The sequence below is a fragment of the Pongo abelii genome, chromosome 4, assembly GCF_028885655.2.
Source record: "Pongo abelii isolate AG06213 chromosome 4, NHGRI_mPonAbe1-v2.0_pri, whole genome shotgun sequence".
Lineage (NCBI taxonomy): Eukaryota > Metazoa > Chordata > Mammalia > Primates > Hominidae > Pongo > Pongo abelii.
Window position 1 is genome coordinate 152297967 of NC_071989.2, and position 72089 is coordinate 152370055.

The 72089-nt window shown below is 38.1% G+C and overlaps 1 long non-coding RNA gene across 3 annotated transcripts; it reads right to left on the bottom strand.

Moving 5' to 3' along the window:
- Nucleotides 1-5272: 5272 nt before the first annotated feature.
- Nucleotides 5273-23581, bottom strand: LOC134761437 (uncharacterized). 3 transcript variants are annotated; one of them, XR_010140047.1, is made up of 3 exons: nucleotides 23488-23581; nucleotides 8799-8942; nucleotides 5273-8261 (listed from the first exon to the last, which is right to left on the bottom strand). It is a non-coding gene; the product is annotated as an uncharacterized LOC134761437 (long non-coding RNA). The 3 variants fall into 3 exon arrangements; XR_010140046.1 differs by lacking the exon at nucleotides 23488-23581 and adding an exon at nucleotides 9065-9278 and having other exon boundaries at nucleotides 5277-8261; XR_010140045.1 differs by lacking the exon at nucleotides 23488-23581 and adding an exon at nucleotides 9033-9235 and having other exon boundaries at nucleotides 5277-8261.
- Between the last annotated feature and the right edge of the window lie 48508 nt (nucleotides 23582-72089).

The window sequence follows — 72089 nt, forward strand, 5'->3', positions numbered from 1 at the left end:
GCAACCAATAGGGGGATGAGGCATTTCAACTCATTTTTAAGAGGGCATGGAATTTTGCTACAATGTAAGCTGAAATGAGACTTTTAAAAAAGTTTCTAATTTTATCTTGTGGTACTGGCACAACATCAAAGAAAAGTAATCAAAGTAAAAAACGAAAGCTTTCTGTTCAAGGAAAATATAAATAGAGACCTAGAATGAGTTGGATGGCAACTGCATCTTGTTAGAAAAATATCATTTTACTACAAAACAAATGAAACATTTACTATTCCAATTCCATTCGGGAATGATGTACGTTTCAAGGCACAATTCCTCTTGGTAATCACAAACTCAGAACTCCTTGGATCTTCATGATATAAGAGTGAGTTCAAACATCCAGCTGCCTCCCACAGAAAGCCTGTAATTGGAGTGGAAAGAGTACAGATAATGCATAGCTCTTAGCCCGTGTAAGAAAAGCCCACAAGGCATATAGAATTGTTTGCACTGTATTCAAAATGTTTGTATGACAGAAAGGATTCTTAAAACTAGTTTGGAAACTAACATTTGAAGCAGAATCCGTGCTCATGAAAAATATTTACATATGAACATGTCCTTTAAAAGTATTACAGGATTACATCAAACTGCTTTTCCCCATACATACACCTCATTACATATAAAAATGGAAATCATAATTTTTCACAACTTATTCCTTTCATTTTCAGAGATGAAGCTCTTCTTATAAACCCCATTCTTTGCTATTCTCTGAGCCTGCAAAGAAAAACAGGACAAATATAGTTATTCCTTCCCGTCCACCCTATCCCAGCCTACAGTGAAGAGACAAGTGATGACAATGCAGCGTGGTGAACATTGTAAAGCGGGGATTTCCAGATGCCTTGAGAGGCTGCATCTTTCCTGGATTTGGGGTTCTTCTGGATCCAGGAAAGGAAGACCTTTGGGAGCCAGGAATGTCTGAACTGAGGGACAAGTCAGATTTGGGTGAAAAGTATTTCTGGTAGAGGATACATTCTCAGAAGTCAGGGAGCAATAAAAAACACAAATTCATTAAGGCATTAAAAATGTTTGAAATGGACAGAACATAGTAAATATAGGGTAATGGGGATGCTGAGGGATCAGGCTATATCCGCAAGGGAAAAAAAACAAACAGCACGGGATTTTTGCTTCTGCAAGATCACACTGGCTGCAATGTGGAGGATAGGATAGGAGTGTGGCAAAAACAGAGCCCTAGAGACCAGCTAAGAAGGTGTTGCCAATTTTTGAGGTAAGATGATGGTGGCCTGAAATAGAGAAATTGTAGTGGAGATGCAGAAAAAGGAATAGAATCTTTTTTTTCAAGTTTATGCTGGGAGCTTACTTATTTGGAAGTAGAACATCTGACAGCCCTGTCCTTGGTTTGTGACAATTTCTTTTCTCAAGAAGTAGAGGAAGCAAGGAGGGGTGCTGTTCCTTTGGATTTAATTTTAACCAATATAGAAGAAACAATTGATGCTATGATGACTGCTCCTGTGGAAAGGTGTAGTGGTTTAGCTAACTAGCCATCCAAAAAAAGCTAGCCAAGGCTCAATATGCATGCTTAGAAACCTATCCAGAAATAGAGAATTTCCTCTATTATTGAATAACTTTGGTTCTAGAAGTGCGTATGTAAGTCTGTTTATTATTCTTATATTCGAAATAACACTATGCAATGTTTGTTGTTGTTGGAGCTCAGAGGTGACACAGTTTTGGTGTGACCTTTGTTTTTGTATAGGGAGATTAATAAATGTCATATGGGGTACTATCATTTAATAAAAGGTAAACTGGACAAATGGAGTATGCTTAGAACTGGACAACCATGATAATAAAAGAATGCTAAAGCATGTCATCAATTAAAATATTTTTGAGTAGGAGCTGTGAGCAAGGCATTGTTCAAGGAGAGGAAGACAGGGTGAATCAGATAGACTTAATTCTATAGTCACGGAATTATATGGGGATCAGTTAAAGAAAGTGGAGCATGGATAAGAGATAAGCATAAGATTCAACTTTGATGAGCTACAATGCTGTCATGTGGAACAGGGATCCAATGAATTCTGTAAGACTTTAAAAGTAAAATTAGAGCCAATGAGCAGAATCTGGAAGAGGAGAATTCCAACTCTCAAGGAGGAACAACTTTCTAAAAGCTCTGATCGTGTAGTTGTGAGATAAACTGAATGAGGAGGTGTGGTAGTAGGTTCTTTGTTTCAAGTAACTGGATGCACGTTTGACATGCGTTATTTCATTTCAACTTTAAACCACTTTATGAGATCATTATGATTATTAATCTCATTTTACATTTGAGGCAGCTGAGGTTTAGTGATTGCACAGTTAGAACATAGCAGAGCTATGATATGACTTACTGTGCTCTAGTCTCCTGTGAACTCTGCCACCTCCCTTGCTTAATAAAAAGGCTGAATAAATGGTGGTCAAATGATTCCTTCAAGTAAAGAAAGGGAGGGTGAACTACAGAGCTGTAAGGGTCTTCCTAAACTTTACATTGAATTATTCTAGTTATTTCTAGAATATGAGAAATATATACTAAAAATATCCTTCAAATAACAAAATTATAGAGATGGTAGCACAGATCAGCTGCTGCCAGGGCTTGGAGGATGGGTGGTAGGTGCATGTGCTTATAAAAGGGATTTTTGTGGTGATGGAATTGTTCTGTATTTTGATTGTGGTGGTGGTCACAAGAATCCACACATGTGATAAAATTGCACAGAACTAAATACACACACATGAGTGCAAGTAAAACTGGAGATACCAAATTAAGGTGGATGGATGTCAATGTTTGGTTGTGATATTGTATAATTATGCAAGATGTTACTATTGAGTGAGATGACATAAGGGAGTATATACCTCTATGTATTATTTCTTACAACTATATGTAAAGCTATAATTATCTCAAAATACAAAGTTAAAAATGTAAAGATATATTTGACTCAAGCACACAAGAAGGACTATGTGAGCACTGGCTCTTTTCTTTCTCTTCCAACTTTCCTCCACCCTAGGATCCTCCCATGGGGGAAACTAGGAGTTATTGCATAATGCTGTCCCTGTATATTCCCAGGATCAAATCTGACTAAGGTATTTATCCCAAATTTCTGTGTCCTGGAGACAATAATTCCACTTAGTGCTTTTATTCACATTCTTCCACAACACAGGAAAATGACCTCTGGAAAATGTATGCTGAGGGATCACAAAAGCCCCAGTATTTGCTGATTTTAGTAAGTGGAACTAAGGAGAAAAAAACATGCATAATAAAACCATAAAATTAGATTCTTCAACATTTTATAAATCCAGTATTTGTGTGGTAGCTTGACTAATATCTTCAAAGAGGATTGACTCAGACATCCAACTTTTTGAAGAGCATCAGAAGAATGTTACGTTTTTTATTTTATTCCTCTGATTATAAAGGTAATGCATCTACCTTATTTTAAGAAAGGAAATATAAAAATTATCTATAGTTCCATGACTCAAATATACATACCGATTTTTTTAATCCTCTTGTTTTTCTGAATCAGGACACTTTTGATTATAAACGATAGATACTCATTCACACTGGACATACTTCAGGTATAACAAAACCCAGGACTCAGACGATGTACTTAGGGCTCATTTTCAGGCCCTTCAACTCCGGGCTCTGCTTGTGCGTTGGTTCCATCCACAGTCAGGTTCTTCCCTCTTGGTTGCAAGAATGGTTGCAGCAGTTCCCGCCTTCTTTTTTACATTTAGGCGATGTTACATAGAAAGAAAACTTCTTCCCGACAGCTCTAATAAAGTCCCCAAAACGGAGTAACTAACTTGTCTTGGCTGAGTCCATTTTTAAACCAATCACTAACCAAATAGTTAAATTGTACTTATTTTCCACGACTGGGTCACACACATGAAATCAGGGCAGGGCATGAGAGTGTGGCATCAGAGAGCTTTTACCAATATAATTCTGTTATTAGAATTTGGAAGAATGCATGCCAAGTAGAGAAAAACAAGATGTTCACTTATCTTTTGTGTGTGTATATTTGTATACACAAACACACATGTATATTTTTGTGAATAATGTAAGGATAAAATTGAAACTTATTTCCCCACCCCTCTGGGTTGTAATGATAAACCATAAAGATGTATATGGAAATGTCAGGGATCTAGAATAGCCAAAACAGTCTTGAAAAAGAACAGGTTTGAAGGACTCGTACTTTCTGATTTCAAAATGTATTACAAAACTACAGTAAATAAGATTGTATGGTACTGGCATAAAAATAGAGATATAAATCAGTGGAATAAAATGGAAAGTCCAAAAATGAACTCATACATTTGTGGTCAGTTCATTTTCAACAAAGGAGACCAAGACAGCTTAATGGAGGTTGTGGGGAGTGGGGGCAGGCCGGGGGTGGAGGGGGAAAATTAGTTTCTTCAAAAAATAGTGCTGAGACAACAGGATGTCTATATGTAAAAGGATGAAGCTGGACCCCTCCCTCACATCATGTGCAAAATTAACTCAAAATGGATCATAGACCTAAATATAACAGTGAAAACTGTACAACTTTTAGAAGAAACTATAGGAATACATTTTCATGACCTTCTATTATGCAAATATTTCTTCAAACAATACCAAAAGCACAAGCAACAAATGAAAAAAATAGATAAGTTGGACTTTATGGAAATTAAAAACTTTACAGAAATATAAAAATTTATATTAAAATATAAATTATGGAACTTAATTTATATTTTCTGTTGCATCACTACAACCATCAATATATTTGGCCAATGAAGGCAACAACTGCAGAAACATAAATTGGAAAACAAAGAAACAAGAACCAAATAGAGAAAGAATTAAACTCGTTTTCTTTGTTTTCTTGTTTTTGAGACGGAATCTCACTCTGTTGCCCAGGCTGGAGTGCGGTGGTGCAATCTCAGCTCACTGCAACCTCTGCCTCCTGAGTTCAAGCAATTCTCCTGCCTCAGCCTCCCGAGTAGCTGGGACTACAGACGCGTGCCACCACACCCAGCTAATTTTTTTTTTTTTTTAGTAGAAACGGGGTGTCACTGTGTTAGCCAGGATGGTCTTGATCTCCTGACCTCATGATCCGCCTGCCTCGCCCCCCCCGCAAAGCGGAATTACAAGCATGAGCCACTGTGGCCGGCTAAACTTGTTTTCTTGAATTAATGGGGCAGAATTTTCCATTTCTGGTAAAACTCTTCTGAATATATTAAAGGTGAATTTTCTAAAAAAAAAAAAAAGGGGGCCAAATGAATTTTGGACAGTGTGAAATGGTGCTAAAGTTTTTATTTAATGCTTTATTAATGAAGGAACCAATAAAATAATATAATCAGTTCAAAGTAGAATCCAAAGGGCAGATATACCTCGATATCAGGAGTATTAGAATGCATTTACAAATTTTCACTCACACAACTGGCTTTGGGGAGAGGCAGGAATGAAAAAGGAGGATTATCCCACCACTGGATGGAATTCATGTGTATAGACAAGAATTATTTTCATTGCTATCAGTTATTTACAATTTACAGATCTATAAAATAGCTCAAAATTAATAAAAAGCTAGCATCAGATAACCTGGAAGGGTATATGCTAAACAATGCATAGTTTTGCACTGAAGATACACAGTATTCTTTTCTGACTATTCCATATTTCCTTGCGAATATTTTAGCAATCACTATATCATCAGGTTTCTCTGTTTTCCAGTCTTTTTTTTTGTCAAGTTAATATCCACTTAGTACTTGTATGATGAATTATTATAGTTGTGAAGATAATATAGCTTCTTATATGCTGAGACTATGAACCAGAGTTGGCTGTTAGTGCTGAGTATATAAGACATTTAACAAAAAAAGATAACGAAAGGGACAATAAATAGGAAAATGCTACCATGCCGCTTAATGTTTTCCAAACTTTGAGTCATGATTTACTTGTGGGTCATGCAATCAAAGAGTCATAACAAAATTAAGAACAGAAAATATGAAAGTGTAGCATATATGGTGAAGTTAAGAATTGGTTCATAAAACCTTGGTTGCAGGATGTGCTCTGGGTCACAATGTGAAATCTACTTCTACCATAGGTCAGAGTCAGTGGAAAGTCACTATTGTAGCTGGTACCTAACATGTTAAAGAGAAAGTCTATATAGTCTTACTCAGTATGAGTCACCACTGGACAATATTCAATATTCACCACCTCCTCAATATTCAAATCCTGGATAGCCTGAGAAAGTCAATGACATGCATTGTGCTGAGATCATGTGGTTCAGGTTAGAACAGTTTTTCTGGGCTTTGACTGAATCTCACAGATCTAAATGTGTTTTTATTGCCATGTTTGCTAAATGTCCTTGGTAAAGAGTGGAGTCTCCAAGGAACACTGGTCAAGGTATGTCACCTTTTCACTAAAATAAACACAACTTTATTTCTCAACTAGGAATAGTGTCAACATAACTGAAAAATTCAAATAAATTTTGAATTGCTTGAATTGCCTTTATTATATATTTTACAGATTATCTAACATCAAATTATGCTATGATCACTTTTATTCAGTAACTTACTGATTTCGTATGTTTTTATACAGAAATGGCTTATCATTCTAGTGGAGGCTGGAGAGTTCAAACTGCCTGAAAGTTCTACCTAATCTTTTCTACCTAATCAATGCATAAGACACTGGTAACTTCTTAGGCGCTCTCTCATAATCTCTACAATTTCCCTTCTGTATTCTGAAAGTAAACATCTATTTTTTCAATCTGTTGTAAGCTGCCACATATACAACAAGCTTATTACATCTTACAATCAGACTTCCACTTGTAAATTGCCTCCTCCTCCCCATATAGAAATTCTGGAGCTGCCACTCATATTTCTTCAGAATCCCAGTGACTCACTGTAGAATCAGCTCTGCCTTTTCTCAATTTCTGGCATCCTTCAAATATCTTTCAGATGAGAAATGAGGTTGAAATTGGACAACATTTCTTTCTACCATCCCTCGAGGACAAGATTTCAAAATCTTTACCTCCAGGCTTTCAAAGGTCAGGCCTGTAATGCCAAATACACGTGAGATGTTCTCCATTATGAAGTCCCTTGAACTCTAAATTTAAATCTCAAAAAAATCTAAATCTGAACTTTTTTTCTGTCTCCCAGAACAGCTATTTTCTCTTACTGACTTTCTGTGTTTATGAAGGTCCCTTGTTTTCCCAGACATCAAGACTCAAAACTTCAAGATCATCTTGGACTCCTTTTTTGGTTCTCACCTTCTCCATTTAATCCATCATGAAAGTTTACATCATTCAACCAATTCGAAATCTGCCTGGCTGGGCTCTAAACCTACTTCACAGTGTTCATTCTGTGCAAGAAGGTGTCATGAGAGTGTCTCTTGATTGACTCAACTGATGAGACCAGAAATAAATACAACATGACATCATGGTAGGAATGGTTTTCTATCTGTAGCTTAAAATAAATCTAAAACATAATAGGAACTTATTAGAAAGAGCAATGGCTTTGTAATTTTCTGTCATTTAAAAAATAAAGAAAATTCTCCTTTCATGCGATTATTAAATACTCATTCCAACATTTAAAAAATATTACTTGTATATGACTATAATTTATTTCACTTTATAGTAAGTTCCTTCTATAGTCCTGAATATATGGGTTGCTAGTTAAAATTAAAGCAGCCTGTTATCCTACTCCTTAGGGAGGCTGAGGTGGGCAAATTGCTTGAGCTCAGGTTCAACACCAGCCTGGGCAACATGGCGAAACCCTGTCTCTACACAAATTACAAAAATTAGCTGGGTGTGGTGGTGTGTGCCCGTGGATCCAGCTACTCAGGAGGTTGAGGTGGAAGAATCGCTTGAGCCCAGGAGGTTGAGCCTCAGTGAGCTATGATCACGCCACTGCACTCCAGCCTGAGTGACAGAGTGAGACCCTATCTCAGTAAGTAAATAAATATGTAAATAAAACTAAAGCAGAGCCCATGATTTCCTTTCTATTGTTTTCTAATTCTTCTTTAAATGAGTCACTTTTCACTTTTCCTTTCTACAACTGGAAAATCAACAAATACATTTTAAGCTACTGAGGGCCAATAGGTTTCAATTTCCTTATTGGCTAAGATTGATGGTTACTACTTGGAGTGCTATGTCAGGAAGAATTGTGAGTCACAACCAGGTCCTGCCAGAAGGAGTACCGTGCTCAATTAGTGAGGTCCTCTGTGGGCTTGAGAAGGGAACATGATGGCTCACATGTCATCCTGGGTTGAAACAAGAATCAAGGCCAATCTGAAAGTAGAACAGAAGAGTTTGACACTTAGATGGCATACTTGAATGCTATGTAATTAAGGCTTTTGGCACAAAAGTGGCTATTTTGCCATCCTGTCACAATACTGAAATTCTAGGATTAGCAACTCTTAAAGACTTTTTGAAACCTTTCACTAGTAAAATAGTTTTTGAAAACTTTCACTATTAAAATACTACCTTTATTGTTCTTATTCTGGGAAAGTGAATGGGTTTAAGTCATTATCAGCAAACAGTTAAGGAGGAAGTAGTCTATGAGATTGAATTTCAACCTTGAGTGTGGATGAAAGAAATGATCTTTGTAATGAAATATGAGGTGCATTTATTAGAAGGAGAAAGTGAGAACCAGGAGGATGAAACTGTGAGTAGAAAGAGAACTGAAATTGGAATTGGATGGCAACAAGGATGTCTTTGTCTTCTTAAGAAATAGCTTCCCATCTCCTCTTTGAAAAAAGCTTTAAAAAAAAGTAAAAGAAAAACTAATGAAACTAAACAAAAAATAAAAAGAAAAATAAATCAAACCTTGGTAAGATTCATCCTTAATATTCTCTAAAAAGGCTCCAAATTGTCCTCGTTCTTTATCCCTTACTAGGGCAGCAGCAGCACATCAAAGAAGCACAAACAACTTGCTGAATTCGAATCTAGGTGGGCATAGCTTTGCGCCTGCTAAAAGGAAATAAGGATTTAGGCCCTTTAGATTATAATGGTGACAGCAACAACAGCAATAAACACAATGGCCACCACTCCTGAGTGTACCGTGTCTCCGTTTTGCTCTGAAATGCACGTACATGCTGGATCTCCTTTAATCCTCATCCAATCCATGATGCATCACTCTAATTATCTCTGATTTACAGCTGGACTTCAGTAGTCTGCTTAAAGTCACGCAATGAGTAAATGACAGAGCCAGAATTTAAACCCAAGTCTTTCTTAGGCCAAACCTTATTTCCACCTTTCTCCCTTGCCTGTGTTCTCTTTCAGTTTCTTACTGAGACCTAGGTAACTGTCCATGTCAGCTCTAGGGCTCAGACAAGATGACTCACACTTGCAGGAAATATGAGAGAGAAAAAGCTACAACTCCATAGCATGAAAAGTGATTTTCATATTGTTTATACTTAAATGAGACGCTCTGCACTAAAATTCTCTCGTTTCCACACTTTGTATGGATATATAAATTCTCCCAAAATAGGATTCAGGTGACATTTATATAGCAACATTAACCCTGAATCTCTCAGTGGGAAAAATCCTGTAAACTGATGATAATATTCATGTTGGCACAGGATAATATTAGAAAACCAAAGAAAACATTTTCTGGTTTGTGTACCTTGAATAAACAGATGTTTAAAATTCTACTTTCCCTACATTTACCAAGCATATAAATGAGACCTAATTAGACTGAAATTCCATGGAACATGTTCCAAAGCCCTAGTTTAGTCATCCAGTATAAACACTGTAAATGAATAAAATATAGTGTATTTAACAATTCAGAGTCATGGTTCCTTAAATTCAACTGATACAGCATTACAGTGCACTGAGTAACAAAAAGTGACTGAAGTTTTGTTATTTTATTTGGAAAAACAATTACCACAGAAAAGTACATAGTATGAAAACATTCATGTGTCCTCATCCCAGAATTAATTAACATTTTGCCATATATGCTTCTAAAATTGTGTTTAATAAAGACAAAATCAAACATTACAAAGAAAGCTGCAGTATTTTTGTATCCCTCCCAGGTGGCCCATCCGCTTCTCTTTCTCTCCCTCTCCAAAGTCAGCATCTCTTTGGAACTTGTTGAATATCCTCCAATTCATGATTTCGTATTTTACTAGTTAGGCAGACACAAAATGTTATAGCATTATTTGTGACTTGGAATTTTATAAAAATGATCTATTTTATATTTTGCATTCTGTTATTTGTGGGTTTTTTTTGTTTTTTGAGCAACAAGGCTGTTTATTTCACCTGGGTGCAGGCTGGCTGAGTCCGAAAAGACAGTCAGCAAAGGGAGATAGGGGTGGGGCCATTTTATAAAATTTGGGTAGGTAAAGGAAAATTACTGTCAAAGGGCGGTTGTTCTCTGGCGGGCGGGTGTGGGGGTCACAAGGTGCTCAGTAGGGGAGCTTTTCAGCCAGGATGAGACAGGAGAAGGAATTTCACAAGATAATGTCATCATTTAAGGCAGGAACAGGCCATTTTCACTTCTTTTGTGGTGGAATGTCATCAGTTAAGGCAGGAACTGGCCATCTGGATGTGTACGTGCAGGCCACAGGGGATATGATGGCTTAGCTTGGGCTCAGAGGCCTGACATTCTGTCTTCTTAAATTAATAAGAAAAATACAATGAAATAGTGGTAAAGTGTTGGGACGGTGAAAATTTTTGGGGGTGGTATGGAAAAATAATGGGCGATGTTTCTCATGGCTGCTTCAAGTGGGATTAGGGGCGGCGTGGGAACCTAGAGTGGGAGAGATTAAGCTGAGGGAAGATTTTGTGGTAAGGGGTGATATTGTGGGGTTGTTAGAAGAAACATTTGTCGTGTAGAATTATTGGTGATGGCCTGGATATGGTTTTGTATGAATTGATAGCACCAGGAGATATCAGCTGTGATGGCTTGGAGAAACAGTGTAAACCGGCAGTGTAAACAAGAGCAGGGCATTTATGAATAGTTGAGAATGGTGAATAGGAGTATGACTAGACAGAAAATAGTAGGGATGACAAGTTTTTTGGGGCGAGTCTAAGTTGGTCTGGTGTCTGGGATGAGACTGGGGCCTAATAAAAAGGAGCATCTGTACAGGAGCTCAAATGGGCTGTACCTTGTAGCATTCCGAGGACAGGCCTGAATTCTGAGAAGGGAAAGTGGTAAAAGTATTGTTCAGTCCTTTTTAAGTTGGTGGCTGAGCTTGGTGAGGTGTGTTTTTAAAAGACTTTTAGTCCGTTCTACTTTTCCTGAAAACTGAGGACTGTAAGGGATATAAAAGTTTCACTGAATACTAAGAGCCTGAAAAACTGCTTGGCTGATTTGACTAACAAATGCTGGTCCGTTATCAGACTGTATAGAGGTGGGAAGGCTAAACCAAGGAATTATGACTGACAGAAGGGAAGAAATGACTGCGGTGGCCTTTTCAGACCCTGTAGGAAAGGCCTCCTAAGACAGCTTTAAAGACTGCCCCCACGCTAGCTCTCCCTGACTGATCCCAACCCTTTTCATTACCCACAGCCGAAGTGCAGGGCTGTGCAGTCAGAATTCTTACACAGGAACCGGGACCGCTATTTGCATTTTTTAACTAAATGTGCTATCTATCCAACTTAATACATATATGTATACCTATTTATGTTAACTGCTATGTAGTATTCCAGTTTATAACTACATCTGAATTTATCGAACCGTTTATCAAGGACATTTAGTGCTCTCCAGCACTACCCATTTTTGTTCCTATTACAAAAGACTTCTTGTGTACATGTACATGTGTAGTTTCTAGGCTATATATCTAGCAGTGAAATTGCTGGGTTGGAGGTGTTTGCATTTTGAACTTTACTAGATAATTGCCAAATTGCTCTCCAAAGTGATTGTAGCATTTTATACTCCCACCAGCAGTGTACTAGAGTTCCCGTTTTGAATAGACTTAAAAACACTTCAAATTGTCTGACTTTTGAATTTAGGAGCTCTGATTTTGATTTCTTATTTTGCCAGCTCTTAGATTGCATACATGGTATGCCATAGAAGTGCTTGGCATGCATTTTTATTATCATTAATAAAGAGCTCACATAAACAGCACTGATACCTTAAAATCACATTTGAAGCAGTTATGTATTGGATGTATTTGGTTACAAGACAATATAATAGAACAAAACCAGGATTTTTTTTTTTTTGATAGAGATTTATTGAATTAAACAACCACTAGGCAATACACACAGACTGGGAAAAGTATAATGATTTTATATTAGTTTCCTTTGCTTGCATATCAATCACTTGTTGATTTTATTTTAATTAATTTATTTTTTTGAGGTGGAGTCTTGCTCTGTCACCAGGCTGGAGTGCAGTGGCATGATCTCGGCTCACTGCAACCTCCGCCTCCCGGGTTCAAATGATTCTCCTGCCTCAGCCTCCTGAGTAGCTGGGACTACAAGTGAGCACCACTACGCCCAGCTTATTTTTGTATTTTTAGTAGAGATGGGGTTTCACGATGTTGTCCAGGATGGTCTCAATCTCTTGACCTCATGATCCACCCACCTCGGCCTCCCAAAGTGCTGGGATTACAGGTGTGAGCCACCTCGTCTGGCCCCACTTGTTTTTTATCAGTGTTTGGCACCACACTGACATTGACTGTTTCTCTTTTATTTGTACTTAGAAAATCTTTACTTGGTACAGAGGCACAGCAGTTGTTTCATCTAATAACCCCTGAGGGATTGTATTAATGTTATAGAATTAATAGTTACTATACATAGTCTTGCAAAACTTTTTTATATAAAGCTAAAATGTCAAGCCCAGGGAAAGAAAAAGAGGGTGAAAGGATGAAATAGCAAAAAAAAGATGTTATAAAATAGGCCTCCCCTCTTTAAACTTAGCATTTAAAATATTTTCCATAAAATATTTTCCATTACTTCTGGTTGTGATGATGAAATACATGATAGCATCTCAGCTGATAACAGCTGAGTGGCTGATCCATAAAAATATACTTCTGTGGTTTGATATTGATTGTACTTTTCCTTCTCCTTTAGACTTATGAATGGGTCTACAAGTTCATAAAAAGAGAAAGAAACAATGGCATAGCATTTACAGTTGTTACTCAAAAGACAAATGTTATACTTAGAAGATTAAGAAAGGACGAAGAAATACCATGATTGTTTGCTTCCTTACTTTTTCCATTTTGCGGATGTGAGAATGATGGTAGACCAAAAAAACCCAAGATTTCATGCACAACAGAATTTGAGAGATTCAGGGGCCATTGGAAAGCATCCAACTCAAGGCCTTCATTTTATAGTTAGAAAAATTGAGGCATTAAAATAACTTGTCCAGGCTGGGCATGGTGGGTCATGCCCATAATCCCAGCATTTTGGGAGGCTGAAGCGGGTGGATCACCTGAGGTCAGGAGTTTGAGACTAGCCTGGCCAACATGGCAAAACCCTGTTTCTACTAAAAATACAAAAGTTAGTCAGGTGTGGTGGTAAGTGCCTGTAGTCCCAGCTACTTCAGAGGCTGAGGTAGGAGAATTGCTTGAACCTGGGAGGTAGAGGCTGCAGTGAGCCGAGATCACGCCACTGCAGAGGCTGCAGTGAGCCAAGATAGAGCCACTGCACTCCAGTCTTGGCGAGACAGTGTGAGACTCTGTCTCAAAAAAATAAAAAACAAACAAACAAACAAACAAAAATCTTGTCCAGAGCACACTTTCCTCTTCATTACTTTGGCTGTTCTTGTTTTCTCCATGGAAGGCAGAAATCACATCTCTTTTTATAATGAAATATCTTAGGTTGGTTGGCTTCAATTACCTGATCTTTGGAGAATCACACTCAAACCCACCACATCAATGTGTCATTACTTCTTTCACCAAAATAGCATTAATGGTGGAGGAAACTAAGCATGACACCTGGGAGATGTTTTCAACTTTTTCTTGAAAATTCACATGAATTTTGTAATTTTACTCTGATATTTGGTGTTCGTAATCATGATACTGTGCTTATTTTAATTTAAAAACACCATATCTGTGAGTAGAATTGGTACTCCAGGAAGATGTATTATGTCTATCCTGTTCTTATATTTAACAAATATTTAATGAGAACTTTTTTTTTTCTGCTGAGAACACAACAGAGGTCACTGCTCCTCTTGACATTGACAGTATAACCACAAAACACATAATTACAAATAATTATACAGAGAAGTGGAGGGTGTTATGGTATGTCCAGAAGGGAGAACTAAACCAGCTCAAAGGATTAGGAAAAGTGATGTTTAAACAAAAAATTGAGTAGGAGGTATGTTTGACTACTGTCTGGCTTACATTTATTAAAGAAAGAGAACTGGCTGGGCGTGGTGGCTCACGCCTGTAATCCCAGCAGTTTGGGAGGCCAAGGTGGGCAGATCACGAGGTCAGGAGTTCAAGACCAGTCTGGCAAACATAGTGAAACCCCATCTCTACTAAAAATACAAAAAGTTAGACTGGCGTGGTAGCGTGCACCTGTAATCCCAGCTACTCAGGAGGCTGAGGCAGGAGAATCTGGTGAACCCGGGAGGCAGAGCTTGCAGTGAGCCAAGATCGTGTCACTGCACTCCAGCCTGGGTGACAGAGTGAGACTCCGTCTCAAAAAAAATAAAAAAAAATAAAAAAAGAACCATAAAATAATTTTCCACCTTGGTCTTTGCCAAAAGATGAGTTATGATGCTTTTGCAATGCATTGGACTTTTCCTTTTATTTTTTGTGCATATAATTTGAAAACAAATCAAAAACATATTGTTTTAGTCATTTGTTGTTCTATATTTTTGGTATTTTTTCCTCCTCATTAGCATATTGGTTGCTTATGTGTGAGCTTCTCAATCCTGGTATTTGCAAATGTTGAGGGTAATACTGTATTCTAAGAAAGACAGAGAAATAACCTAGAAGAAAGAATGTCAGGAATGCCCTTGAAAAAAAGAACTTAATTGCCTAAGCAACAAACTAACTCTTGAAATAGTGACCTCTGGTTCTAATTCCTTAAGGCTCTTTAAAATCTATACTTTGTCCACCTTTTTCTTTCTCTGCAAAATAGGAATGGCACAATGGAGTTGACTAACAATTAATTTTCTTAGTTACAAATTTTGCTTGGATCTTTAGCCCTGTTCTATTCAGTCAAAGAAACCAAGTTGTTGACTAATGGTGAAGACTGTTTGCTAAAGGTCCTAGATATTCATTATCTTAAGAAAATGAGTTAAGAATAATGAATAAACATAGATGACAATTAGTGGATTCTGTGTTAGGTCCTCACATGGAACCAGATGGTCTAGTGATGCATGTAAATAGATAATTTATTTCATTTGTAGATCTGAAAGTTGAATAAAGAATTAGATGTTTGTTATTAAAGTGCATTTGCCAATGTGCTCTAATTTAATACATTGCTAAAATAAATGCAGGGTGAAGTTAAGGGGACTAATTATTTTTGGTCAGCTGGGGATAAATTCAAAAGATTCTTCAGGATTTGCAGCCTGCAATCTAACTATTACAAACTGAATGTTTGTGTTCTCCTCAAATTCACATGTTGAGGCTCTAACTCCCATTGTGATGGCATTTGGAGGTAGGGCCTTTGGGAGGTAATTAGATTTTGATGAGGTCAAGTGCATAGGGCCCCCATACTAGGATTAGTGTCCTTATAAGAAGAGGAAGAGCTGGGTGCAGTGGCTCATACCTGTAATCCCAGCATTTTGGGAGGCTGAGGTGGGAGGATTGCTTGAGGTTCGGAGTTCAAAACCAGCCTGGTCAACATAGTGGGACCCCATCTCTTAAAAAAAATACTAAAAATTAGCTGAGTGTTGTGGTATGTATCTGTAGTCCCAACTACTTGGAAGACTAAGGAAAGTGGATCACTTGAGCACAGGAATTTGAGGCTACCTTGATTGTACCACATGAAAGGGGACTTTCTTTTGTACCCTAGGTACTAGCACTCCAGCTTGGGTGACAAAGCAAGACTCCATCACACACACACACAAAATAAATAAATAAATAAATAAAAAGGAGAAGAGGAGGAAGATACCAGAGCTCTCTGTATTTCTACCAGTTCTGCCATGTAGGAACACAGCAACAAGGTGGCTGTCTGCAAGCCAGGAAGAGGGCCTTCATCAAGAACTGAATCTGCTGGCACATTGATCTTGGACTTCCCAACTTCCAGAATTGTGAGAATTAATTGTCCATTGTTTAAGCCACCCAGTCTGTGGTATTTTGTTAAAGCAGTCTAAGTTGACTAAGATAGTCCTTATTTATTTTTTCTTTTCTTTAGAAAGTGAAAATAATAGCTATAATTGTTCAATATATTGGTCAACAGAATAATTAGCTTTCTGAAAATTTGTGCATATGCAATTAGGAAAAATAGCATGACATTGTTTTTGACAGGATTACTCCATGCTTTATTAAAAGTTATGAATCAATTTACCATTGAAAATGACAGCAGGGAGCAGAGCAAGATGGCAGAATATAAGTCTACACCTTCCACTATCCCAGCTAGAAGACCAAATTTTAACAACTATCTACACACAGAAAAATATCATCACAAGAACAAAAAATCAGGTGAGCAATTACGGTATGTGTTTTTAACTTCATACAGTGGAAAGAGACATTGATGGGGGCAGGGGAGACAGTCTTGAATCATTGACGCCACCCCTTCCCCATTCCCCAGCAGTGGTGTTGCGGCACAATGAGAGAATCTGTGCACTTTGGAAAGGGAGAGCACAGAGACTGGAGGACTTTACATTGATCTCAGTGCTGCCTTGTCACAGCAGAGAGTAAAGCTGTGCTGGTCTGAGCCAGCACTCATGCACAGAGGGAGCACTTGGACCAGCTCTAGCCAGAGGAATCACCTATCCCAGCAGTCAGAATTTGAGTTTCTTGGCAAGCCTCACCATCATAAGCTGAAGTGTTCTGGGGTCCTAAATAAATTCAAAAGGTAGCCTAGGACATGAAGACTGTAGTTCCTACGCAACTCCTAGCACTAGGCTGGGCTTAGAGCCAGTGAATTAGGGCAGCACATGACCTAAGGAGACAGCAGCTGCCACAGCTAAGGAGTGCTTGTGCCATCCCTTCTTCAATCCCAGGCAGTGCAGTTAATAGTCACAAAAAGTGACTCCTTCCTTTTGCTTCAGGAGAGGAGAGCAAAGAGTAAAGAGTACTTTGTCTTGCCTCTTGGATACCAGCTCAGCCACAGTATGATAAATCATTGAGTAGAGTCATGAGGCCCTCATTCCAGGCCCTGTCTCCCAGATTTCTAGACACACTATTTGAGAAAAGGGAACTGCTGCCTTGAAGAGAAGGATCCAGTCCTGGCAGAATTAATTACCTGCTGACTTAAGAGGGGGTCCTTTGTCTCTGAATAACTACCAGCAACACCCAGGAAGTACATGTGGGCCTTGGGCTCTGAGATGTGCTGGCTTCAGGGGAGAGCCGGCACATTCTCAGCTGTGGTGGCTTTGGTGAAATACTCCTCCTGTTCGAGAAAAGGAGAGGGAAAAGTAAAGGGGACTTTCTTTTGCACCCTAGGTACTAGCTCAGTCACAGTGGAGTAAAGCAACAAGCAAGTTCTTAGGGTCCCCAAGTCCAAGCTTAGGCTCTTAGATTGCATTTGTGGAACTACCCTGGGCTAGAGGGAAGCCCACTACTCTGAAGGGTGAGTTCTAGGCCTGGCAACATTTACCACAAGCTGACAGAAGGGCCCTTGGGCTTTAAGTGAACACTGGTGATGGCCAGGTAGAAGCATCTGTGGACCGGTGATTGTGATCACAACAGGGAGAGGTTCCTCTGCCTGTGTAAAGGGAAAGGAAAGTGGGAAGGATTTTATATTGTGGTTTGAGTGCCAGCTTAGCTGCTGTAGAATAGAACATCAGGTAAATTGCTAAGGTGTTTGACTCCAGTTTCTGGTTCCCAGACAGAATCTCTGGACACACTTAGGCCTGGAGAAACTTGTTACACTGAAGGGAAGGGCACTGGGAAAAGCCCAGTGCTGTGCTAGATTCAGTTCTGACTCAATGCCATTCCAGTGGTGGTGGCCACAGAGATGCTTGCATCACCATACCCCAAGTTCCATGTGGCTCAGCATAGAGAGACTCTGTGTGTTTGGGAGAAAGTAAGGAAAAAGAGCAAGAGTGCCTGGTAATACAGAGAATTCATCTGGAAATTATTCAAGACCACCAAACCAATACCTCCAGAAGTCTGCAAAACCCACAGTATTATTGGGTGTAGGGCTTAAGTCCTTTCAAATACCTAGAAAGCTTTCCCAAGAAGAACAGACTGTGAAGTTTACAATAAACACCTAACTCTTCAATGCCCAGACATCAAAGAACATACATAAGCATCAACATCATCCAGGAAAACATGACCTCACCAAATGAACTATGTAAGGGACCAGAGACCAGGCCTGGAGAAATAAAGATATGTGACCTTTCAAACAGAGAATTCAAAATGGTTGTTTTGAGGAAATTCAAAGAAATTCAAGATAATACAGAGAAGGAATTTAGAATTCTATCAGATAAATTTAACAAAGAGATTGAAATAATTAAAAAGAATCAAGTAGAAATTATAGGGGTGAAAAATGCATTTGACATGATGAAGAATACATCAGAGTCTCTTAATAGCAGAATTGATCAAGCAGAAGAAAGAATTAGTGAGCCTGAAGATAGGCTATTTGAAAATATACATCCAGAAGAGATAAAAGAAAAAAAGAATAAAAAACAATGAAGCAGCAGCCAGGCACAGTGGCCCACACCTGTAATCCCAGCACTTTCAGAGGCTGAGGCAAGTGGATCACTTGAGGTTATGTGTTTAAGACCAGCCTTAGCAACGTGGTGAAACCCTGTCTCTCCTGAAAACACAAAATTTAGCTGCGCATGGTGGTATGTGCCTATAGTCTCAGTGACTCAGAAGGCTGAGGCAAGAGAATTGCTTGAACCTGGGAGGTGGAGGTCGCGGTGAGCCAAGATTATGCCACTGCACTCCAGCCTGGGCAACAGAGCAAGGCTCTATCTCATAGAAACAACAAACAACAACAACAACAACAAAAACAACAACAAACAATGAAGCATCACTATAGGATCTAAAAAAATAGCATCAAAGGGGCAAATCTAAGAGTTACTGGCCTTAGAGAGGAAGTAGAGAGAGAGATAGGGTTAGAAAGTTTGTTGAAAGGGATCAGAGATAGATCCAACAGATAGATTGGGAAGATCTCAATACAGTAATAGCTGGAAACTTCAATACCTCACTTTTTCCCAAACCTAGAGAAAAATATCAACATTCAAGTACAAGAAGGTTATAGAACACCAAGCAGCTTTAACCCAAAGAAGACTACTCAAGGCATTTAATAATCGAACACCCAAAGGTCAAGGGTAAAGAATGGATCTTAAAAGCAGCAAGAGAAAAGAAACAAATAATATACAATGGAGCTCCAAAACATCTGGCATCAGACTTTTTAGTGGAAACTTTACAGGCTGAGAGGGATTAATATGACATATCTAAAGTGCTGAAAAAAAGAAAACTTTTACTCTAGAATAGTATATCTGGTGAAAATATTCTTTAGCATAAAGGAGAAACAAAGACATTCACAGACAAAAGCTGAGGAATTTTGTCAATACTAGACCTGTCCTATAAGAAATGATAGAGGAAGTTCTTAAATCTGGAAGAAAAGGATATTAATGAAAAAGAAGAAATTATCTGAAGATATTAATACAAAACTCACTGGCAATAGTAAGCACACAGAAAACACGGACTAGTGTAACAATGTAGTTGTGGTGTGAAAACTTCTCAAGTAGAAAGACTAAATGATGAACCAATAAAAAATAACTACAGCATTTCAAGACATAGAAAGTACAATAAGATACAAACAGCAACAACAAAAAGTTTAAAAGTATGGATACAAAGTTACAGTATAGAGTTTTTACTAGTTTTTTTTTTGTTTGTTTGCTTGCTTATGCAATCATTGTTAAGTCATCATCAGTTTAAAATGATGGGTTATAAGATAGTATTTGCAAGCCTCATGGTAACCTCAAATAGAAAAGCATACAATGGGTACACAAAAAGTAAAAAGAAAGAAATTAAAGCATATCCACCAGAGAAAATCACCTTCACTAAATGGATGACAGGAAGGAAGGAAAGCAGGAAAAGACCACAAAAACCACCAAAAAACAAATAACAAAATGGTAGAAGTAAGTCCCTACTTATAAATAGAAACATTGAATGTAAATGGACTAAACTCTAACTTAAAAAAAAATAGAATGGCTGAATGGATTAAAAAACAAGACTTGGTGATCTGTTGCCTACAAGAAACACACTTCACCTATAAAGAAACATAGACTGAAAATAAAGGGGTCGGGAATGGTGGCTCACGCCCATTATCCCAACACTTTGGGAGGCCAAGGTGGGTGGATCACCTGAGGTCAGAAGTTTGAGACCAGCCTGACCAACATGGTGAAACCCCATCTCTACTAAAAATACAAAATTAGCTGGGCACAGTGGCAAACTTCTGTAATCCCAGCTACTTGGGAGGCTGAGGCAGGAGAACTGCTCAAACCTGGGAGGCAGAGGTTGCTGTGAGCTGAGATCGCACCATTGCACTCCAGCCTGAGCAACAGAGTGAGACTCTGTCTCAAAAGAAGAAGAAAAAAGTAAAGAAAATAAAAGAAAGGAATGGAAAAAACTATTCCATGTCAATGGAAACCAAAAAATACACTTTAAAACAAAGGCTGTAAGAAGAGGCAAAGCAGGTTATTTATTATATAATGATAAAGAGGTAAATTCATCAAGAGGATATAATTATTGTAAATATATATGTACCCAACATTGGAGCACCCAGATGTTTAAAGCAAATGTTATTACAGCTAAAGAAAGAGATAGGTCTCAATATAGTAATAGCTGGAAACTTCAACACCCCACTTTCAGCAACGGACAGATCACCCAGACAAAAAAATCAACAAAGAAACATTGGACTTAATCTGTACTATAGACTAAATGGACCTAATAGATATTTACAGAACATTTCATCAAAGGCTACAGAACATACATTCTTCTCTTCAGCATATGGGTCATTCTCAAGGATAGACCATATTTTAGTCATAAAACAAGACAAGTCTTAAAACACTGAAATGATATCAAACATTTTTTCTGAACACAGTGGAAGAACACTAGAAATCAATAACAAGAGGAATTTTGGAAACTATATAAACACATGGAAATTAAACACTATGCTTCTGAATGACCAGTGGGTCAATGAAGCAATTAAGAAGAAAACTAAAAAATTTATTGGAATGAATGATAATGGAAACACAACATATCAAAACCTATGAGATATAGAGAAAGCAGTACTAAGAGGGAAATGTATAGCAATTAAGTGCCTAAAACAAAAAGAAAAAAGGAAAAACCTCAAATAAATAATCTAACGCATCTTAAAGGATTAGAAAAGCAAGAGCAAGCCAAACCCAACTTTAGTGGAAGAAAAGAAATAATAAATATCAATGCATAAATCAATGAATTTGAAGTAAAGAAAACAATACAAAAGATCAATTAAACAAAAAGCTGGTTTTTTTGAAAAGATAAACAAAATTGACAAATCTTCAGCCAGACTAACAAAGCAAAGAAAACAACCAACAAAACACAGAGACAACCCACAGAACGGGACAAAATATTTGCAAACTACCCATCTGACAAGTGATTAAGAACCAGAATATAAAAGAAGCTTATATATATATATATAAGGGAAAAAAGTGTAATAATCTGATTAAAAAATGGGCAGAAGATCTGAATGGATATTTCTCAAAAGAAGACATATGAATGAGGGCATATGAAAATATGCTCAACATCATTAATCATCAGAGAACTGCAAATCAAAACTGCAATGAGATATCATCTCACCACAGTTAAAATGGATTTTATTCAAAAGATAGGCAATAATAAATGCTGGTGAGGATGTGGAGAAAACAGAACCCTCATGCACTGTTGGTGGGAATGTGTAGTATTAATGGTACAACCACTATGGAGAACAGTCTGGAGATTCCTCAAAACACTAAAATAGAGCTACCATACAGTCCAGCAATGCTACTGTTGGGTATATACCCCAAAGAAAGGAAATCAGTATATCATGCACTTCCATGTTTGTTGCAGCCCTGTTCACAATAGCCAAGATTTGAAAGTAACCTAAGTGTCCATCAACAGATAGATGGATAAAGAAAATGTGGTACATATACACAATAGAGTACTATTCAGCCATAAAAAGAATGAGATTCTGTCATTTGCACAGCATGAATGGAACTGGAGTTCATTATGTTAAGCTAAATTAGCCAGATACAGAAAGACAAACATCACGTGTTCTCACTTATTTGTGGGATCTAAAAATTAAGACAATTGAAGTCATGGACATAGAGAGTAGAAGGATGGTTACCAGAGGCTGGGATGGGTAGTGTGAAGGTGAGAAGGGGTGGCTGTAGGGGAGTGGGGTGAAATGGGGATGGTTAATGAGTAAAACAAAAAAAAAAATAGAAAGAATGAATAAGACCTAGTATTTGATAGAACAGGGGGGAAATAATAAAATGTTCAATAAAAATTGTACATTTTAAAGTAACTAAAAGAATATAATTGGATTGTTTGTAACCCAAAAGATAAATGCTTGAGGGGTAAATAGCTAATTTTCCATGGTGTGATTATTATGCATTGCAGGCCTGTACCAAAATATCTCATGTACCCCATAAATGTAGACACCTGCTATGTATACACAAATTTTTTTAAAAAAGAAAGTGGCAGGTTTCTGCCCCCACAGAATAATGAACAGTGCTTCCTAATTTGCGTACCAACATATTTCAACTCATTGCACACTTTGTAAATATCTATTGTATTGGTAGAAAGGTATCAAAGGTAGAAAGAATCTCAAACCATGTTCTTCAATATTTAATCATACAATTCCATGCCAATGTTTTTATTATAAATTTGTATTTGATACAAAAAACAGAGAAGAGTTAGAATTCCTTATAAATGATTTTTGAAAAAAATATTTCCCTGAAAACTGTAAGGATGGGAACAAACCCCTTGTATCATAGATAAAAGGAAGGTTTGCATATACACTTTTTAATATAATAAAAATGAAAATTATGATACCTAAGGGATTTCAAGTAATCACCTTAGCTCTAAATAAATTATTCAGAATGTTTTGATGATAACAATACTAGTAAAGGAATGACATAAAAAGGGGTGAAGAAATTGTAGATTTACCATTTTGTCCCTATGCAAAACAATGCTCCTGATAATACTACATTTAGATACAGCTTCCTCTAAAGGATGTGAAAAGTCATTGTTTATATCTGAGTAATAAAATTAACTGCCTACAAGATTGCCAAAAACTTGAAAGATATTGTTTGCTAAGGTTTTTGTGAATCTATCAGAGTTCTTAGTTGCAGACAAAAGCATCTACTTTAGTTAATTTAAGCAGAAATGAGGCTTGTTAAAAACTATTTGATGATCAGAAAGTTAGGATAGTTGGAGAAACAGGCTGTAAGCTAAGTATTCCAGAATACCTCTCAGAGCAATGCTTCAGACCTGCCCTGGTGAGGGACTGCTGTCATCGGGGAACATACTGCCTCTGCCACCCCCAGTGCCAGCAGAAACCATGACTTGCGCCTAGCCACTCCCTCATGGAATTCTTTTTTGATTATTTTCAGTGAATGATTCTAACTGGTGCTTTCCTAGCTGCAGAGGTATGTGGGAAATGTAGTTTTTTGAATTCTACTTTGAAAAAGAGGGATTCTAACCTGTAAAATTATTAAAACATAGAAAAAGTGTTCAAAATGTTTGAGGAGCCTCAAACAACTAATGTCCTTCTCAGTAAAGATATTGGGACAGGCGTTCTCTCATAGAATACTGATAGAAGTATCAACTGGAGAATAATTTTTGAAAGCAATTTGGTGGTGCCAATGATAATTTCAGAGGCATAATCACTATGATTAGCTTTTTTCACTTCTACAAATCTACCCTGGAAAAATAATTATATATCTACCAAAAAATATGTAAAGATGCTTTCTTAGGCATTGTTTGTAACACTAAAAATAGTCAACATTAATTTCTTACTATATGCTCTGAGTGTTTTACATGTTCTACCTACTTACAACATACTCAAACCGGTGAGGTAAGTAAAATTTACCTTTACTGTTTTACTGTAGGAAAACAAAGGTCCAGGGTAGTTAAGTAACTAACCTATGGTCACACATCTAGTAAAAAGGAAGATGATCCTAATTGCCCATCAATATGAAAATGTTCAATACATAGTGTTTTATCCAAACTGGAGAAGCACACCATAGTTTAGAAGAATAAAGTAAAATTATTTATGCTGACATGAATAGATATCCAAGACATTATTTCATGAAGAAGAAAGTATGACCTGAGCTATACAAAAAATAAATTTGTGTGTATGCATATATATATGGGCAAGAATATAAAGGAAGAAGGAAGGATGTTCTCCAAACCTCTAACAATCTGTTACCTTTGTGATGGATATGAAGATGTATTAGTCTGTTCTCATGCTGCTAATAAAGATGTACCCAAGACTGGGTAATTATAAAGAAAAAAGAAGTTTAATGGACTCACAGTTCCACATGGCTGGGGAGGCCTTATAATCATGGAAGAAGGCAAAGGAGGAGCAAAGGCACTTCTTACATGGTGGCATGCAAGAGAGAATGAATGCCAAACAAAATGAGAAACTTATAAAACCATCAGATCTCATGAGAACACACTCACTCTCACAAGAACAGTATGGGGGAAACTGTCCCCATGATTCAATTATCTCCATCTGACATACGGGGATTATTACAATTCAAGGTGAGATTTGGGTGGGGACACAGAGCCAAACCATATCAGAAGGTAAATATTAATGTTTTGTTCTCTGTTTCTGAATCAAACTTTTTATGAGGAAATGCATTTTCTTATTTCATGTATAACAAACATTTAGGAAACAAATGTTGAAGTTTGAATTCCCGTAAAAAAAAAATTCTTAGTTTGAAGCTTCCAAACTTAAAAATGTCCTTGAAGTCAACTTGAGGAAAAAAATCCAGAAGTTTGGAGATTTAAGCATTCCTGTGTTAAAGTTACTCATCATTCACACCTATGCTGGGTGTGAAAAGTTTCATTTTCATTTTATTTTAGTGTAGTTTTATAATCATGTCACATGGCTTGGGAACTTCTCTAATGTTTATGAAGAGAAATATCCAGGTCCTAATATCTTTGCCCCTAAAGGAAGTACCTGCAGTAGAATGTCACTTCTGTTCACAACCACCTCAACCAGTTCCTTTGTGAGTTAATCTTAATAAAAGAGTTCTCCAACACTTCTGCTCTTGGGTTGCATGAAAAAAAGGAGTTATACTGCTGTGTAACATGACCAGGAATGGTGACCTTTAGAGGGTTGCTGACACACATGGTGTCACCCTGTCCACAGGGACCAGAGTCTTGGTGAAGTAGGACCAAATTCTCACTAATCTCCTTTTATCACTGCCTGTGTTCATCACCAAGCCAATGGAGTACATAGGTATTACCTAGACAGCTTCCTGGGAACCATTCACCAGAGACTGATTCAGTAGGTCAAGGGTCGAGGGTGGAGCCCAGGATTCTGCATTATTAATAGGCTTCTATACTGTTGTAGGTGGAATCATGTCTTCTTCCATCCTCCCCTCCAAAAAAAAAAATGGCCACATCCACATCCTAATCCCTGGAATTTGTGAATATGTTACTTTACATGACAAAAGGAACTTCATATGTGTGATTAAATTAAGGCTTGTCAAATGCAGAGATTTTACTGGCTTATCTGGATAGGCCTGATGTAATCACAGGGTGGTTAAAGTGGAAGAGAGAAGCTAATGAATCAGTATCCGAGTGATGTGACCTGAGAAGACTTGGCTGGTCATTGCCTTCTTTGAAGATGGAAGGGGCCACAAGCCAAGGTATGTGAGGTATGTGAGCAGCCACTAGGTGCTGGAAAAGACAAGAAAATGAGTCTCTCTTAGAGCCTCCAGAAAGGAACACGGGCCTGCCCATATTTGGCTTTAGCCCAGTGAGATCCATTTAGGATTTCTGAGCTCTAGAACTGTACGTTTATAGTTTTATGCTGTTTTAAGATGCTAAACGTATAGTAATTCATTACAGCAGCAACAGGAAACTAATATGCATGAATTTCAAATTATTATTTTATTTTCTAGCTTCTATTTTAGGTTTGGAAGTAAGTGTGCACATTTGTGACATGGGTAAATTGCATATCACTGGAGTTTGGCATACAAATGATTTCATCACCCAGGTAGTGAGCATAGTACCCAAAGGTGTTTTTTTCAACCCTCACCCTTCTCTCACCATACACCCTCAAGTAGGCCCCAGTGTCTATTATTCCAATCTTTGTGTTCATATGTACTCAATGTTTAACTCCTACTTATAAGCAAGAACATATGCAATTTGGTTTTCTCTTCCTGCGTTAATTTGCTTATTCTAATACCCTCCAGCTGCATCCTTGTGGCTGCAAAGGACATTATTTTCATTCATTTTATGGCTGTGTAGTATTCCTTCATGTATATGTACCACACTTTCTTTATCCAGTCCACCACTAATGGGCATCTAGATTGATTCCATGTCTTTATTACTGTAAATAGTGCTGTGATAAATATATGTGTGCATGTGACTTCTTGGTAGAACAATTTATATTCCTTTTAATGTATACCCAGTAATGGAATGTTGGCTTGAATGGGAATCCTAAGTTTTTCGAGAAATTTTCAAAGTGCTTTCTACAGTGGCTGAACTAATTTACCTTGCTACAACTAGTATAATAAACATTCCCTGTTCTCTGCAACCTCACTAACATATGTTATTTTCTTTTCTTTTTCTTTTTTTTTACATTTTGAACAAATTTTTATTGCTATGACTATATGAAATCTACCTCTATCCTGAGTGAGGGTGAGCACCTAATTCTCCAGGTGGAGTAAGTTGTGAAAGATGTTACTTTAAAAAAAAATTTTTTTAAATTTTTTTCTTCCATGGGTTATTGGGGAACAAGTAGTATTTGGTTACATGAGTAAGGTCTTTAGTGGTGATTTGTGAGATTTTGGTGCACCCATCACCTGAGCAGTAAACACTACACCAAATTTGTAGTCTTTTTATCCCTGACTCCCTTCCCACCCTTTTCCCCTTGAGTCCCCAAAGTCCATTGTGTCATTCTTATGCCTTTGCATCTTCATAGCTTAGCTCCTACTTATGAGTGAGAACATATGATGTTTGATTCTCCATTCCTGAGTTACTTCACTTAGAATAATAGTCTCCACTCTCATCCAGGTGGCTGCAAATGCTATCAATTCATTCCTTTTTATGGCTGAGTAGTATTCCATCGTGTGTATATATATATACATACACATATATATGTATATATATACATATATATATATACACCACCTTTTTTAATCCACTTGTTGATTGATGGGCATTTGTGTTGGTTCCACATTTTTGCAGTTGCAAATTGTGCTGCTATAAACATGGGTGTGCAAGTATCTTTTTCATATAATGACATCTTTTCCTCTGGGTAGATACCCAATAGCAGGATTGCTGGAGCAAATGATAGTTCAACCTTTAGTTCTTTAAGGAATCTCCATACTGTTTTTCATAGTGGTTGTACCAGTTTATATTCTCATCAGCAGTGTAGAAGTGTTCCCTGTTCACTGCATCCATACCAACATCTAATATTTTTTGATTCTTTGATTATGGCCATTCTTGCAGGAGTAAGGTGGTATTGCATTGTGGTTTTGATTTGCATGTCCCTGATCATTAGTGATGTTGAGGTTTTTTCATATGTTTGTTGGCCATTTGTATGTCTTCTTTTGAGAATTGTCAATTCATGCCTTAGCCCACTTTTGGATGGGATTTTTTTTTCTTGTTGATTTGCTGTTATTGCATTTGCTTTTGGGTTCTTGGTCATGAAATCCTTGCCTAAGCCAATGTCTAGAAGGGTTTTTCTGATGTTATCTTTAAGAATTTTTATAGTTTCAGGTCTTAGATTTAAGTCCTTAATCCAATTTGAGTTGATTTTTGTATAAGGTGAGAAATGAGGATCCAGTTTCATTCTCTTACATGTGGCTTGCCAATTATCCCAGAACCATTTGTTGAATAGGGTGTCCTTTCCCCACTTTATGTTCTTGTTTGCTTTGTCAAAGATCATTTGGCTGTAAGTATTTGGGTTTATTTCTGGTTCTCTGTTATGTTCTATTGGTCTATGTGCCAATTTTTATACCGGTACCATGCTCTTTTAGTGACTATGGCCTTATAGTATAGTTTGAAATCAGGTAATATGATGCCTCCAGATTTATTCCCTTTGCTTAGTCTTGCTTTGGCTATGTGGGCTCTTTTTTGGTTCCATATGAATTTTAAGATTGTTTTTTCTAGTTTTGTGAAGAATGATGGTGGTATTTTGATGGGAATTGCATTGAATTTGTAGATTGCTTTTGGTGGTATGGCGATTTTCACAATATTGATTCTACCCATCCATGGGCATGGGATGTGTTTCCATTTGTTTATGTCATCTATGATTTCTTTCAGTAGTGTTTTGCAGTTTTCCTTGTAGAGGTGTTTCACCTCCTTGTTTATGTGTATGCTTAAGTATTTTAGTTTCTTGCAGCTATTGTAAAAAGGGTTGAGTTCTTGATTTGATTCTCAGCTTGGTAGTTGTTGGTGTATAGGAGAGCCACTGATTTGTGTACATTAATTTTGTATCCAGAAACTTTGCTGAATTCTTTTATCAGTTCTAGGAGTTTTTTGGAGGAGACTTTAGGGTTCTCTAGGTATACAATCATATCATTTACAAACAGTGACAGTTTGACTTCCTCTTTACCATTTTGGATGCCCTTTATTTCTTTCTCTTGTCTGATTACTCTGGCTAGGACTTCCAGTACTATGTTGAACAGAAGTGGTGAGAGTGGGCATTCGTGTCTTTTCCAGTTCTCAGTGGAAATGCTTTCAACTGTTCCCTATTCAGTATTAGGTTGGCTGTGGGTTTGTTATAGATGACTTTTATTACATGGAGGTATATCCCTTGTATGCCAATTTTGCTGAGAGTTTTAATCATAAAGAGATGTTGGATTCTGTCAAATGCTTTTTCTGTGTTTATTGAGATGATCATGTGATTTTTGTTTTTAATTCTGTTTATATGGTATATCACATTTATTGACTTGCGTATGTTAAACTGTCTCTGCATCCTTGTTATGAAACCCACTTGATCATGGGGATTATCTTTCTGATACAACATACTTCATTTTCTGACTTTTTAGTAATAGCCATTTTGACATTGTGATTTTGATTTGAATTTCTCTAATGATTAGTGATGTTGAGCATTTTTTCATATGCTTGTTGACCATGCATATGTCTTCCTTTCAGAAGTGTCTGTTCATGTCATTTACACAGTTTTTATTAGGGGGAAGTGGGAATGGTTAATGGGTACAAAAAATTGAAAGAATGAATAAGACATACTTTTTGATAGCAAAACAACATTGTTTGTTTTTTGCTTGTTGATTGAAGTTCCTTACAGATTCTGGATATTAGACCTTTGTTGGATACATAGTTGGCAGATATTTTCTCCCATTCTGTAGGTTGGCTGTTTACTCTGTTGACAGTTTCTTTCACTATGCAGAAACTCTTTAGTTTACTGGGTTCCCGTTGTCAATTTTTATCTTTGTTGCAATTGCTTTTGGAGATGTTATCATAAAATCTTTGCCAAGGTCTATGCACAGAATGATATGTCCTAGGTTTTCTTGTGGGTATTTATAGTTTTAGATCTTACATTTAAGTCTTTGATCCATCTTCAATTGGGTCCTATATATGGTGAAATGAAGGGGTCCAGTTTCAATCTTCTGCATAAGGCTAGCCAGTTATCCCAGCACCATTTATTCAATAGGAGGTCCTTTCCACATTACTTGTATTGTAGACTTTGTCAAAGATTAGATGGTTGTATGTGTGCAGCTTTCCTTTTGGGTTCTCTTACCTGTTCCATTGGTCTACATGTCTGTTTTTCTACCAGTACCTTGCTGTTTTGGTTCCTGTAGCCTTGGAGTATAGTTTGAAATTGGGAAGTGTGATGCTTCTGGCTTTGCTCTTTTTGCTTAGGATTACTTTGGTTATTTAGACTCTTTTGTGGTTCCATATGAATTTTAGAATAGTTTTTTCTAATTCTGTGAAAAATGGTATTTGTAGTTTGATAGGAACAACATTGAATCTGTAAATTGCTTTGGGCAGTATGAACATTTAAACAATGTTGATTCTTCCTATCCATAAGCACGGAATATTTTTTTCATTTGTTTGTGTTATCTCTGATTGTTTTCAGCAAGGTTTCATAATTCTAATTGTAGAGATCTTTCACCTTCCTGATTACCTGTATTCCTAGGCATTATATTCTTTTTGTGGCTATTGTGAATGAGATTGTGTTCTTGATTTGGGTCATAGCTTGGACATTATTGGTATATAGAAATGCTGATTTTTGTATATTGATTTTGTATTTTGAGACATTATTGAAGTTGCTTATCAGTTCTAGGAGCCTTTGGACAGAGACTATCAGGTTTTGTAGGTATAGAGTCATATTGTCTGTGAAGAAAGATAGTTTGATTTCCTCTCTCCCTATTTAGATGTCTTTTATTTCATTCTCTTGCCTGATTACTCTGGCTAGGACTTCCAATACTAAGTTGAATAGGAATGGTGACAGTGGGCATCCTTGTCTTTTTCTGATTCTCAAGGGGGATACTTCCAACTTTTGCCTGTTCAGTATGATGTTTGCTGTGGGTTTGTCGTAGATGGCTCTTATTATTTTAAATAAGTTCCTTTGAAGGGTTTTATAACATGAATGAATATTTAATTTTATCAAAAGCCTTTTGTGTGTCTATTGAGATGATCATGAAGTTTTTGTTTTTAATTCTACTTATGTGATGATAAATCACATTTATTGATTTGTGTATGCTTAATCAATCTTGCATTCCCAGAATTAATAATACTTGATGATGGCAGATTGGTTTTTTGATGCACTATTGGATTCAAGTTGCTAGTATTTTGCTGACGGTTTTTGCATCTATGTTCATCAGTGATATTGGCGTAAAGTTTTCTTTTTTCATTATGTCTCTGACAGATTTGGTATCAAAATGAAGCTGGCCTCAAAGAATGAGTTAGAGAGGAGTTTTTCCCCTCATTTTAAAAAGTAATTACAGTAGGATTGTTATCAGTTCTTATTTATATGTCTGGTAGAATTTGGCTGTTCATCTGTCTGGTCTATGGCTTTTTCTGATTCAATGGTGGAACTCATTATTGATCGTTCAGGTATTCATTTTCTTTTTGTTCAATCTTTGGAGGTTGTATGTTTCCAAGAATTTACTTATTTCTTCTAGGTTTTCTAGTTTATGTGCATAAAGCTGTTCATAATAGTCTCTGAGGGTTTTTTGTATTTCTCTGGGGTCAGTGGTAATGTCACCTTTGTCATTTCTGATTGTGTTTATTTGGATCTTCTTTTTTTTCTTTATTAATCTAGCTAGTGATCTATAGATCTCTTTTATTCTTTCAAGAAACCAATTTTGGTTTTGTTAATCTTTTGCATGGATTTTTGCATTTCAATTTCATTCAGTTTAGCTCTGATTTTGCTTATTTCTTTTCTTTTGCTAGCTCCAGGGTTGGTTTGTTCTTCTTTTTCTAGCTCCTCTAGCTGTGATATTAGTTTGCTAATTTGAGATATTTCTAACTTCTTGATGTAGGCGTTTAGTGCTATAAAGCATTCTTTTAGCCATGCTTTAGCAGGGTCCTAGAGATTCTGGTATGTTGTATTTTTGTTCTTACTAGTTTCAAAGAATTTTTTGATTTCTGCCTTAATTTTATTTTTTTACTCAAAAGTCATTCAGGAGAAGGTTGTTTAATTTCCATGTAATTATATGGGTTTGAGAGACCTTCTTGGTGTTGATATCTATGTTTATTGTGCTGTGGTCTGAGACTATGCTTGGTATGATTTTGTTTTTTTGGAATTTGTTGATAATTGCTTTATGGCCAAGCATGTGGTCAATCTTAGAGTATGTGTCATGTGCAGATGAGAAGAATGTATATTCTATTGCTGTTGGGTGGAGTATGCTGTAGATGCCTCCTAGGTCTATTTGATCAAGTGTCAAGTTTAGGTCCCGAATATCTTTATTAGTTTTCTGTCTCAATGATCTATCTAACAATGTTGGTGGAGTGTTGAAGTCTCCAACTATTATTGTGTGGTTAAGTCTCTTCCTATGTCTCTAAGAACTTGTTTTATGAATCTGGGTGCTCCAGTGTTGGGTGCATATATATTTAGTATAGTTAAGTCTTCTTGTTGAATTGAACCCCTTATCATTATAATGCCCTTCTTTGCCCATTTTGATCATTGTTTGTTTAAAGTGTTTTTTTTTCTTGTCTGAAATAAAAACAGTAATCTCTTCTCTTTTTTGTTTTCTGTTTGCTTGATAGATCTTTCTCCATCTCTCTACTTTGAGCCTATGGGTGTCACTACATATGAGATGGGTCTCTTGAAGACAGCATACAGTTGGGTCTTGCTTCTTTATCCAACTTGCCACTCTGTGTCTTTTTTATTTTTTATTTTTTTTATTTTATTATTATTATGCTTTAAGTTTTAGGGTACATGTGCACAATGTACAGGTTAGTTACATATGTATACATGTGCCATGCTGGTGTACTGCACCTATTAACTAGTCATTTAGCATTAGGTATATCTCCTAATGCTATCCCTCCCCCCTCCCCACCACACAACAGTCCCCAGAGTGTGATGTTCCCCTTCCTGTGTCCATGTGTTCTCATTGTTCAGTTCCCACCTATGAGTGAGAACATGCGGTGTTTGGTTTTTTGTCCTTGTGATAGTTTACTGAGAACGATGATTTCCAATTTCAGCCATGTCCCTACAAAGGACATGAACTCATCATTTTTTATGGCTGCATAGTATTTCATGGTGTATATGTGCCACATTTTCTTAATCCAGTCTATCGTTGTTGGACATTTGGGTTGGTTACAAGTCTTTGCTATTGTGAATAGTGCCACAATAAACACACATGTGCATGTGTCTTTATAGCAGCATGATTTATAGTCCTTTGGGTATATCCCCAGTAATGGGATGGCTGGGTCAAATGGTATTTCTAGTTCTAGATCCCTGAGGAATCGCCACACTGACTTCCACAATGGTTGAACTAGTTTACAGTCCCACCAACATGGTAAAAGTATCCCTATTTCTCCACATCCTCTCCAGCACCTGTTGTTTCCTGACTTTCTAATGATCGCCAATCTAACTGGTGTGAGATGGTATCTCATTGTAGTTTTGATTTGCATTTCTCTGATGGCCAGTGATGATGAGCATTTTTTCATGTGTCTGTTGGCTGCATAAATGTCTTCTTTCGAGAAGTGTCTGTTCATGTCCTTCACCCACTTTTTGATGGGGTTCTTTGTTTTTTTCCTGTAAATTTGTTTGAGTTCATTGTAGATTCTGGATATTAGCCCTTTGTCAGATGAGTAGGTTGTGAAAATTTTCTCCCATTCTGTAGGTTGCCTGTTCACTCTGATGGTAGTTTCTTTTGCTGTGCAGAAGCTCTTTAGTTTAATTAGATCCCATTTGTCAATTTTGGGTTCTATTGCCATTTGGTGTTTTAGACATGAAGTCCTTGCCCATGTCTATGTCCTGAATGGTATTGCCTAGGTTTTCTTCTAGGGTTTTTATGGTTTTAGGTCTAATGTTTAAGTCTTTAATCCATCTTGAATTAATTTTTGTATAAGGTGTAAGGAAGGGATCCAGTTTCAGCTTTCTACATATGGCTAGCCAGTTTTCCCAGCACCATTTATTAAATAGGGAATCATTTCCCCATTGCTTGTTTTTGTCAGGTTTGTCAAAGATCAGACAGTTGTAGATACGCAGCATTATTTCTGAGGGCTTTGTTCTGTTCCATTGATCTATATCTCTGTTTTGGTACCAGTACCATGCTGTTTTGGTTACTGTAGCCTTGTAGTATAGTTTGAAGTCAGGTAGCGTGATGCCTCCAGCTTTGTTCTTTGGCTTAGGATTGACTTGGTGATGCGGGCTCTTTTTTGGTTCCATATGAACTTTAAAGTAGTTTTTTCCAATTCTGTGAAGAAAGTCATTGGTAGCTTGAGGGGGATGGCATTGAATCTATAAATTACCTTGGGCAGTATGGCCATTTTCACGATATTGATTCTTCCTACCCATGAGCATGGAATGTCCTTCCATTTGTTTGTATCCTCTTTTATGTCATTGAGCAGTGGTTTGTAGTTCGCCTTGAAGAGGTCCTTCACATCCCTTGTAAGTTGGATTCCTAGGTATTTTATTCTCTTTGAAGCAATTGTGAATGGGAGTTCACTCATAATTTGGCTCTCTGTTTGTCTGTTATTGGTGTATAAGAATGCTTGTGATTTTTGTACATTGATTTTGTATCCTGAGACTTTGCTGAAGTTGCTTATCAGCTTAAGGAGATTTTGGACTGAGACAATGCGGTTTTGTAGATATACAATCATGTCATCTGCAAACAGGGACAATTTGACTTCCTCTTTTCCTAATTAAATACCCTTTATTTCCAACTCCTGCCTAATTGCCCTGGCCAGAACTTCTAACACTATGTTGAATAGGAGTGGTGAGAGAGGGCATCCTGTCTTGTGCCCGTTTTCAAAGGGAATGCTTCCAGTTTTTGCCCATTCAGTATGATATTGGCCTTGGGTTTGTCATAGATAGCTCTTATTATTTTGAGATATGTCCCATCAATACCTAATTTATTGAGAGTTTTTAGCATGAAGGGTTGTTGAATTTTGTCAAAGGCCTTTTCTGCATCTATTGAGATAATCATGTGGTTTTTGTCTTTGGTTCTGTTTATATGCTGGATTACATTTATTGATTTGTGTATATTGAACCAGGCTTGCATCCCAGGGATGAAGCCCACTTGATCGTGGTGGATAAGCTTTTTGATGTGCTGCTGGATTTGGTTTGCCAGTATTTTATTGAGGATTTTTTCATCAATGTTCATCAAGGATATTGGTCTAAAATTCTCTTTTTTGGTTGTGTCTCTGCCCGGCTTTGGTATCAGGATGATGCTGGCCTCATAAAATGAGTTAGGGAAGATTCCCTCTTTTTCTATTGATTGGAATAGTTTCAGAAGGAATGGTACCAGTTCCTCCTTGTACCTCTGGTAGAATTCAGCTGTGAATCCATCTGGTCCTGGACTCTTTTTGGTTGGTAAGCTATTGATTATTGCCACAATTTCAGAGCCTGTTATTGCTCTATTCAGAGATTCAAGTTCTTCCTGGTTTAGTCTTGGGAGGGTGTATGTGTCGAGGAATTTATCCATTTCTTCTAGATTTTCTAGTTTATTTGCTTAGAGGTGTTTGTAGTATTCTCTGATGGTAGTTTGTATTTCTGTGGGATTGGTGGTGATATCCCCTTTATTATTTTTTATTGCATCTATTTGATTCTTCTCTCTTTTCTTCTTTATTAGTCTTGCTAGCGGTCTATCAATTTTGTTGATCCTTTCAAAAAACCAGCTCCTGGATTCATTAATTTTTTGAAGGGTTTTTTGTGTCTCTATTTCCTTCAGTTCTGCTCTGATTTTAGTTATTTCTTGCCTTCTGCTAGCTTTTGAATGTGTTTGCTCTTGCTTTTCTAGTTCTCTTTATTGTGATGTTAGGGTGTCAATTTTGGATCTTTCCTGCTTTCTCTTGTGGGCATTTGGTGCTATAAATTTCCCTCTACACACTGCTTTGAATGTGTCCCAGAGATTCTGGTATGTTGTGTCTTTGTTCTCGTTGGTTTCAAAGAACATCTTTATTTCTGCCTTCATTTTGTTATGTACCCAGTAGTCATTCAGGAGCAGGTTGTTCAGTTTCCATGTAGCTGAGCAGTTTTGAGTGAGTTTCTTAATCCTGAGTTCTAGTTTGATTGCACTGTGGTCTGAGAGACAGTTTGTTATAATTTCTGTTCTTTTACATTTGCTGAGGAGTGCTTTACTTCCAACTATGTGGTCAATTTTGGAATAGGTTTGGTGTAGTGCTGAAAAAAATATATATTCTGTTGATTTGGGGTGGAGAGTTCTGTAGATGTCTATTAGGTCCACTTGGTGCAGAGCTGAGTTCAATTCCTGGGTATCCTTGTTAACTTTCTGTCTCGTTGATCTGTCTAATGTTGACAGTGGGGTGTTAAAGTCTCCCATTAGTATTGTGTGGGAGTCTAAGTCTCTTTTTAGGTCACTAAGGACTTGCTTTATGAATCTGGGAGCTCCTGTATTGGGTGCATATATATTTAGGATAGTTAGCTCTTTTTGTTGAATTGATCCCTTTACCATTATGTAATGGCCTTCTTTGTCTCTTTTGGTCTTTGTTGAGTTAAAGTCTGTTTTATCAAAGACTAGGATTGCAGTCCCTGCCTTTTTTGTTTTCCATTTGCTCTGTAGATCTTCCTCCATCGCTTTATTTTGAGCCTGTGTGTGTCTCTGCACGTGAGATGGGTTTCTGAATACAGCACACTGATGGGTCTTCACTCTTTATCCAATTTGCCAGTCTGTGTCTTTTAATTGGAGCATTTAGTCCATTTACATTTAAAGTTAATATTGTTATGTGTGAATTTGATCCTGTCATTATGATGTTAGCTGGTTATTTTGCTCGTTAGTTGATGCAGTTTCTTCCTAGTCTTGATGGTCTTTACAATTTGGCATGATTTTGCAGTGGCTAGTACCGGTTGTTCCTTTCCATGTTTAGTGCTTCCTTCAGGAGCTCTTTAAGGGCAGGCCTGGTGGTGACAAAATCTCTCAGCATTTGCTTGTCTGTGAAGTGTTTTATTTCTCCTTCACTTATGAAGCTTAGTTTGGCTGGGTATGAAATTCTGGGTTGAAAATTCTTTCCTTTAAGAATGTTGAATATTGGTCCCCACTCTCTTCTGGCTTGTAGAGTTTCTGCCGAGAGATCTGCTGTTAATCTGATGGGCTTCCCTTTGAGGGTAACCCGACCTTTCTCTCTGGCTACCCTTAACATTTTTTCCTTCATTTCAACTTTGGTGAATCTGACAATTATGTGTCTTGGAGTTGCTCTTCTTGAGGAGTATCTTTGTGGCATTCTCTGTATTTCCTCCATCTGAATGTTGGCCTGCCTTGCTAGATTGGGGAAGTTCTCCTGGATAATATCCTACAGAGTGTTTTCCAACTTGGTTCCATTCTCCCCGTCACTTTCAGGTACACCAGTCAGACGTAGATTTGGTCTTTTCACATAGTCCCCATATTTCTTGGAGGCTTTGTTCATTTTTTTTATTCTTTTTTCTCTAAACTTCCCTTCTCACTTCATTTCATTCATTTAACCTTCCATCACTGATACCCTTTCTTCCAGTTGATCGCGTCGGCTCCTGAGGCTTCTGCATTCTTCACGTAGTTCTTGAGCCGTGGATTTCAGCTCCATCAGCTCCTTTAAGCACTTCTCTGTGTTGGTTATTCTAGTTATACATTCAACTAAATTTTTTTCAAAGTTTTTAACTTCTTTGCCTTTGGTTTGAATTTCCTCCTGTAGCTTGGAGTAGTTTGATCATCTGAAGCCTTCTTCTCTCAACTCGTCAAAGTCATTCTCCGTCCAGCTTTATTCCATTGCTGTTGAGGAACTGCATTCCTTTGGAGGAGGAGAGGCGCTCTGCTTTTTAGAGTTTCTAGTTTTTCTGCTCTGTTTTTTCCCCATCTTTGTGGTTTTATCTACTTTTGGTCTTTGATGATGGTGATGTACAGATGGGTTTTTGGTGTGGATGTCCTTTCTGTTTGTTAGTTTTCCTTCTAACAGACAGGACCCTCAGCTGCAGGTCTGTTGGAGTTTGCTAGAGGTCCACTCCAGACCCTGTTTTCCTGGGTATCAGCAGCGGTGGCTGCAGAACAGTGGATTTTCATGCACCGCGAATGCTGCTGTCTGATTGTTCCTCTGGAAGCTTTGTCTCAGAGGAGTACTTGGCCTTGTGAGGTGTCAGTCTGCCCCTACTTGGGGGTGCCTCCCATTAGGCTGCTTGGGGATCAGGGCTTAGGGACCCACTTGAGGAGGCAGTCTGCCTGTTCTCAGATCTCCAGCTGCGTGCTGGGAGAACCACTGCTCTCTTCAAAGCTGTCAGACAGGGATATTTAAGTCTGCAGAGATTACTGCTGTCTTTTTGTTTGTCTGTGCCCTGCCCCCAGAGGTGGAGCCTACAGAGGCATGCAGGCCTCCTTGAGCTGTGGTGGGCTCCACCTAGTTCGAGCTTCCTGGCTGCTTTGTTTACCTAAGCGAGCCTGGGCAATGGTGGGCACCCCTCCCCCAGCCTCGCTGCTGCCTTGCTGTTTGATCTCAGACTGCTGTGCTAGCAATCAGTGAGACTCCATGGGCGTAGGACCCTCCAAGCCAGGTGTAGGATATAATCTCCTGGTGTGCTGTTTTTTAAGCCCGTCGGAAAAGCGCAGTATTAGGGTGGGAGTGACCCAGTTTTCCAGGTGCCGTCTGTCACCCCTTTCTTTGACTAGGAAAGGGAACTCCCTGACCCCTTGCACTTCCCAAGTGAGGCAATGCCTCGCCCTGCTTCGTCTCGTGCACAGTGCGCTGCACCCACTGTCCTGCACCCACTGTCTGGCACTCCCTTGTGAGATGAACCCGGTACCTCAGATGGAAATGCAGAAATCACCCGTCTTCTATGTCGCTCACCCTGGGAGCTATAGACTGGAGGTGTTCCTATTCGGCCATCTTGGCTGCCAGCCCACTCTGTGTCTTTAAGTGGAGCATTTAGCCCATTAACATTCAAAGTTAATATTTATATTTGAGGATTTGACCCTGTCATTGTGTTGTTAGCTGGTTGTTATGTCGACTTGACTGTACAGTTGCATTATAGTGTCAGTGGACTATGTACTTAAGGGTATTTTTGTGGTGGCAGATACTAGTCTTTTATGTCCATGTTTAGTACTCTGTTAAGGACCTCTAGCACATGTCTAGTGGTAACAAATTCCCTTAGCATTGGTTTGTCTGAAAAGGATTTTATTTCTCCTCTTATGAAGCTTAGTTTGGCTGTATATGAAATTCTCAGTTGGAAGTTTTTTCTTTAAGGATGCTGAATATAGGCCCTCAGTCTCCTATGTCTTGTAAGGTTTCTGTTGAAAGGTCCACAATTAGCCTGATGGAATTCCCTTTGTATCTGACCTACCCTTTCTCTCAAGCTGCTTTTAAGATTCTTTCTTTCACAATGACTTTGGAGAATCTGATGACTATATGTCTTGGGGATGGTCAGCTTGTATAGCATCTCACTGGGGTTCTCTGAATTTCCTGAATTTTCTTGTCAACCTCTCTATGTTGGGAAAATTTTCATGGACAATATCCTCAAATATGTTTTCCAAGTTACTTGCTCTCTTCATCTTTCAGGAATGCTAATGAGTCATAAATTTGGTCTCTTTACATTATCTCATATGTCTTGAAGGTTTTGTTCATTTTTAAAAATTTTTTTCCCTTTATTTTTGTGTGCCTGTGTTGATTGGAAGGAGTGATCTTTGAATACTGAGATTCTCTCCTCAGCTTGGTATATTCTGTTACTAATGCTTCCAATTGCATTCTGAAATTCCTGTAGTGAATTTTTTATTTCCAAAAGTTTAGTTTGATTTTCATAAAATGGCTCTGTCATATTTATACTCTTGGACCATTTTACTGTGTTCTTGGGTTAGGTTTCATCCTTCTTCTATAGGTCAATGAGCTTCCTTGCCATCCAGATTCTAAATTCTATGTCTGTCATTCCAGTCATTTCATTCTGGTTAAGAACCATTGCTAGGGAGCTAGTGTGTTTACTTGTAGATAAGAAGACACTCTGGCTTTTAATTGCCAGAGTTCTTGCACTGGTTCTCATTTGTGTGGGCTGATGTTCCTTTAATCTTTGAAGTTTCTGTCTTTTGAATGGGGCTTTTTGCTTTAATATTCTTTGCTGCCCTTGAATGTTTGACTGTGGTATAAGTTGGATTTAGTTGATTGATTTCCTTTATGGTTGCTTTGAGGGGGCTAAGGCTCAGCTCAGCACTCCTGGGCTATGTGCTCTAACCCTGGGTGGCTGGGACCAGGCCCATTGCCTCTGTGCATTCTCAATACCCTCTTTCTGAAAATCTGTACAGTGTGTTGGTTTACTTGATGGTCTGGTCTTTCTCTTGGTAGAAGAAGAAGCTCTTCCTGGCTGCACCTATTTGGCAATGTTGGCTCATTATCCACATGAATTTCTGATGCAAAACCTTGGTTCTTTTCTTTCTCTCTACCCATTATTTTTCTCATTTCTTCCAATATCATGGCTTTAAGTGCCATTTTTGTGCCAAACATATCCAAATTTAAACTCATACTGAACCTCTCTCTTGAATTCCAGGCTGCCTAATTTACATCTGCATTTGGAGGTTTAATAGACATCACCAGCTTCCTAATTTACATCTGCATTTGGAGGTTTAATAGACATCACCAGCCTGACCTATTCCAAACCCAAACTACTAATGCTCCCCATCCCTCCCTCCCAAATCTCCCCCGCTCACAGACTTCCCTATCTCAACTGAAGGCATATCAATTCCAGTGTTTCAGGACAAAACCATGGAGTTATCTTTGACACTCTTTCTTTTTCTTACCTCTTCCACATCCTGTATTTAATCCATCACCAAATTGCACTGATAGTATTTCCAAACCATCCTGAGAATTCAACCATTTTTAATTACCCATATCTTACCCTAGCTGAGTCTTCATCAGTGAGATTCTTGGATTACTGCAGTAGCCTCCTCATTGGTCTATCTGCTTTCTCTTTGCCCTTCATAGTCTATTCTCAACTCAGAAACGAGAGTCATCCTTTAAAACACATCACATCTCTCAATCTTTACTCAAAACCCACCATTAGCTCCTCATTCCTCTTATAAGACTGCAATCCCTAAATAATCTGCCCCCAACCATTACCTCCCAACCTCATCTCCTCCTACTCCCACATTACTTCTGCGTTGGCCACATTGTTTCTGCCTTAGGACTGTTCCCTCTCCCTTGAACGCTCCTCCTGGAGATATCTGCACCTCTGTCACTTCCTATGTTTGAACACCACCTTCTCAATAAAGCCTATTCCAATTAACATTGAAAACTGCAGCCCTCACCCCCACACCCTTGGCATTCATATTCTCCTTTTCTTGCTCTATTTCTAAAAAAAAAAAATTTGTTTCCTTATTTATAACGTCTACCCTTTTTATCTCTCTCCACTAGAATACGAGCTCTATGAGGGCAGGGGTCTTGTCTGTATGGTTCATTGATGTATCTCATGTTCCTATTACAGTGCCTGTGATGAACTAAATAAATAGTTGTGAACTTTGTTGAAATAAAGCCATAGACTACTTTTTGAGAAACAGAATTAAGCACCTCCTGCAAGATGTATTTATCACATCATCATGATGGCATTAGAATAAAATCCACATTAACTGGTATTATTGAATGTCAGAATTGTGTTCTCTGAACAAATTGTTTCTCTTTAATTTGTGACTTTGGGATCACAAAGTCTCTACTTCTTGTACAAAATTTCCTGCTAAAAGGTCAACTGACTTTTGATGGTTTAATGAAGCATTTTAATGTGTGGCCCACACAGAGCTCTCTCACGAATTGTCACCAGTACATTGTGTTACTTGGACCCCTCAAAACTAAGTTGTGGATATAAGGAAATACTTTGGGCCTTATTGTAAAATACTTTTCTGAACAACTGAAATGTTCTAGAGTCTTACATTGTTTATACTTCTACCCATGGAAAGGAATCAAGCAGCAAAGTAATTATTGATCACACAATGTTTCTAGACTTATGCCTAAAGCTGAAGAAAACTGTCCTATTGAGAGAAACTTCTCAGAAAACAGTTTCATGCATCTTTGAAGATCAGTCATAGATGTTCCAAATATGTAATTGCATCTGTATTTTAACTGATTGAATAATCAAATCATTACAATTTTCCAGGTGGTTTTTCTTTTCTATATAGTCCAGCTTGATTTTCTCTAAATAAATTGGCAACATAAAAATAAAACCTACATTTAACTTTGCTCTATAGAGGCACAACTTCTGATTCCTTCCAGGATGTTTTGCAATGTGACAATTACTGGTTGGCAGGAATCCTTTTCAGAAAGGATGATTGTACCTTTGCCACTTGGCATTTGAGCTTTGCAAAATGTCTGTTGTGCCACATACTAATCGTGGCCTCTCTTGTCTCAGCATTCTACATATTCCCTTCCTCTTTTTTTTTTCATCTTTCAAGTCTGAGCTTGAGAGCCAACTTCTGTGACCTTTGTCCTCTTAATCCCATAGTTTCCTTTCCATCCTATGTTGTAATCATCTCAAGCGCTACCATCCTATGTTGCATGTATTCCTTGACTATTTTCTATGGAGCCACTGCAACCATTTCTGTGCCAAATCCTGTTTCCTTTCTCTGTCCCTGTTTCGAGCGTAGTTATGGCACATAATTCTAAGTGGGCAATTGGCAATGAATTCTTTGATGGATAGATGGAAGGGAGGAGTGCACCACTGCAGGTTGGGCCATCAGCAAATACATTTTTATACAGCTTGATTCATAGATATTAGATAACGGAGAACTATTCTGTTCCCTGTATAAGTTTATGATGACCAGTGTACTCTTCCTTTCCTGGTCTACTCTTAAATGAGAAATGAAAGAAAAATTACATTTAATGAGATCTTAATTCAAAGAATAACTCATTTTAAACATAGATTAACTGAAGCTCAAGAAGTTAAAGAGTTTTTCTAGTCATACACAAATATTGAATCACTGACAAAAGTAGAACAAGATAAGTTTTGGCCTAGTATTCTATGCACGTTATTCTTCCTTATGTAGCATTATTAGAAAAATGTACCCTTAAAAAGAGAATTAGATAGGATTCAGTAACAACCCCCACTCCCATCCCCATATTGGGTGCTAGGCACTGCATGAACATCATCTCACTTCACCCTACCAATCCCCTGTAGAAGACTGATGTTAAGAGAGACAAAGCAATGCACCCTAGGTCACATAGCTACCAAGGTCACATAGCTACCAAAATGTGTAGACTTGGAATCCAACTTCAGATTTTTCTGGCTCCAACCTGAGAGCCTTTCATAATAACGTGATGCTTCCATTAAATGGAGAAATCACCAAAGTCCTGGCTGTGAAAGAGCATGATTTGCATCACCAGTCACAAAAAGGAACAAAAGTTTCCTATGAGATGCGAAAAACAGAAGAGGTATGATGACAGTTGTACAAAGACCATTGGCTAATTTAGCTAGTAACAACTCCAGTTTATCCATAGATGGACTTTTTGGTCTGGGGAAAAAATTATCTTTCAGCCTTGGGACAGAATTAATCGATTCCCTTTTCCTCTTCACAACTGCATCACACTTTTTGGCAATAGTATGAGAAAGAAAACGATCCAGGAAGAATAGCAATATAACTTTCACAATTTGAGCCTTTCTGCATGTCTGGCATCGAGTGTTTGACAGCCAGTACCTCACTCAATCTGCCCATCAACTCCACGAAGTAAATACCCCATTTTACAGACGAGGAAACTGAGTCTAAGGTTCCACAGATAGTGCAGAGCAGCCCCTGGGTTTCAACCATTTCCACCTGGCCCTGAAGTGCATTCTTTGAACCACTATACTTTATTGCCTCTACCTTGAAGTGGGCAGCTAAACATAACCACAAAGGAGGGTCACTCCTAAATAGCTGGCATATTTAAACCAGTATCTATTAATCTTATGCAATTCCTATTTAGAAAGGGGGTGTGGGTTGTAAGGAGTGTACGGCAGACTTTGTTTTGCACACCTTTGGCAAGAGGAAAAATTCTTAGACTTTACCTTTATCTTTCCTGCAAATAAGAACTGTTCCTCTAGGGGAAGCCATCCTTTGAGGAGAGTAATATTTTAAAAGAAATCAATCTCCAAAAGGCAATTTATTGATTGAGGAGCTGGGCAAGGAGCAAAGGACCATTTCCACTTGGTATCAGGGGAGGAACTATTTCCCACCTCTCTGAGGACTCAATATTTCCTCTGAGATAACCTGTTTTGATTAAATAAACTGATGAATCCAGTCTCTAATCTCAATAGATATCAACCCTTGTTCTCTCTATCCATCCAATTATCCAGTATTTATTTAGCATATACTATGTGTTAGGCGCTGCATTAGGTCCCTAAGAGGAAGGAAGAGAAATGACTAAACTTCCTTGGATTGTGTGCACATGAGGTTTACAGTCAAGTGAGGGAGTCCATTATTTAAGAATCACACTGACAAACACACATTAACAAATTGTGATGCCGACCTCTAGAGCAAAAGACTAGTGTGATATGATATTGTGCAGGAACATAAACAGCCCTGGACTTGGGGTCAAGAAAGGCTTTGCTAGGGAAGTGAAGCTTGAGGTGATTTGTGAACGTGGTAGAAGGGAAGTTACTCCATGTGGCCAGGATGGCAGGTGCAAAGGCCACATAGCAGGAGGCAGCATGGTGCATCTATGGAACACAAAATAGGAGATGAGAAGGATTCAGGCCACCTAAGCAGTCCTTGCTGCCCTCATTAAAGATTCTGGTCACCTTTCCCAGAGCCCTGCACAGGACTTGAAGATTTAACACAGGAGTCTGGAAGAAATAACATATACATACCTTTGTTCCGGCGCCCTCACGGACTTTATGTCTAAGATGATGGGGTTATGTCCTACCTCTGGGGTTTAGCTTGGGGGCCTGATAGAAGCTCTCCTTCCATTTGATTTAGTTTTCCCTACCTTTTTTTTGGATCTTCGGGGAGCCAAAGGCATGACTATATTCTTTTTTCTTTTACCGTATCACCAAAGCACTTGAGAATCCAGAAATAAGATCAGACAATAATAATAGCAAAAATAGAAACTAATGCTTACTGGGACTTTATTAGATTCTGATCAGCTTCTGTGTGAAGCATTTTGCATGAATTATCTCATTGCATCTACACAATAAACTTGGAACAAAGGAATTTTCAAGGCATTGTTGGTGTAAGATTCAGAAAGCTTAAATTGTGGCTAGTGAACACCGACACACACAAATTTACATTGTGGGCATCTGAGAAGAGCCTTTAAAGTGCTTGATCAGTTACTGCAGGGGTACTGAGAAATGGTTGGCTGTCGATGTTAATTATGCATATGGAAAGGGCTTTCTGAAGCCAGTAGGAACATCCACCCACAGAGCTTTCTCTTTTTGATGTCAGGGCAGGTTCTATCCTACTCAGGGTGAGTGTGGAGCCCGCATATTAGGATAATCATAATGCTCAGCATTTGTACAGAACACGTTGTTTCCAAATGGCTTTGCATTCAACGATGAGGTCAGGGACCATCCTCTCTTGGGCGGTATGATTTGCTGTCTCCTCACCATTAGTCAGGCGTCTTGATTCAAAGATAGAAAATCAGCCCAAATAAGTAAGGGGGAAAAGGGAATTAATTGGCTTATATAACCAAAAGCTCAGGTGGACTCAGACACTAGGCTCAGCCTGTCCCAGCTTACCAGCTTACCTTTCTAGTCTCATCCTCCATAACTCTTTTCTCTCTATGTGGCAGTTGAATTGAGCCTCCTCCCCGTTTTCATCCTGTCTTTTCTTTTTCTGAAACAGAGTCTCCCACTGTCGCCCAGGCTGGAGTGCGCCTGACGGTGAAACCTCATCTCTACTAAAAAAAAACAAAAAAATTGGCCGGGCGTGGTGGCGGGGCCTGTAGTCCCAGCTACTCGGGAGGCTGAGGCAGGAGAATGGTGTGAACACGGGAGGCGCAGTTTGCAGTGAGCCGAGATGGCACCACTGCTTTCCAGCCTTGGGCGACAGAGCGAGACTCCGTCTAAAAAAAAAAAAGAAAATCCCTAGCCTGTTACAGTGGCTCATACCTGTAATCCCAGCACTTTGGGAGGTCGAGGTGGGTGGATTATTTACGGTCAGGAGTTCGAGACCAGCCTGGCCAACAAGGTGAAACCTCACCTCTATTAAAAATACAAAAATTAGCCAGGCCTGGTGGCGGGTGCCTGTAGTCCTGGCTACTTGGGAGGCTGAGGCAGCAGAATCACTTGAACCTGGGAGAAGGAGGTTGCAGTGAGCCAAGATCGCATTGCTGCACTCCAGCCTGGGCGACAGAGTGAGACTCCATCAAAAAAAAAAAAAAAAAAAAACCCCATATCTCAAGAAACTTTTTTCTTATTTTCACTTGGAAATGTTATGCATAGGTGTTGCCTATTTTACTTGATGTTTTTAAAAATTTATTTCATCGACTTCTTTCAATACATATTAATCTATTAGCACCTTTTCATTCCCACTCCTGGTACCTTCAAAGGCCCAGCTGTTGTAGAGGAGGAAGATAAAAGAGAAGAGGAAGAGAAAAGTTTTTGTAGGTTTAGAGAAATTAGAAAGTAGAATGTTTGATTTTCAGAGAAACACAGATCATGGTCCCTGGAGTCAGCTAGTCTGGCATAAAATAAGGCTAGAGCCTTTGCTTTCAGTTGTGAGAACTGAATTCTTCTCTGTTTTACATCAGCATACTCCTCTGGGGTTGAAGCACTTCCTGTCAGCCAGCTCCAAATCAGCCATTCCGCTGGCCCAGACTCATTTCTCCTCTGATGGGAGACTTAATGGAACTTTGTGGAAACTGTTCTAGCAGTATGCTTAATAGACAGCCTTATCAACAAAAAACATTTACGTGCAGTTTGGGTTTAACATATGTGCTGGATTTAAAATTTTTTTTTACTGGTTGATGGGTCATGAAGCCTTCTACTTTTTGCTAAAGCTAAGGCCTATTTGTATAGATATTTCTTAATTGCAGTGGCAATTAAGGCAGCTAAGGAATTCACAAACTATCTGACGTAATCTAATATCATAGAACAAGGATAATATTAATCTTTCACATAATGGCAATATGAAAGGTCTTGCATGATATAGTGAAAAGATAATGCATCAGGAAAAATGCAGCATGTTGATTCCAATCAGTGTTATTTTATACTAGCAACATGATCTTGGGCAAGTAAGTTACTACTCTTTGAATCTCAATATCCTCATCTGCAAAATGGAGGCAATAATTCCTATCTCATGAAGTTCTTGTAAGAATAAGAAAGAGTGCCTTGTTCATTCATTATCCATCCATCAGCAAATTTACCAATTGTCTACTACATTTGTTGTAATCACAAATCCCTACCCTTGAGGGATGGGTAGGGTAGGGATTTTTGTTGGCTCTACACACACACACACATGCGTGCGTGCATGCACGTGTGTAAAATGTGTGTGTGTGTGTGTGTGTGTGTGTACAGCCAAAAAATAAAAAAATAAACAAATCAAGGTCTATTCAGGAAATAGATGGCTCAGTCAAGCAGGGTAATTGATTGAAGAGAGCTTAATCAAGGAACTAATTATAAATGTGCTACGGGATTATAGGAACCCAGAAGGGTGTGGTGAAATACCTTGTGGCTAGCAATAGCAGAGAACTGTTACCACTCTAGACCTCAAGGGTTAGGGGGAGAGAACAATCACCTGAACTCAGTTAGAGAGATCTATAGCTATGGGAAGGCACTGTCCTGTAAGAGTTGTAACCATGAGAGAAGAAATGACCGCTATCCAAGAGCAGCACAGCAGGAAGGCAGATGAGGGGTACTCTAACCTGATCAATTTCCCATGTCCTGGTCTCCTGCCAGTGCCCACCATTAGCTGAACCCAACTGGAATCCAGAGGGCTAAAATGCCCATGGATGTAGTCTATACCAGTGAGCTTCCCAGGACATAGAGGGAGTGAAGAAGAGTAGAGAGTAGATCTGGAGGAGTGAAAAATCTACCATGGCAAGTAAATATGTGATGTAGTCAATGGTTAGAAGTTCCATGGAGAAAAATAAAGCAGGGTAAGGGGGGTGGGGGACATGGCGCAGACAAAGCATTGCTACTTTACATAGCGTAGTCAAAGAAGACCTCCGTGAGGAGGTGCATTTGATCAGAGACCTATAGGAATTCAGAGATTGAGCTGTGTGTTGAACAAAGAACTTTTCAGGCTGAGAAAATAGTTTGTACAAAGGCCGTGAGATAGAAGCATGCACGACATATTCAAGGAATTATAAGGAGGCAAGTGTGCTGGAATAGAGCAAGGGGAGAGTGAGGGAGATGCAGGAGAGAGATAGCTCATACATAGTGTTTAGGCTTTTATGTTATTTCGATGGGAAACCATTGGAAGGTTTTGAGCAGGGAAATGAATGACTCAGCAAATATTTTAAATCCAAAGCATATTTGTCTAAGCTGAGAATAAATTGGAGAGGAGCAAGGGAGGGCAAAGGTAGTCCATTTGGAAAGCCATGGAAATAATCCAGAGGAGAGATGATGGCAGCTTGAATCAGGTGACAGATGAGGAGGTGTGAGAAATGACTGGGTTCTAGATACATTTTGAAAACAAAGAAGACAAGACTTTCTGATGAATTTGATAAAGATTATGAGAGAAATAGAAGAGTTAGGAATGACTTTGAGGCTTTTGGCATAAGCAGTTAGAAAGGTGGGGCTGCCAATTACCAAAATCAAGAAGGCTAAAGAAGGAACAGGTTTGAGGTACATGAAACACTCAATAAATGATCACTGCTCCACCATCATCATTTCGTGATAATAAACAGATGAAGCATGACTCAAATACCTTCATGCTTCCTTATTGGAAGCTTTTTTCCAGCTTTTAACAATCAGATGATTTAGTTCTATCTCATTTGTCCAGTCTGATGTTCTTGTTCTTCAAATTTATCATGCTGCCCTAGTTGGGAAACCTATTCTATCCCTTCACATTTTAGGTGTACATTTTTTTTTCTTTACGTGGATGCCTTACTTTTGGCCTATAGAGATTCTTCTCAGCTTTCAAAGTCTAAGTCAGATACTATTTAATCCATGGAAATTTTTCTAATTATATCATTGTTGTTCAGCCAACAAGGCTACAAGAAAGATTGATAAATTATACATGTTTGTAATATTTCTTATCGAAAGGTGGAGATTCTTGTTTGCTGAGCTAGGACCAGGAATTTTTTTGGAGGGTCAGACAGCAAGTAACTGGCAGAACAAAAAAGAAAAGTATGGAATCCAGAGAGGCTAAACTAATTTATGTAATAAAGAGCAGAGATAGATTGAAGCAGGAGTGGAAATGATTGAGAGAGTGTACATGAGACTGGAATTAATTTTTTGGGAGGAGGAGAGAGGATAGAATGGGGTGGAGAGAGAGAGAGAGACTGGAACAGCCATCATGCTTGTGAGAGCAATAGAAACTGAGAGGATAGGAAAAGGGAATTCTTAAAAAGTATTGCTGATGTTTAAGAATGTGTTTCCATGGTTTTTTTTTCAGCTGAAGATACTGAGTGAAGATTGAATTACTTTCATTTATTTGCAGGATATCTGTCTCGTTAAGTAAAACTCTACAAGTAGACTAACTATGTGGAGTCCTAATTTTAATATTACCAGGTCATCAGGGTGAGTCTCAGTAAAAAGGTCTTTGCAGAAAAAATGTAAATTTAAAAGTGGTGAAAGAGTAGCCACCCAGTGGACATCTTGGGATAGAGCATTCTGGGTGGAGGTAAAGGGCTGTATAAAGACCCTAAGTTGGGAGTATGCCAATGTTTTTGAAAAATATTAAAGAGGACTAGGAGTGGGATAGTGCCTCAGCATGAGCAAGAATTGGAGAAGTTACAGATGAGTTAGAGATGTAATGCAGCCAGATCATATAGGTCCCTGTAGGTCAATGTAAAAATTTTGGCTTTTAATTTGAATGGGAAGTCATCAAGGTTTTGAGTAGAGGGGTGACATAGTCTGATTCATGTTCTCAGAGCATCACTCAGATGAATTGAGAATAGACTATGAAGTGAGAATAAGGCTAAAACCTGAAAGAACAGTTAAGAGACTGTTGTAGAAACCCAGTCATCCAGTTGATGATTGCTCAGACCTTAGTGGTAACAGTGGACTTAATGAAAAGTGGTTGGCTTCTGGACAAATTTTGAAAGTAAATCCAGCAGGTTCGATGACAAACTAGTTTGGGCATCTGGAAAAAAGAGGAGAATTGAGGACAATTCCAAGGTTTTCAGTCCTATTAATTGGAAAGATGTAGATACTGTTAACTAAAAGTGGGAGGCTGCTAGTGGAATGGATTTTTGCTATAGATGATGGGGTTGGAGAGAAGGGGGAACATTTGCAGTCTTTTAGGGTCAAAATCCATCTCAGATTTGAGATCCCTTAGTAAATACGTGTAGTAGGCAAGAGGACATATGAATCTGGGGTTTAGGAGAGAGGTCTAGATGGAGATGTAAGTAATTTTGGAGTCATTGGCATAATTTTAAGTAATTGATATTTAAAGCCATGAGACTCGATGGGATTACCAAATGTGTGTATGGATAAAGAAGAAAGAAAACAGAACTAAAGCTGAACTCTGAAGCGTTCCAATGATAAGAGGTCAGGTCAATGTGGAGGAAGCAACACGCCATATATTTGCATTCCTACCGAATACGTGGTTGGTACTCAATACTATATGCTGTTTGTTTAGAATTTGGTACAATAAAAAATGAGTTCTCCAACAGTCAGATAGAATTGTCAGAGATTTCAAATGACTGCTTTTATCCTATCTGCTTTTTTCTTTCTCCTTCTTTTTTTTTGAGACAGGGTCTCACTCTGTTGCCCAGGCTAGAGTGCAGTGTGTGATCATAGCTCACTACAGCCTCAAACTCCTGGGGCTCAAGTGATCCTCCTACCTCAGCCTCTTGAGCAGGTAGGACTGAAAGCATGCACCACACCCAGCTAATCTTTAAAATTTTTGGTAGAGCCAGAGTCTCATGTTGCCTAGACTAGTCTCAAACTCCTGGCCTCAGGTGATCATCTCACCTCAGCCTCCCAAAATGCTGGGATTATAGGCAGGAGCCACCTTGCCCAGCTCTCTCTGCCTTTTATTGCCTTTCTCCACCCTTTTTGATTATACTTTAACAAAGAAAATGTTTATTACAAATGCAAGTGAGGTCAGCACTGGTTCCATATTCCTCTTGAGTAATACTTTCTACACTAAAAATATAATTGTTGGGTGGGTGCAATGGCTCACGCCTGTAATCCCAGCACTTTGGGATGCAGAGGCAGGCGGATCACGAGGTCAAGAATTTGAGACCAACCTGGCCAATATGGTGAAACCCCATCTCTACTAAAAATACAAAAATTAGCCCGGTGTGGTGCGCATGCCTATAGTCCCAGCTACTCGGGAGGCTGAGGCACAAGAATTGCTTGAACCTGGAAGGCGGGGGTTGCAGTGAACAGAGATCATGCCACTGCACTCCAGCCTGGGTGACAGAGCAAGACTGCGTCTCAAAAAAAAAAAAAAAAAATATATATATATATATATCAAATATATATATGTATCAAATATATATATATCAGATATATATATATATCAAATATATATGTATCAAATATATATATATCAGATATATATATATATATCAAATATATATATAATTGTTTTCATTCTACTTCCTATTGTCCCCATTAGTCCTGGTAAAACTTGGGGGAAACTCAAAGTAGTTCCACCTGACAAAAGATTTGTATAACCTACTCTAAATCATTTCAACTGTGTCCTCCATTGGAGGGGATAAAAAGTAATGCACAAACACCAAAATGATACTTGCAACTATGATTTAATGAGTATTTACCATGGGCCCAGCACTGGGCTAAGTGCTTTCTTGCTTAATTCTTTCCTCTACCAAATGAGGTAGGCAATATTGGAACAGTAATGGACTTCAGGAACATACAAGGGAAAATGGCCTATCTAATAAACACTTATGAATGTACTAGGATTGTTGTACACCCATGATTTGTGTCTGGTGGTCAGGCATACACAACCAGGGCAGAAAACTCAAGTGGGAAGGTATAAAAACACTCAAGAGAACAGCAGAAGCAAGCTTCACACTTTGCAGAATTTTCTCTTGGTGGCAGCAGGAGTTGGGCAATTCTTTGGCAATTTTTATGACCTCATGGGGACATGAAGACCTGAGAAGCCAATATTCTCAACTGGGAGCCTCCTGCCTTGTCTTCTATTTTGTATAATGTGTCCATAATTTATGTTTCCATTTCCATAAAGAAAGTTTATGTCCTTTCAGTGTTCTTGTTGGCATTTTTTCATCAACCATACCATCATCTTGTTGTGACAACCAAGCAATTTCAATCCCCATTCTTCTATGATGGAATAGAGGCTCAAAGTGCATAACAACTTTGCTGAAGATCACACAGGTACTAAGTAGGGGAGCCAGGTTTGACTCAGGTCTGCATGATTCCAGAGTCCAAGCTCTGAACCTCTGCTTATATTTCCCTTCTAAAAATGGACTGTGAACTTGGTATATGCTTGCAGATCCTGTAGAATTCTTCAGTTTCTGTTAGTCAGTTACCAAATGAACAGAAAAACAACATGGAGCCATTTTCATCTTCAAGACAGAGTGAATTCACAATGTTCTTGTCTGCTCAATGTACTAGTCATTCCTGTTCCATAAAGATGAACATCACATGGGATCACAGGTAAAGAACCTCTACAGTTATTGTTGGGGAAGCAAGACATAGGAGATGCTATGTCTGAGAGGTAAGATTTTATAAGTATTTAAATTTAGAAAAGATATAGGTAGAGAGAAATGGGGGTTTCCTACTTACAGGAGAAAGAACATATGTGGAGGCAGGAAGAATATGTAGTGTAGTCAAAAAAAGCAAATGATCCCCTACTATAGGTTATCCTCAAAGAAGCAGACACCTGGGTAGCATGATTAACCCCTTCATCAAGTGAGGGCATTGATGCAAATGAAAAAGTAGAAGAGCAATGGCAAACAGGGCTGAGAGTTGGATTGTGGTCATATCCCACAGGAGCTTGAATGTTAGGCTGAGGGCTGTAGTGTTCCCAGGTGGGTGATGGGACATCATTAAGGGACTAAGTACCTGAATGATATGATCAGTATTGTTCTATAATCATAACATATAGAATGGATCCAGATTGGGGGAGAGGAGGTGACCAGGAAGACCAATGGGAAGGCTGTTACAATAATTCATATGGAGTTATACAGTGTTGGGATAAAATTTTGCATAGTAGGTAACTGGAAAATGACTACCAAGGGAAGGAAGCATCTTTATGTCCGTAAATATAAGACACATTCTAGGAAAATTATGTAATATTCTACAACGTAGAATACAATGTTATTTAATTTGAAAGTTATAAAATTATAACTTCTTTCTTCTATGCCAGACAAAGTGGAATCTAGTCCAACCTTTTCCTCTACTTCAGAATCATGTTGAACACATCACTGGTCCTCGAAGCTGTGACTATGAAATCTTACCCTAAACAGTTCAGTGTCCCTTTAAGATTTAACTCTCATTATAAATTAGTATCAATGTCTTCACGCTGTTTACACTAATTGGAAATTGCCTCCAACATGAATCAATGTTTAGAATGCCTTTTTATTGTTTGCACAACAAATGGAAAGTAACCTGTTCCCGGGGAAAATTTTTATTTACAAAGTGCTAAAGTTAAGTTTTATTTATCTAAAATGTGGTAAAAAAAATCACAGGACAGTAAGGCTTATGAACTGAAACAATCTATCATCTAGTTCTGTTTAATGACAAATTGCTTAAGAACATCGAATGTGTTTTCTCTGAAAAAAAAGAAAAGAAGGAATAAAAGAAAAATTATATTTATTTGAAAAGGAGGAGAAGAAAAATGTGAACATGGATGATTGCTTTAGAATTCTCTTTCAGATTTAATAGTTCCCATTATCAGCTTATACAGGCTAATTTCAAACAGCTATCTTCCTGTCTATAGTACCGGGATGGTGCATTTGTAACATAGCAACGTGTCTTTAGAAACACACAGGCCTCCTGTTATAGGCAGAGACCAAATGCGCCCTTATTGAAGAGCATTTTTTCAACAGCTCTGATGAGAATGACTGAAAAGATTGATTACTTTGGAAATAGAAGTCCGGAAGTTTAGGTCATGGTAAATAAATGTTTTCAAGCTTAAGGATTTGTAGTGAGTATATAAAAAAAAAAAAGTCCAACATTTATTGAGGGACCATATATAGAAGAAAACTCAAATTTGTTCTGTCTTAAAAGGAATTTTTTCCTAAGCAGAATATTTTATTTTGCATTAATGCTGGCAACCACAGTTATGTTTACTTTATTGACAAATGAGATCAAACCATTGGATATGCACATATTGTTCCCAAATGCGCTTAATTTAGGGTAATCATTTAATGAATATTCAGCTTTCATTCAAAAGAGACTGAATTCCATAGAGCAGTTAAGATAAACTCTCATTTCAAGGCTTTTCTTTATCCCTAAGGCACATATGAATACACTCTAATAATACAGCTCATTCTTCCGAAACTAAACCTCTTGAAACATATCTATATAGATAGTTATAAAATTACCTGAGAAACCTAAGCCAGAAATCTTAAAGTCATCTCTAACTCCTTGGCCTTAACATACACTTGGACACTGAGGCCTGTCTATTTTGATTTCTGTAGCAGACAAACAGTAGTGATTTTCTACCCAATAGCTGTTTTTGGCTTTCCTTCTTTCTTCTAAGAAAATTCCATTTTTCTTCAACTACTTAGTGACCATGCACTTCAGGAGAGACTGGATGAATCTTGATTAGTCTAAGCCAATCATAGTCTTGCCACTCCCCTTGCAAGGGATTGGTCCAGAAATGGGCATGCGATAAAATTCTGGCTTATCAAATGAGGGGACATTTGTTAATAAAAGCATGTGGAATTAAATAGTTTCTTATCTTTGGATCAATGTTGATGAATCTGCATGTGATAACTGTATTAACAGCAGCCACATTGGGACCAGGAGGGAAGTAGGTCCAAAGGAACAAGTTAGACCACAGAGAGAAAAATCAGTAAGATAACTGAGCCACTAATTTAACCAACCTAAGAATTTCTATACCTCATAATGTTTTCTTATTGTTTAAACAGTTTTAATTGGATCTTCTCTAACTTGCAGTGGAAAGTATCTTAAGAGTTTCTTAACTATCTCCCCTGAGCCTTCTCTTTCTTTTCCCTCATACTGCTTGAGCTCACCTTTCCTCTTTTGGATGTGTGCAATGTCCTCCTGATCTTCCTGCCTCCAAATCTTCTTTCAACTCCTTCTCCCCACTCCCCCCAGAAACATTATTCTAACATGTAGCAATCTATGTCTTTTCCCTAAATTCCAAACTTTACATACAGTTCTCTGTGCCAGGGTCCCAGCCTCACGTCCTATATTCTCCTGCATGCACGGTGTTAACATGTTTACAAAACTACTCATAGTTTCTCAAATGTACCGTGTAGCATACCCATAGCACCTTTATGCCTGTTTTCTTCTCCGCTGAAATGGTCTTCCCATCATGCCTATTAGGCACTCATTTTTCTTGACCTCTGATCATTCTTTCCCTATTAGAGTTACTCATTGCTTCTTTCATGCTACCATTTTACACTGTGCATCTAGTATTGTAATTATCGCAATGCATTATGAATTTATGTGTCTCTCTACTTGTCTATGACCTCTTGGAGAAGAGATGTGTAGTTAACGATTGCATCCTTAGCACCTGATATACATCTTGGCCAGATTATCGACATATGATTTTTGAATGAAGGTAAAAAAAGAAGGGAGGAAGGAAGAAGAGGATTCATGTATGAAGCCTGCCATCAAGTGAAAAAAGTATTCAGCACCTGAATGCCCTTTATGGGCTGTTGCCTATGATTATGGAATAACAACAGAGTGGTAGCAGTAGTATCAGCATTGACATTGTGCTTACTGAGCATTTTATAAGCACAGTGCTAAATGTTTTATATATATGATTTTTTTTCATTTAGGTTTTATAACACAATGAAGAATACTCTATTTTTTAAAATCATCCTTGGATGACAGAAAAAGCCCTGAGGCTTAATGATTCACTTCAAGGTAAGTGAGTTGCAGAGCCAGGATTCAAACTCACGTCTGACTCTGGAACTCTTAACCAAGATGCTCTTTCAGTGATCTGTAAGTATGCTATCCTCTATTTGTTTGAGACACATGTTGTTCATACCAAACAGTGGCCGGTGGGGGCAGCGGGGTGGGTATCTGAGCCTGAACCCCTTAGCTGGTGGTCTCTCTGTAATCTTGACTGTCTCTATCAAAATCGCCATTGGAGAGAACTGGGATTTCTGAAAGACTAGGTACTATGATGTGGTTTTACATGGCAGCAATTTCTTCTGGCTCTCAACATGAAATTCCCTGTTCAGTATTATAGTACACTAGGGTCAGCTAAGCAAATAACCCCGTGAAACATATATATATGCTTATCTACCATCCAGGTAACTAATAGTATGGGTGCAGGGAATTGTAAGATGGAACAAAATGAACAGCATGCTGGACTAGCCAACCACAACTCACTGTTAAAACTTTCCTTGAGAATGAGCCCAACAGCTCTGAAAGACTTCCAGAAAAATACACCAGAAAGAATTCAGCCTCCTTAGAGACGATAACATCACCTCTATACAAGGACTTCTCCAATATTCTCAGGCTTTAAATGGACCCATCACTTCTACTAGAACCTAACCCCATTCCGAGACAGAGCTTAATCTTCTGGCTACTCCACAATGAGGACAGTCCTTCTCACAGTTTCCAGGGACTTCATTCATCAGTTCTGAGTTGCTGCTCACTATCACATGCAGGTACTATGCAAGTGCTGTGTAGAGCTAATGCAGACCCTGTCTGTATCGCCAAGGAGCTGGAAGTCTAGAATACGCTTGTGTTTTTCCAAAGGTGGGGAAAGTGTCATTTAAAAGTTGTCAGAAGTTCTCACTCATTGGACATGGAAACACCTATGAAGCTCACTTTGCATTGAGGAATCCCCCATAACATAATGGGTACTTATATTAACCTAAGACAATTTCATGGTTCTTGCGAAAACCTGCAAGATCATCACTGACCTGAATGCAGATCCTTCTGCATTCTGCAGACTGAGATAGTGACTCATCTGTTTACTGAGCTAAATTGGGCCTGTTTATAAGAAATGTACACTCACAGAGTTAAAGGACTGTGTAAGTTTCTTACAGGTATGGATTTCAGTTAGTTTGTCCATGATCATTTGTATTTATTCTTGGAAAATGAGAGGGTTAAAAAGAATGAGAAAACAACAAAAAATATAGTGAGCACTTTATGAGAGAGACTTTTATAATTTCATGGGAATTTAGAGGGATAAATTGCTTCTAACTGATGGAATCACTCAGAATAATTTATAGGGAAGTTGACATACGGGCAACCTGAAGTTTTTTAATCTGTATCTATCTGATGGATACTAGGTAGAGAAAATTAAGTGAGTAAGGCATGGAAATATGGAAGCATGAATGTTTAGGTAATGTCATCAGAGTTGTAGTTCAGCTTGGATATTTGGAACCGGAAAAGGAGGTGAAAAAGAGAGGTTCTGCCAGGGTGTGTTTGGTCAGTATCATTTCCCATGCCTATAAATCTAGCCCATTCTGTAAGTCAGCGGTGGAAGAGAAAACAGCTAAAGTGGCTGGGTCCTCTGGCTTTTATTTAGCATCTGGCTCTTTTCTGGATCAGCATTTCACACAATTTGTTCAAGGTTTATGATTTTATAATATTCTTGCACTATTGTCACAGTTGATGAATTTCCTCCAAACTCTAGTTATTCAATACCTCTCTGATCTTAAAAAATTCCTCTTTATCCTTACTCTGTAATTATACGTGAGTTCAGAACACCTAGTTTATGACCTAATCAATGGAAATTTGAATATGCTGGGACTGAGAGGGTCCTGACAAGAGCAGGTAAAAGCCAACAATCTTCTTATGTGGTTCTCCATCAATGTGGTGCTTTGAAAAAAAAATTCTATTCCACTCCTCTCTGCTAGCCATTTTCCATTAGCCATTTTTGCTCTGTCTAAAGCTTCAATGGTTCTCCACCTTGAAGTGGGTATTTGTTGCTTTCAGGACACTCAACAACCTTTTCCTCTTCCTTACAATACTTCCATTTTCATTAGGGATTTAACTCTTTTCCATTGAGTATTGTGATGAAATGGTAAATCTATGGGCCTACTACAAACTAAGGAAGCAAAAGAGGTTCCTGGAAGTTCTCTCTGAGGAATTCTTTCTTTTACTACCCTGGTTTGACTAGGAGACAGATAGGTGACTAGAGTTCAGCCAATCAGTCGCTTCCTTCTAAATTCAACTCTTGAGTTCTTACTGTAAAGACAGAAAAAAAAAAAAAAAAAAGACTAGAGATCATTGACTGCAGGAAGTGGCCTCCTGTTAGAATACCGTGACTGTATTCCCTACTTCCTTCCCATTTCCAAGTGTAAGTCTTCAATTTCCCATCAATAGCTATTTTTGTTTGTTTGTTTTTGTTTTTGATTCCTTAAGCATACTTAAGGCCTTTGCACTTACTCTTCCTTCTAGTTGACACCCTCCCCTTCAAATCTTTGGCAATGCATAAGTTAACTAAAAAGGTTTCTCACTTTCCCAGGCAATTATTTAGGATTATTCTAAGAAGTTAAATTATTGGAAGTATGAGAGAAATTTCAAAGCTAGTAACATAGTGCCATCTAAAATATTAAATTATAACACTGTAAAACATGGAATATTATATATCCAGTTCTTTAGATGTTATTTTTCCTGATTCAAGCTCAATGTTCCCTACTATCTACATAAATTATGCATGCAGGACCTAAGTTTTATTATATTTATTTATTTATTTTACCTAATTAAGGTATTATTCAAATAAGTACTCTATGTATCTTCTAGGCTTCCCTGTCCCTGTGCCACAGCTCTGATATTTGTTTCATGCCAAATATTTTTATCTCCTTCTTTCCCTCTCTTTTCTATATATATGTATTTCTAAATTAAAGCCCATTTTTTTTTCTGCAAACCTTTCATGGCCAGCCACTCAGAGACATTTTCTGAGTTCCCTGTGCACTTTATTCCTACAGGACTTAATACAAGATTGGAAGTCCTATTTGCATGCATATTTTACGTCCCCTCCTAGACTATAAGCATTTCACTATGGGTGCAGAGAAGGGGTCTTTGTTTTTCCATCACTGAAATGCCTAACATTAAAATTTTTTTTGGCTACCTCTTCTATGCCAGGCATTACTCTTGGTGTTTCAATTACAAAAGGAAATCAAGCAATGCTGGCTACTGTCATAAGCCACATGTGAAATGGAGAGGTTCTGTGGGTAGAACATATCCAATATTTTTACCTTTTAAAAAAATTTAGACCTGACAATCTAGCAGTAGAAAAATACATGTACACCAAACTAAATAAGAGAACTATTGAGAGAAAATAAATATTAAAGACAGAGGAATTTTATATAAGAAAATTCTCTAGAAGAGAAGGGGGTTGAGGTAAGCCTCATGGAGAAAGCATGGTAGTTTGCATATAATAATATTTAGTGTATATTTGTAAAGGAAAGGGATATGCATAAATGTATTTAACAAATTGCCTTTTGTTTAGTTTTGTGTTAAAAGAGAGAACAGTGCCTCAGATGATGCAGAGTCAGAGATCATCTCTCCCCAAGGTTACATTTTGGTTTTGAAGTACACTACATGATTTATTTACTGATTATTTCTGGTACATATTTCTCTGAAATCAACTCTAATGTCTGAGGAATAGATCAAATGAGGAAAGTCATTCTGGGGCTAAAATATACTATGGAAGATTCCCTTAGTGGTCAATTAGGATTGACTATTCCTAGCTATAAAGAGAAAAGAAAAATAATATAGAAAATAAGCCTATAAGTAAGTCTCAGAGCATTGGTCCTGGAGTGAAACCATGAGGACCATCTCTTCAACTCCATTTTCACAAGACCTCTACATGCCTTGTACCTGCAGATAGGCGGTGATGAAGAAATATACATTCTTTTGAGAGTTCAGCTGTTTACAAGGAATCCAGTGGATCTGAGCAATAGTAGTTCAACTTGAAATGCCAAGTTAATTTTTTTTTTTCTAATCAGAGGTAGATCTATTCTTATCTTGGTGAGTCTACCATGTTTATTTCCAATTGATCAATAGTGACACCTGCTGGCTCAGGAAGAGACACTTGTCTAATGTGACTATAGGACTGAATTAACTTTGGGAAATAGTGGATATAGTTAGCTCATCAATCCTAAAAACCAAAATGGAACAACCTTAAGACCAAGCTGATTATTGTGTGGAAATTCTCAAGATGATCACAAAAATGAGTCATTATTGGGATATAGACCTGATGTTGGTGCAGAAACATGATCTAAGACTTGAGTAATCCTTGGAGGAGAGGCAAAGTTGTCCTATTCTAGCTGCCTCTCCTAGCCTCACTTCTGGATTAGGGACAGCACTTTCCAATCTCTGTTCCTACCTTTAGTCTGATTTTGCTTCAACACATCTTACAAAAGACCTAGGGTAATTTGATAATCACATTCATGCTCCAAAGCCTAAATGAAGTTTATAACAGGACAGGGAGATAATTGGTGCACAGTCACACTGTGACACCCACTCAAATCCAGTGGCAGGAGCCAAGAAGCCAAGTCAAATGGCTCATCATCAGATATGTTCTGACAGGTAGAGATGCAGGTGTTCAGGATCTGAACTGACATGCTGCACAGTATAGTGCCTCTGAGGTGGCCTGGCAGATCTGTGGAGTGGGGCTCCCTCTCAAAACCCTACCCCCCATGTTCCTATCCCCCTCAGTCTTTGTTGCTATTTTGAGTGCCTTTCAGGCTGCAAAGATGCCCTTGATTCCTCCAACTTTGCCTCCTTGATCTGTTTTTCCTGAGGAGAAGAAGTGCATGCTCCGAAAATACTCTTCCCAATTCCCCCTATTTTCCATTTCTTTTTAGTCATCTTGGAAGAAAAGTGATATCAAAGTTAAGCTAAGAAGCCAATAATTCACATGTAAATTTGCATTTTAAATGGGAGCACCTTAGCAAAGTATGTACTTAACCCAAAGCAATGCACATCTAATGTTCATTGTGCCAAGGAACAAGAAGGAAACATTTGTAGCAGGAGCAGGGAGTAGACCTTCTGGATGCACTGAAAATAAGTACATATAAATAAGAACAATAATCACAAGTCATTCTTAATACTTACTGGGAACTCACATGTAGGAGACATAGTGCCATTCATTTGATTCCTCTTGCTGTGTAGAAGCATCACAACAATTCTAATAGGTAGAAATTTTTATGCCTAGTTTATAGATGACAATACAAATGTTCAGAAAATATAAGTAACTTGTCCAAAGTTATACAGCAAATATTGATGAGTCTGGGATGTCAACCAGGGTCTTTCTGACTTAGAATCTATATACTTAATTATGCTCTACTACACTTTTTTTTCAAAGGCTGGCCTGGATCATCAATGATATCTAACTGTTTAGACTAAGGGAACAAAGGTATGGTCTCACAAGTAACAGTCCAAAAGAAACATTTTACAAAACAGTTAGGTAAGCTGCAAAGCACTGTATACATGCCAGTTATTATTACAAGAGGAAGAATGTGGCATCAAGTTTGAGCTTCTCTTTATAATTCTATAAGACGAATGAGAGAGAGAGAGAGGTTTGGCATGACAGGGAGGTGAGAAAAGGTTATATCAACAAACATAACGACTTTCTTTTGTGGAAGCATGTTCACATGAACACAAAGTATCCAGGTTGGGTTTAGCTCACTGAAACACAGTGACCCTATTGCTCCACCTGTAATGAATCAACCCAACTTATTGGGTATTTGGAGTCACCAGCATTTTATTAGGTCCTGCATGTATATGACATCACAGTTCTTTTGTAAAACATCAACAGAAAGTTGAGTAGGTTATACATTTGCCTGCTTCAAATATAATTTTAAAATAATATGAAAAGGTATACACTGAGAACCTCACTCCTGTATTATCTCAATTCTCCCTGTTCCCCCTCCGCTCTCCAGATAGACATTTTATTAATAACTTCTTGTTTATTTTTCTAATACTTCTTAATGCAAGTATAAGCAAATATAAATATACATTCTTATTTTCCCACTTGTCTAGCACAAAAGGTAGCATATACAATGATAATGTTCCTCATATTAACTTTTTATATGTAAACTTAGCCTAGAGAGCTCTCCCTATCTAGCTAATCATTGATCTACTGCATAGTATTCCAAATTCCTTTTATTATAATTTTATCTGGGCAGCATGCTAAAAATAACAGCATACTAGTATATATTTCTGAGTGTTATGAGTGATTATATAAACATGAGAAAATTTCAGAGAGTGAAGAGAGATTGGATGTGATGGGCATCGATAAAACCTCTTGGGGATTGATAAGGCAAGGGAAATCATTCCTCGAAGAAAGAGGTAGCTAAATTATCACACCGCTTCCTTAATCTGCAGGCAGGTGAGTTTCTTGCTAGCATCAGTGCAGCGTCTTTTTATATTTTCTCAGTTAGCTTCCTCCAATTTCCGTTTAGATCCAAGCCAAGAAACAAACACTGTGTTAATTGGTGCATTTTCCTGTAGAAACTAATTATAGCCCCATGCTGTCAAAACAAGACAAATTGTTAATGATACTTCATCTGACAAAATAGAAATAAAGCTATTTTGCCATAAAGGAGGATGCTGGGATTATGTCACAAGAGCTATTTTAATCACAATTATAAAAATGAAGAGAACTGCTGGAGAGGACCCATCCTGGGTGCCTCAGGCCCAACTGGCTCTCTGGGTTGAGGGGAGAAGGGAGAGTGGGAGAAAGGGAGCATCTGGGCTTCAATGTTCCAGATGAGAGCACTGAAAATGACAGTTCTTATGGCATGTGGTCCGCTCAGGACTCTCCTCTGGCTGTTTCTGTAGATGTACATATAGCCTTTGTGTAAGCTATTTGAAAACATTCATTCATTCATTTGTTTAACAAATGTTCACTGAATGTTTATTACATGTCAGGCACTGTTCTCAGTGCTGGGATCACAGCAAGTGACAAAACAGAAAAAGCTAACGCAAAGCAAACAAAACAAAAACAACAAAAACCCTGCCCTTATGGAGCTTACATTCTATTAACAAAATAGGCAATCGATAAATAAGGAAGACATACAGGTCAGATGACAACAAGGTTCATAGAGAAACAGAAGTGGAAATGTTGAATAAGGAGCATGGGGATACTAAATAGGGTGGTTAGAATGGAACTCCCCAAGAGGGTGGTGTTGGGCAAAGACCTGATGGAGATAAGGGAAACCCTGTAAGTCCCCGGGAAAGGAGAAAATTTAGGAGAGCCAAAGCTGACATTCATCCAGGAAGGTTCATAAGGCCAAGTGAGTTGCTAAAATATTGAGATATGTCAGCACTATTTGGTACAGCCCATTCCCCAGGCAGCAGACAACTAAAGGATGGACTCCTTAAACAGCAAAAGGCCCCCAGAACTCATTCTGATTGACCTGTGCCTGAGTGGTAACTGGTGGTTAAATAGTAGCCTTTGGACCAAAGAACAGCAAGTGCAAAGAACCTGAGGCAGAGCACCTGGGTGTTTGAGACCTGGAGGCAGAAAGATGGGTGGCTGGAGCAAGTGAATGATGGGGGTAGCAGGTGGGGAGACGGATGAGAGTTTGGGAGTGGCAGGTTCTATAGAACCTATTGGAACCACAATGGATAAGAAGCCACTGGAGGGCTCCGAACTGAGAAGGGACATGATCTTATTTACATTTACACTTTTAAAAGATCCCTGTCTGCTATGCTGAGAACACACTTAGGAAATGCACATGGAAAAAGAGGGTTGGTCTAGTTAAAGAGGCTACGGCCATTGTCCAGGCACAATGTGAGGGTGGCTGAATTAGTTTCCAACGGCCGCTGTAACAAATTACCACAAACTCGGTAGCTTAAACAACAAACATTTATGCTTTCACAGTTTGGAGGATAGATTCAAAATCAAGGTGTCAGCAGCACTGTGCTGCCTCTGACGGCTCTAGAAAAGAACCCTTCCTTGCCTTTCCCAGCTTACCTCGTGGCAGCATCACTCCCATTTCTGCTTTTGCCTTCACATGGCTGTCCTCCCTGTGTCTATGTCTCTATATCCAAATCTCCCTCTCCTTTCTCTTATAAAGATGCCAGTCATGGATTTAGGGCCCACCCTAATCCAGTATGACCTGATCTTAACTTGATGACCTATGCAAAACTTTACCTCCCAGTAAGTCACACTTGCAGGTACCAGAGATTAGAACCTGAGCGTGTCTTTTGTGGGGACACAATTCGACCCATTCTAGTGACTTAGACAAGGGTAGCAGCAGTGGATATGGAAAGATGTGTTCTATTTCTCAACTCATTTTGAAGATAGAGCAGTAAGATTCTCTGAAAGGTTAGATGTGGGTTACGAGAGAAAAATAGAAGTTAAGGTTGGCTTTCAGGTTTTTGTTCTGTGTGCCTGGAAGGATGAAACAGCTATCAACTAAAATGGGGAAGAGTTGTGGGGGTTGTGGGGTGGTAGTGGTGGTGGCGAGCAGGTTTAGGGCAGAGATCAGGGGCTCAGTCCTGAATACATTAAGTTGTGATGTCCATTAGATACCAAAGTAGAGGATGAACAAGCAGTTAGATTCTGCTTTCTAATTTTTATATATCTCTTATAACCTGTCTAAGATGGGGCATGACAGATATCTTGATAAGTGGTGGACAGATGAACAAATGAATGAATGGATGGATGAATGACTACAAGTAGAGAAAACACAGTTAAAAGATGTATTTTTTTAGGATGAAAATGGTACCTATTAAATATAGAAACTAACATTTGTATACCCTTTACAATTTGCAAATTGCTTTTCACATGCCTTATTTTAACTATATTCTTTAAATAAATGATCTATAAATGTTATAACTGTATCTATTCTACAGTGAGAAAACTGAGAATTAGAGAAGTGAAATTACTTAAGCAAGCTCACCCAGAGAGAAAAAGGAAGAATAGGACTTCAACCCCAAGCACTTTTTACCGCACAGAGTTTTCAGGGATGTATATTCTGATTGGGAGATTGGTAGACCCATTGCCACTGATATTCAGAAATTTCTTATGTCAGACTAAGCATAAGAAAATTAACTTAGGTTGTGGCAAGTAGACTTCAGGTTACACTTTTTTTAACTGCCAGTTCCTTCCTTCCTTCCTTCCTTCCTTCCTTCTTTCTTTCTTTCTTTCTTTTTTATTTTGAGACTGAGTCTGGCTCTGTCGCCCAGGCTGGAGTGCAGTGGCGCAATCTCGGCTCACTACAAGCTCTGCCTCCCAGGTTCATGCCATTCTCCTGTTTCAGCCTCCCAAGTAGCTGGGACTACAGGTACCTGCCACTACGCCTGGCTAATTTTTTGTATTTTTAGTAGAGACGGGGTTTCACCATGTTAGCCAGGATGGTCTTGATTTCCTGACCTCTGGATCCACCCGCCTCGGCCTCCCAAAGTGCTGGGATTACAGGCGTGAGCCACCGCGCCCAGCCAACTGCCAGTCTCTTTCAACTTGATAGGTGACGAAGTTTGGAAGCAACTTTCTTAATTACATAGACTTTACATATCTTTTGTAAAATTGCTAGACATGCTGTTCTTCTATTCTTACAGTCAGTAAAACAGTGCTGATTGGAGCACTTGTCTACGACAAAAAAAAAAAAAAAAATGCTCCTGTTTCTTCTTCACAAATAGAATCATGGCCTGGAAATCGAGAAATTTGCATTTTTAGCTTCTGCTGTCTGGCCAACCATTTGTGAGACATAGAGTGAAACACAGTTGCTCTGGGTCACAGATTTGGCAAAAATAAACTGAGAGGTTTAGCCTTGATGGTCTCACGGCAGCACACATGGTGGTTTAGACTGAGCATGGGCTCCGAAGTCAGACGTAATTGGATTCTAATCCCACTCACTCTATCACATAGTAGTTACATTACCTTGGACAATAACCATCTATCTTCAACTTTCATTTCTTCACAAGTAAAATGAAAATGACATCTATTTTACAGCATTTTTGTATGGATTAAATGGGATAACGTACATAAAAGCACTTAGCACAGTCCTTGGCAAATTGTAAAAGGTCAATCTAGTTAACTATTAGTGTCACCAATAGAATATTTTGCATCCTTGCTTTTTAGAAAGTGCATGGTACCTATAACACAGGTGGAAATCAGGTAATGCAGCTGAAAGTATGAAATCAAAGACACGATGCCTACTTTCTCTAATTCCTGACTCACTTGTGATCTGTACTTTTCCGCTTTTGTCTTTGTTTACTGATATTTAAAATAGGCATCCACTTTCTGCTTCCCTTACAAACATGCAGTATGATTAAAAACTTTTAATATTATTTGCAAGTCTTGTTTCCCCAATATTGAAAACTCTTTCATCTTTTCATTGGAAGAAAACAAATATCAAAAATTAAATGTTAAGCAAGGCAAATGTAGCATCAGAAAATAAGCAAAGCTATTTCCAGCAATGAAACTTTAGTTGTAACTAACATCAACTTCAGAAAACACAGGCTATTTCCAGTAGCATACAAATACAGATGTCCTAGGTGACACTTTAATTTCTCCTGTAATGAATAACACTATTGCTAAGAAAAGAAAGGAAATTTTCTTAACTGAGTGGAAATCAGGAAAAGAACATCAAACACGTGAGATATAGTTAGGCTGACACCTAATTCCTGAACTGCCTACTGATGTGTTGAGGATCCAGGGTTAGAGGTTTCCCAGCAGTGGATAACTACAAAGGAATGTGTGTGCTGCTCTCCATTATTCAGACAAATAAATGACAAGTTAAACATCTTTAATTTGAAATTTCAAAATCCAAAATGCACCAAAATCTCAAACATTTTGAGCACTGACATGATGCCATAAGTGAAAAATTCCACACAACACAAACTTTGTTTTATCCACAAAACTATGAAAAATATTGTACAAAATTACCTTCAGGCTATGTGTATAAAATGTATATGACATATAAATATAGCATTTAGACTTTGGTCCCATCCTCAAGATGGCTCATTTTTTATATATATATATATATCCAAATATTCCAAAATTCAAAAAAATTGAAAATCTGAAATCGAAATCGAAATTAAAAAATCGAAAATCTGAAACACTTCTGGCCCCAAGCATTTTGGAGTATTTTGGAGAAGGGGTACTCAGCCTATATGGGTTTTTGGTTCCTTTTGAGATGGTCTACATGTCGTAATTAAGTGAATGTTTATGTTTACATTGCTTTGGAGTTGGTCCTCAATCAATGTTTGTTGGGTTAGCTAATAAAAGTAATCCAGTTCATTCACATTCTGTGCTTTATTTAAATTGCCAATAAAGCATCACCATTGTCTGCCCTCTGTCAGAGCTGCTTATGCATGGGCTGTTTTATATCCATATTGGAGAATGCAGCAGACAAGGCTTAGTTATCTTGAAATCTCAAGTACCTTGAAGATAGTGGGAACCCAATACATATTTCTGCAATTGCATGAGATCAAATGGCTTTTAAACCCCTTCAGAATGATTCTATGGGGAGTGGAAACCTAACCCATCCTTCTGCTATCACAAGCTGGTCCATAAAGAGCCTCTCTGTGCTACCTTGTTATTGCTCATCCAGAGATTTTCAGAGCTTTGTTCTCTGTAAGGCAGGCCAGTGGATGTGTGGATGACCCAGGAAGGTTTGCTGTCCTCAAGGAACTCATTGTCTCATGTCAAAGAGTTGATACTCACAGAAAAAAACAGGAGATGGAGCAAAATGTGGCAGCAAAAAGGTAACTCCAGGATAATGTGGCAGCAAAAAGGTAACTCCAAGAGCTAGAGGAGACTAAGGCAAGTCGTCATTTTTAAAAAAGTATTATATTTTGTATTGACCTATTAAAAAATAAACAGGTGAGATTCTCACTTATGAAAAGTGTATGACCTTCGGTTCCTGATGCAACTTTACTGACTCCCTACTTCAATGGTATGTAAAAGACAGAAAAAGATGAAAACTAGCCACAATGAAAACTAATATTGAAGTAAAGCCCATGCAGGAATCTAGGATCATTTACCACTGTATCCAAAATCAATGGAGCTGCTTTAGGAAACTCAATTAAGAAAATCTATATCTACACTTTACCTCCTAAAGCAGGTTTCTCAACTATGGATAGATGGTGGAAAAAAAATGTCATTCCATCACTGCCTATCATATGATTCAAAGACCCAGAATCTTCACTAAATAGAAAACTGGTGAGCTTTTAATGCATGACTAATTTTGAAGATCCTCTTTGCCCCCACATCTCTATATCTATTTGAATAAAATATCTGACTGGAAAGGGATGGTTGGGACTGACTGTTACATTGCATTGTGGGAAATATGGCTCCCACAAAGGTAGGAAAACCCTGGGAACAATGCATGCTAGGAACTATGGTTTTCCAAATACTGCATTAGTTTAGAATATCAAAAATTGGGCAGTTCATGTGGGTGCATATGTTAATCCCATATAACAGAGCCACACTATATGCATAGCTATTTGATACTGAGAACTGAGCTGAAAGTTAGAAACAACCACCAGAAGAATTTAGAAGAGAATTGATCATCATTCAAAAGAATGATGATAGACCAGGGAGATCTATACAACCTGTTTATGGACATATACCAGGTTCCCAAAGATCTCTTTTTGCTTACAGGATGAGTATAGAGGACCTAAAACCCACCAAGGGGACCATGATAAAATACTACAGAACAATAGAAAGCAAAAATCATCCTAAAGTTTTGGAAGAACAGATTTCTGAAAAAGATTTTATGTAGAACTTAGAAAAAAATTTTAGAATATTGTGTGACATCGTTAATAGGATGCTAGAGGGCATGGTGTTGATGAAACAGGAGCAGAAAGTTATCAAGAGAATAAACCAAAATGAAAACAGAATGAAGTAAAAAGACAGTGAGCCGAGACAAAAAGGAAGCTGGATAATATAATTAAGAGTTGCAAGGAGACTAAAATTATAATAAGGTAATCAAAATTTTTACTGGAGACAGAAGAAAAGGCTTGTCTGTTCAGTATAGGAGTTGAATCACTAGGGTGAAGAACTCTCTTGGAAATACTCTCTGAGGATACAAGAGAAAAATATAAAGAGATAAAAGGATGAAAGAGAAGGTGGTATATAGGGAGAAGGAGGAGTTACAGAAATTCTCAAGGAGCAAGCTAGAACAATTGGAGCTGTGCATGAGGGTAAAAAATAATTTTGGGTAAAGGAAAAATGTCATAGGTGAGAGAAGAATGGATCAACATAATAGAAAATAATGGGTAATAGTAATAAGAAAGAGTTATTGGGCATTTACTATGTGGGCATTTGTCTAAATATTTTATTCATTAACACTCATAACCTTAGAAAATTATGATCTTCACTTTACAAATAAGGAAATTGACTCATGGAAAACTTAGGTAACTTGCCTAAGGTCAAAGAAGCAAATAGCAGAGCTGGGACTCATTGTTGGTATTCTGGCTTCAGGCCAATGCTCTTAACCACCACCTTAGAATCATGAAAAGAAGGACACATGTAGGTAATATCAGCAAACATTTTAGTTACTCAGGTAAAGAAAAAATCCAACAAAAATACTCAGGCAAAAATAAACCAAAACAAACAAAAGCAAGTCATTTACAAAAAAACTAATATTAAGCTGACCTAGCATTGCTGAAGTTTCAGGGAAAACAACTACACACAGCAAAACAGTTGGTAGTATTTGACACTTACGAATTGCATTTCTAAGATTCCAGCTTAAGAAAATAGTCAATTTTATATATATATGTGTGTGTGTGTGTGTGTGTCTATATGCATATATCTCATATATACACGTATATGTATATACACATATATGTATGTATGTATATATGTATTTACACATATATACATTGTCTGTTATATATACATAGATACAACTTATGTAAAAATGGTATTTATCACTGTGATTTGAAATAGCAAAACTCCAGTGAGAAATACCATATAGATTTACATATAAAATATATAGTTAGTAAATTATTGTTGTTATATATAGTGAGAAATACCATATAGATTTACGTATTAAATATATAGTTAGTAAATTATTGTTGTTATATATAGTGAAATTATTATATAGTCATTTAAATTATGTTTTGGAAGACTTTTAATGACATGCAGAAAGTTCCCTGGTAACATGTTAAGACAGACACTTCATATAATTTGATCCCAATTTATATGATAAAAATATGTATTAGCAGTAGTTATTTCTGAGTGGTAATTTCAGGTGAATTTTTGTTTTACTCCCAAATTTTTTGAATTTTATAAATTTTATTTAATAATGGTGAATAGCATCAAAATAGAAAAAAAAACACTCTTTGTAAAAGATCAATAGCTAATGCCATCCTTACTAAGTAAGGAGAAGGCCCATGATGATCAGTCAAGAACCTTTGACCCAGGAGGTTAAACACAGTTCTGCCCTCATTAGGTGGAGAAGCTTATGTCTGGTCCTTAATCTACATGGAGCTTCCACTCCTGAAAAATGGTTTCTCCTTCTGGGAAAATGGGAACTACTATCTTTTTCACTGTGGATTTTTCACCTTCAAATAATCCAGTGAAAATAATATGAAAGTTATTTGTAATTTGTCAGCTCCATGCAGGTGAAGCACTATATTTAGAAGATATTTGTCATTATTTGGGGAATTCCAGCACCCTTTGAACACTCTGCCTGTGTTTAAAGAGTTTCTCACCTTCTGAATCTGCAGTTCTCAAAGATAGACACTGGAAATTCACTTTCTAAACATCTCTTACAGTAGAACGACAGGCAAGTGACCTAGGCTTGGTCAATCAGATGCTCCTATGAGAGACTTGGATTGGAAGCTAGTGACACAAAGAATCAGGCACAGAGAGAAATTCCTTCCAGTGAGGCAGCTATAACAGAGGAGGCCAGCTTCCAGGCACAGCAGAGTGGGAGGGTCTAGGTAGGGCCTGTCAGCAAAACAGGTGACTAAGAATGTCCCTGACAATTAGAACAGTGAAGTGTCCGCTACAGTGGTCAAAAGCTTAATGGGGACTTTTTTTCCTCTTTATGTAGTCTCCATGCCCATGAATTACCCAACAATCTTAAATAAATACATCATTTTTTCTATTTAATAAATTAGTTAGAGTGGATTCTATTGATTAGAGCTGAAAACCTGAATCAGATATAGGCCTTGGTCTCAGCAAATCTGGATTTGAGTTCTGCTTCAGCTCCCTTTCAACAGAGTCACAAATTCTTTCTAGGCCTCAGTTTCTGCATACAGCATATTATTTAATGACCACAATAACCCTATGATCTTGGATCTGTCTTCTCCACTCATACTCAACTGAGACAATCCAAATGCTTTACTTATTCTCAATTTAAAGTCATACTTACTAGCCTAACTGCCTCCCCTTCCATTTGCAAAAATGTGCAAGTTTACGCCATAGGGTTGCAATAAATCAGAATCCTAGAATTTGGGAGCTGAGTAGGATGTAAAAGATCTTCTAGCTCAACCATTCATCTGATATATGGGAATCAATATTGGGAACTTGTATGTTGATGATGTATTTTCAAGCAACCCAAACAACTGAACTTCTCCTTGGCCTGCCACAAATGTGGAGCAAAAAGTGAAATTAACCAGTTGTTTTGTCTACATGTCACCTAGTTTGAGTGCTCCTTTGATAAATGAACTGAAGTGATTAACAGTAGAGAAGCACACCCCAAACACCCATTCCCAAATATAGTAGACATAACAATCTTGTGGGTTATTTTCCTAAGAAAAGTTGGGCTGGTACTTTACTTCTCCCCTTGACCGACAAGGTGATACCTAACAGTTTGAGCAGAATTGATAAAAGCCAAGCTTGGTGATAATACAAACCATATTATCCAAATTGTTCCTAATTGAACCTTTAAGCAGTTTCTCCAAAGTGAATTTTTGGCTAACTTTTTCAGAGTCTAGAAAGCCTCTACCCCAACTTTTCTTTGTGTATTTGGAAGTATATACTTCTCTGAATTGTCCTTTCTGCTGGAAGCATTTCACATTAAGTGTAATACAGAGGCCCTTTCCCTCTGCTTACTTAAGAATTTTTACTGGGCTCTTATTTTCTGGTTGAAGGCTCCCAAGCAGTGACCACATCTTGCTTTCAGATCACCATGTTTTTTTCTTATTTCATGA